The sequence below is a fragment of the Mobula hypostoma genome, chromosome 11 (assembly GCF_963921235.1).
Source record: "Mobula hypostoma chromosome 11, sMobHyp1.1, whole genome shotgun sequence".
Taxonomy (NCBI): domain Eukaryota; kingdom Metazoa; phylum Chordata; class Chondrichthyes; order Myliobatiformes; family Myliobatidae; genus Mobula; species Mobula hypostoma.
This window is the reverse complement of record NC_086107.1, coordinates 1,662,833-1,731,541: the sequence shown is the minus strand read 5'-3', so window position 1 is coordinate 1,731,541 and position 68,709 is coordinate 1,662,833. Positions and strand designations below refer to the sequence as shown.

The 68,709-nt window shown below is 45.1% G+C and overlaps 1 protein-coding gene across 2 annotated transcripts; it reads left to right on the top strand.

The window, feature by feature from the left end:
* Positions 1 to 25,970: 25,970 nt before the first annotated feature.
* On the top strand, positions 25,971 to 67,997 carry LOC134354212 (lymphatic vessel endothelial hyaluronic acid receptor 1-like). 2 transcript variants are annotated; one of them, XM_063063105.1, is made up of 6 exons: positions 25,971 to 26,151; positions 48,457 to 48,625; positions 53,566 to 53,705; positions 60,857 to 61,126; positions 61,696 to 61,759; positions 64,523 to 67,996. In XM_063063105.1, the coding sequence occupies exons 1-6, from the start codon at positions 26,070 to 26,072 to the stop codon at positions 64,617 to 64,619; spliced, it is 822 nt and encodes a 273-aa protein (XP_062919175.1). In that variant the 5' UTR covers positions 25,971 to 26,069; the 3' UTR covers positions 64,620 to 67,996. The 2 variants fall into 2 exon arrangements, with proteins under 2 accessions (XP_062919175.1, XP_062919177.1); XM_063063107.1 differs by lacking the exon at positions 25,971 to 26,151 and adding an exon at positions 38,579 to 38,722 and having other exon boundaries at positions 64,523 to 67,997.
* Positions 67,998 to 68,709: the final 712 nt, after the last annotated feature.

The following is a 68,709-nucleotide window of genomic DNA, read 5'->3' as shown; positions in this document are numbered from 1 at the left end:
TTCAGAACCAGCGAGGATGGGGGGCCATGCCAGGATAAGAAGGTGGGGGGGGGAAGGATTCTTCTCCCTCCCTTTCCAGTCCCGATGAAGGGTCTCAGCCTGAAACGTCGACTGTTTATTCATTTTGGTAGAAGCTGCCTGACCTGCTGAGTTCCTCCAGCATTTTGTGTGTGGTGATCTGCCGTCTCTCGTGTCTCTGTCTTTAATCCCTGTTGACAAACTAACCAGACGTGATTGTCCCGAGCAGCCTGATTGGGGCCCTGCAGAAACATTCCCCAAGCAAGGAACCGGTGGCTACTGAGCCCCTGACCATCTGGAGTCATGGTCATAAAGCAGACCCTCCCTGCTGGCCACTAAACTAGCTCCATTTCTCTGTATTTGACCCGACTCTCTGAACACGCCCTGCCCATCCACCTGTCCAAGTGTCTTTTAAATGTTGGTTAATGTACCTGCCTCGACCACTTCCTCTGGCAGCTGGTTCCATACACTCACCACCCTCTGGGTGAAGAAGTTGATTACCGTTCTTATCCCCATTAAATCTTCCACCTCTCACCTTAGACCTATGCCCTCTAGTATTTAGTTCCCCTTCCCTGGAGTAAAAACTGTCTGTTCACTCTATTTATGCCCCTCAGGGTTTTATACACTTCTATAAACAGCAGGTAGCCTGTCGGTTAACACATTGCTTTATGACACCAGAGACCGGGGTTCATTTCCTGCCACTTGCTGTCTGTTAGCAAGTTTACACATTGTCCCTGCGACTGCGTGGGTTTCCTCCCACGGTCCAAAGAGGCACCGGTCTGGTTAATTGGTCACGTGGGTGTAATTGGTCCCACGGGTTAGGTTAATTGGTCACGTGGGTGTAATTGGTCACACAGGTTAGGTTAATTGGTCACATAGGTTAGGTTAATTGGTCACGGGTGTAATTGGTCACACGGGTCAGGTTAATTGGTCACGGGGTCAGGTTAATTGGTCACGGGTGTAATTGGTCACAGGGTCAGGTTAATTGGTCACGGGTGTAATTGGTCACACGGGTCAGGTTAATTGGTCACGGGTGTAATTGGTCACACAGGTCAGGTTAATTGGTCACGGGGTCAGGTTAATTGGTCATGGGTGTAATTGGTCACACGGGTCAGATTAATTGGTCACATGGGTGTAATTGGTCACGGGTGTAATTGTGCGGTACGGGCTCGTTGAGCCGGAAGGGCCTGTTACCGTGCTGTACCTCTGAATAAATTAAATTTCTCAGAGAAAGTAGGTCACAGCTCAGTCTCCTAGACTCCAAGGAAATAAAGACCTCACCTCTTTCCTCTAACAAGGCTGCCAAAACCAGACACACTACTCCAAGGGCAGCTTCATCAACATCTTGTACAACTGCAACGTAACATCCCAATTTCTATACTCAGTGCCCTGAATTACTAAGACACACGTCAAAAGCCTTCTTCACCACCCCACCTACCTGTGAGACCACTGTCAGGGAACCATGCGTCTGTAGTCCCAGGCCCCTCCGTTCGACAGCCCTCTCCAGGCCTACTGTTCATTGTTAAAGTCCTACCTGGACTTGAGTCAACAAAGCACCACACCTCACACTTCTCTGAATTATACTGCGTCCGGTGCTCCCGATGTGGCCTTTTATATATTGGTGAGACCCGACGCAGACTGGGAGACCGCTTTGCTGAACATCTACGCTCTGTCCGCCAGAGAAAGCAGGATCTCCCAGTGGCCACACATTTTAATTCCACATCCCATTCCCATTCTGACATGTCTATCCACGGCCTCCTCTACTGTAAAGATGAAGCCACACTCAGGTTGGAAGAACAACACCTTATATTCCATATGGGTAGCCTCCAACCTGATGTCATGAACATTGACTTCTCTAACTTCCGCTAGGCCCCACCTCCCCCTCGTACCCCATCTGTTACTCTTTTTTATGCACACATTCTTTCTCTCACTCTCCTTTTTCTCCCTCTGTCCCTCTGAATATACCTCTTGCCCATCCTCTCGGTCACCCCCCCCCCCGTCTTTCTTCCCGGACCTCCTGTCCCATGATCCTCTCGTATCCCCTTCTGCCTATCACCTGTCCAGCTCTTGGCTCCATCCCTCCCCCTCCTGTCTTCTCCTATCATTTTGCATCTCCCCCTCCCCCTCCAGCTTTCAAATCCCTTACTCACTCTTCCTTCAGTTAGTCCTGACGAAGGGTCTCGGCCTGAAACGTCGACTGCGCCTCTTCCTATAGATGCTGCCTGGCCTGCTGCGTTCACCAGCAACTTTGATGTATGTTCTCTGAATTAAACTCCAGTTGCCATTCCTCAGCCAAGTTATCCAGCTAACCAAGGTCCCCTGTAATTTTTAATGATTACTTTTTGTTTTTTGTTACCTATTAGAGTTTTTCAAGGAACTCTAAAAATCTGTGGAAACTTCTGCATTTTGGGATCCATGCCGCAAAAATTTTTTTAAAAAGAGGGCAGTCATAAATATAGAGGAACAAGAGCATCTGACTAATCCCAAGTGACTAATCACACCTGACTAATTACATTTGACTAATCTACTGGTCTTCTTTGTGTTACGTGCCCCGTAACTGGGTTGCCAAACCAGCAGAAATGGATCACTCAGTTGGAGTCTGGAGTACTAGAACTAAGAAAGTTTTATTAAAGAAACAAGCAACACAGTAATCGAAAGGATAATAAATGCAACAGTTCAGCAATGATAACCACACATGTGCACAGAATTAAGATAACAGCATCAATCAAACTCTATCGTTGTCTAGGGGTAAATGACCAAATTTCAAAATGACTCAAAGTTCAGTCCAGTTCAGTTCGCAGTAGTCGTTGCCATGGCGATGGACAACGTGGGGGAAGAGAGAGAGAGAACAGGAACAACTGATCATTCAGAACGGCTTCACTCACAGACCGGCGAGATAGCTCACAAGCAGCTTTTGGGCGGGTCCTTGGTGATGTCACCTGAGGTCACCGACTGTGACCCCTCCTCCAGATGCGGTCGATCCTCTGCAGTGAACCCGGCACCCAGGCGAGGGCGGACACACACCGGGTTCCAGCTGATCGTACCTTTCCACCCTGGCCGTCGTCTGATACTTCTCACCGACTCGTGAGAAGCGTACCGCTTCCAGGGTCTCGTTACCTCGGGTGGCGTGTGTGTCGCCTTAGCGAACCTGTCCCCCCCCATCCCCCTGCTGGGGTATCGCCTGTCCATCACCCCAAACAGTTCAGGGCTCAAAGGGGGAGCCGCTCCAGACAGCTCTCTCTCTCCCACGTCCCTTCATTACACATCTCCAGACACTGCTCCACCGCTCCCCATCTCCCCCTCCCCCGAGGGCAGGCGGCAGACCACTTGCCGATGCCACCGATGCCAACCCAGGCCAGCAAACATCCTAATTTTATGTGTATTCTCGTCACATTTGAGGTAGGATTGAACCACACATCTTGCAAAAGAATTGTAGGATTTCTGACACGTCATGGAAATTCATGTTGAGATCTCTGAGGACCTCAGAGTAGATACGACCCACCCATGAAGGTTGTGTGGCTAACTTCCAGGGTACTTTTGTTCAAAGTTCAAATGTTCCGTATACATTTACTATCTAAGTATTTGTACCATATACAACCTAGAGATTCATCTTGCAGGCAGCCACAAAACAGAGAAACATAGTAGAATCCATGAAAAAAACACACACATCAAAGACCATCAAACACCCAATGTGTGAAAAAAGAACAAATCATGCAAAATAAAAGTTTAAAAAAAATACACAGGACATGAACCAGAGTCCCTAAAACTGAGTCTGCAGGGACAGAGTCAGTTCAATACTGAGGAAGTGTCAATGGTCGCAGGCCACACTGCAGAGTCAGTTCAGTGCTGAGGCGAGTAACACCTCATGGAGCAGTGAGCTGAAAATCGGTTCATTCTTTGCCTTCAGCATCAGTGCCTTAATCTTTTTAATCTGGCTCAGTGCTAAAATCAGCTAAACATCGGCTCATTTACTGCACTTGGGCCCAGACCCACTGCTTCAATCCAGTCCAGAATTTCAACCTGGCCCCAGGTTTGCTCCAGCAATGTTCCCATGCAGAAAGCTGGTGACAAAGGTCAGCCATCAGAGTTGGGAGATTCACCAGGGTGCTGCTGGATTAGAGGGCGGGTGCTGTAATGAGAGACTGGATAAACTTGGGTTGTTTTCTCTGGAGCAGCGGAGGCTGAGAGGAGATCTGATAGAGGTTTATAAGATTATGAGAGGCATAGATAGAGTGGGCAGAATTTCCTCCACCATAGCTGCTGCCTTCACCTGCACCTTCTCCATTTCTGAGACATTTGCACACTCCATCTTCCCACCGCCTTAACACTGGTAGAGTTCCTCTTGTCCTCACCTACCACCCCATGAACCTCTGCATCCAACACATCATTCTCCCGTAATTTCCAACAGGATCCTACACCAAACGTTTCATGCACCCACCACTCTCTGTGTAAAACACTTACCATAACACCATAAGCTATAGGAGCAGAATTAGGCCATTTGGCCCATCGAGTCTGCTCCAGCATTCCATCATGGCTGATTCTTTGTCCCCTCCTCAGACCCACTCTCCAGCCTTCTCACTTTTGATGCCGTGGCCAATCAAGAATCTATCAATCTCTGCCTTAAATAGACCCAACCACCTGGCCCCCACAGCTGCCTGTGGTAACAAATTTCACAAATTCACTCCTCCGCCATGGGAAACATCCTTGTGAGTGTGTGTGTGTGTGTGTGGCCTACAGAAGGTTGGAATGAGAATATAAACAGGCAGATTTACGTAAATTTGGTCTTTTTTTCAGCAACTGGGGTGTGTTGAGTTTGATTGTTGTTGTCAGAACCCGACAGAAGTTTGAATGGGGGGAAGAGTGGGTGGGAGAGAGAGAGGGGGAGAGAGTGAAGGAATGAGAATTATCCAAATATCCTCCTAGCCCCAATCTCCTGCCTTCTCCCCATATCCCTTCATGCCCTGGCCAATCATGAATCTATCAACCTCTGCCTTAAATATATATAAAGGCTTATACACAGCTGCCTGTGGCAAAGAATTCCAAAGATTCACCACTCTCTGGTGAAAGAAATTCCTCTTCATCTCCATCCTAAAAGGATGCCCCTCTATTCTGAGGCTGTGTCCTCTGGTCTTAGACTCTCCCACCATAGGAAACATCCTCTCTACATCCACTCCATCTTCACTCTATCAAGGCCTTTCACCATTCGATAGGTTTCAATGAGGTCACCCTCATTCTTCTGCATTCCAGTGAATTCAGGCCCAGAGCCATCGACACTCTTCATATGACAAGCATTCAATCCTGGAATTATTTTTGTGAGCCTCCTTTGAACCCTCTCCAGTGTCAGCACATCCTTTCTAACATAAGAATCCCAAAACTGCTCACACCAGTGCTTTATAAATTTCAACATCCTTTCTAAGATAAGGGATAAACTGTCACAATACTCCAAGTGAGGCCCCACCAGTGCTTTATAAAGTCTCAACATTACGTCCTTGCTTTTATATTCTCGTCCTCTTGAAATGAATGCTAACATTGCATTTGCCGTCCTCACCACAGACTCAAGTTTCAAATTAACCTTTAGGGAATCCTGCACAAGGACTCCCAAGTCCCCTTACACCTCAATTTTTTGTATTTTCTTTCCATTTAGTAAATAGTCAACCCATTCATTTCTTCTACCAAAGTGCATGACCATACACTTCCCGACGCTATATTCCATCTGACACTTATTTGCCCATTCTCCTAACCTGTCTAAGTCCTTCTGTAGCCTCTCTACTTCCTCAAAACTACCTGCCCCTTGACCTAGAGGAGGTGGTAGGAAGGGTGCAATCATACCGATGGGATTGTACTACAGACCTTGCAATAGCCACCAGGACACTGAGGAACAGATGTGTAATCAGATTAAGGAAATGTGTAAAAATAATAGGGTTGTTGTCATGGGGGATTTTGACTTGAATATAAACTGGGACTTGCTTAGTGCAAGGCATTTAGATGGGGCAGAATTTGTTAAGTGTATCCAGGAAGGTTTCTTAAATCAATATGTGGAAGATCTAATAAGAGGAGAGCGTATACTGGACCTGGTGGTGCATAATGAGCCTGTCTGGGTGACTGACCTTTCTGTGGGTTAGTGACCACAACTCCTTAACTTTCAGGATAGCGGTAAATGAGGATAGGTATGGTCCTTGCCGGAGAGTTTTAAATTGGAGTACGGCAAATTACAAGGGAATTAGGTAGGTACTAAGAAGACTTAATTGGAAACACCTTTTATCTGGCAAGTCCACATCAGACATGTGGAGGGGGTTTAGAGTACAGGAAAGGTATGTTCCTGTTAGAAGGAAGGACGGGGATGGAAAGATATGAGAACCTTGGATGTCCAAAGAGGTGATGAATTTGGTCAAGATGAAAAAGGAAAAGTATATAAAGCTTTAAAAGATAGAATAAAACAAAGCACATGATGGGTATAAAGAAGATGAAAAGAACTAAAGAAGAGAATTAGGAAAGCCAGAAGGGACCATGAAAAGTCCTTGGCAAGTATGATTAAAGTGAATCTCAAGGCATTCTATACATACATCAGAGCAAGAAGATAACTAGAGAGAGTGTGGGACCATTCAAGGATAAGGGGGGAACATTTGCTTGACACGGAGAATGTGAGTGAGGTACTTAATGAGGACTCTGCTTCAGTATTTATCAAGGAAAAGGACATGGAGGCTATGGAGATCAGTGAGTGTATAAATATGGAGGACAATCAGGAGGAAGTGTTGGGCCTCCTAATGAGTATTAAGGTGGGTAAATCCCCAGACCTGGTAGGATTTACCCCAGGTTATTGACGGAGGCAGGAGATGAGACTGCTGGAGCTTTGACCAGTATCTTTTTGTCCTCTCTAGCCACAAGCAAGGTTCCAGAGGATTGGCGAATGGCTAATGTTGTACCTCTATTTAAGAAGGGAACAAGGGAAAACCATGAGAACATAGACCAGCAGGTCTCTTGTCAATTGCTGGAGAAAATTCTTAGGGGTAGGATATATGAACATTTGGAAATCCTTGGTCGAATTAGGGAAAGCCAGTATGGTTCTGTATGGGGCAGGTCGTTCTTAAGAACTTGATTGTTTTTCTTTGACAAGGTGATGAGAGAGATTGGTGAGGGTAAGGCAGTGGATGTTGTCTACATGGACCAGTAAGGCTTTTGACTAAGTCCTCATGAGAGACTAACCCAGAAGATTAAGATGCATGAGATCAACAGTGAATTGGCTGTCTGAATTCAGAACTGGCTTGCACATAGAAGGCAGAAGGTAGTGGTTGAAGGGACTTATTTGAGCTGAATGTCTGTAATTAGTCGTGTTCCGCAGGGATCTGTGTTGGGAGCTCTGCTGTTTGCGATGTATATAAATGACCTGGATGAAAATGTAGATAGGTGTGTTAGTAAATTTAGATTTAGATTTAGATTACGAGGACACGCAGTCCTCTTTTGTTGTCATTTAGTAATGCATGCATTAAGAAATGATACAGTGTTCCTCCAGAATGATATCACAGAAACACAAGACAGACCAAGACTGAAAAACTGACAAAAACCACATAATTATAACATATAGTTACAACAGTGCAAAGCAATACTGTAACTTGATAAGAACAGACCATGGGCACGGTAAAAAAAAGTCTCAAAGTCTCTCGAAAGTCCCATCATCTCGCGCAGACGGAGAAGGAAGAAAAACTCTCCCTGCCATGAGCTTCCAGCACCGCAAACTTGCCGATGCAGCATCCTGGAAGCACCCGACCACAGCCGACTCTTGAGTCCATCCGAAAACTTCAAGCCTCCGACTAGCCCTCCAACACCGAGCATCGAGCACCATCTCTGCCGAACGCTTCGACCCCGGCCCCGGCAACAGGCAATAGGCAAAGCCGAGGATTTGGGGCCTTCCCCTCCGGAGATTCCTGATCGCACAGTAGCAGCAGCAGCGAAGCAGGCATTTCAGAAGTTTCTCCAGATATTCCTCTGTGCAGATGATACCAAGATTGGTGGAGCTGTGGATAGTGTAGAAGACTGACAAAGAATACAGTGCAGTCTAGATCATTTGCAGATATGGGCTGAGAATTGGCAGATGGAGTTTAACGCAGATGACTGTGATGTGGTTGCACCTCAGTAGGGCAAATGCAAAGAGACAGTACACTGTTAAGGGCAAGGTCCTCAACAGTGATGCTGAGCAGAAAGATCTTGGGATCCAAGTTCATAGCTCTTTGAAAGTGGCTACACAGGTCGATAGGGTGGTTAAGAAGCTTATGGAATGTTTGTTTTTGTTAGCCAAGGCACTGAGTTCAAAAGTCAGAAGGTTACATTGCAACTTTATAAAACTCTAGTTAGGCCACGTCTGGAGTACACTTCTGTTCACCCCACCTTCAGAAGGATGTTGAGGCTTTGGAGAGGGTACAGAAGTGGTCACCAAGATGCTGTCTGGTTTAGAGGGTCTGTGCTATCATGAGTGACTGGATAAACGGGTTGTTTTCTCTGGAGCAGCGGAGGCTGAGGGGAGATCTGATAGATGTTAATAAGATTATGAGAGGCATAGATAGAGTAAACAGACAGTATCTTTTCCCCAGGGTTGAAATGTCTAATACCAGAGGGCATGCATTGAAGGTGAGGGGGAGGGTGGGTTCAAGGGGGATGTGAGGGGTACGTTTTTACCTCAGAGAGTGGTGTTTGCCTGGAATGTGCTGCCTGGGGTGGTGGTGGAGGTAAGTACATTGGAGGTTTGAAGTGCTGTTTAGATAGGCGTGTGGATGTAATGAAGATGGAGGTGTACCTGCATTGTGTAGGTAGGAGAAATTAGTGTTTGGGTATTTTTGATTTGCTTTTCAGCTTGTTTGACAAAGCATTATGGGGCAAGTGACCTGCTCCTGTGCAGTACTGTCTTTGTTCTATATTCTCTGTGTTCTAGAGTCAAGCATTAAAGGGGTTCACTCAATCCCTTCGGAAAACATCATACTCAACTTGAGAGATTGTGCTACACCATGCCTCTGCAACATGCCAGAGGAACATATGCAAGGCCAGCCTCTTTACCTCAGACCACAACTGAAACTCAGAACAAAACCCAATGGGGTGAGGTTGCCCACAGCAAAAGCCAGATTTCCTGCACCTCCTCCAACCCAGTGAAACAGACAACAGCCATTCACACCATTGAACCAAACCTGACCGCATACCACTGCGATTGTCCCCCTTTGCAAAGGAGCTTCGGGATCAAGCTTACCAGCACTGACATACGCCACGAAATTTTAAACACAGAGATACTGCAGATGCTGGAAATCCACAGTTACACACACCAAATGCTGGAGGAGCTCAGCAGGTCAGGCAGTACCAATGGAGAGGAATAAACAGTCGGCATTTCACTTCTGATGGAGGATCTCAGCCCAAAAAATTGACTCTTCGTTCTTCACCACAGATGCTGCCTGACCAGCTGAGTTCCTCCAGCATTTGGTGTATGCTGTGAAGTTTGTTGCTTTATGGAAGCTGGACAGTTCAGAAGCTTATTCAATAAACGATGTTCAGAGGAATGTTGTTTCGTTGGGTTGTATATATGTATTGTGGGTGACCGTGGTCCAGAGGAAACAACAGGAATTCTGCAGATGCTGGAAATTCAAGCAACACACATCAAAGTTGTTGGTGAACGCAGCAGGCCAGGCAGCATCGCTAGGAAGAGGTACAGTCAACGTTTCAGACCGAGACCCTTCATCAGGACTAACTGATGAAGGGTCTTGGCCTGAAACGTCAACTGTACCTCTTCCTAGCGATGCTGTCTGGCCTGCTGCGTTCACCAGCAACTTTGAGGTGGTCCAGAGGAACGTTGTTTCATTGGGTTGTATATATATATTGTGGGTGACCGTGGTCCAGAGGAACGTTGTTTCGTTGGGTTGTATATATGTATTGTGGGTCACCGTGGTCCAGAGGAATGTTGTTTCGTTGGGTTGTATATATGTATTGTGGGTGACCGTGGTTCAGAGGAACGTTGTTTCGTTGGGTTGTATATATGTATTGTGGGTGACCGTGGTCCAGAGGAACGTTGTTTCGTTGGGTTGTATATATGTATTGTGGGTGACCGTGGTTCAGAGGAACGTTGTTTCGTTGGGTGGTATGTACATACAATTAGCTAACCATAAACTTGAACTTGAAGTTTATTAATAGTCAACATGTCTACCACTAGGTGAATCAGTGTTCCTCCAGATGCAATGCATTGAACTCAAACACAACACATAAAGTAATATTACCACAAGTAAATGCTCTGGTGCTTCATACATGACGAGACCTGGGCGGTGGCTGGGAGTTCAGTTCTCTCTCGGCCTGGGGGGAGAAGCTGCTTCCTATCCTACCTTTCCTTTTCCTAATGCTGCGGTTCCTCCTGACTGAAGGTAGGGGCTGGAGAGTCTGTAGGACAGCTGGGAGGGACTAGTGATAATGCTAAGGGCCCTTCTGTCATGGTGCTCTCTGGCAATGAGTCAAGCCATTCAGCAGACTCTCCACCGTGCAGAGATGAAAACAAGAGATTCCACGTAGCAATACAAAGAGAGCCTTGGTGGCGTGACCAAGCATCGTTGTGGGACAAATCATTCTCAGGGCACAGGGACTCCGTGATCAGCCGTAACAAGAGTCCAAATTAAATAATCATAGAGTGCAGAAAATCTGTGCCCGTCACAATGAACTTGACCAGATTGACAGCGAACATGAGGGTTTAATGATTCTCTTTGAAAGAACACAGGTACTTGAGAAGCCTTGAAGCCCAACGCTCTACACCAAGCTGTAGAGGCCTGCGGGGCTCATGACACCTGAGTACGCAGAACTTCTGATAAATTCTGATAAACTTCTGAGGAGACTGAGGACCTTTAACAGCTGCCGGACGATGCTGAGGATGTTCTACGAGTCTGTGGTAGCCAGTGCGATCATGTTTGCTGTTGTGTGCTGGGGCAGCAGGCTGAGGGTAGCAGACACCAACAGAATCAACAAACTCATTCGTAAGGCCAGTGATGTTGTGGGGATGGAACTGGACTCTCTGACAGTGGTGTCTGAAAAGAGGATGCTGTCCAAGTTGCATGCCATCTTGGTCAATGTCTCCCATCCACTACATAATGTACTGGGTGGGCACAGGAGTACATTCAGCCAGAGACTCATTCCACCGAGATGCAACACAGAGCGTCATAGGAAGTCATTCCTGCCTGTGGCCATCAAACTTTACAACTCCTCCCTTGGAGGGTCAGACACCCTGAGCCAATAAGCTGGTCCTGGACTTATTTCCTGGCATAATTTACATATTACTATTTAACTATTTATGGTTTTATATTGCTATATTTATACTCTATTCTTGGTTGGGGTAACTGTAACGAAAACCAATTTCCCTTGGGATCAATAAAGTATGACTATGACTGTATCTCCGATGGGTGGAAGAGGGACCCTCCCTGATGATCCTCTCAGCATCCTCACAATCGTCAGTAGGGACACAGTCCGATGCCTTGTAATTCCCATACCAGACAGTGGTGTAGTTGGTCAGGATACTCTCGATGGTTCTCCTGCAAATATTGGTTAGAATGGCAGGAGGTCGGGGGAGCCTCACTCACATCAAAATCCTCAGCAAGTGGAGATGCTGCTGTGTTTTCTTGACTAAAGGGGTGGTGTTGAGGGACCAGGTGGAAGAGCAGAGAGGGGACGATTGCACAGAGGGTGAGGAAGTGAGGGGGATAGTGAAGGGGGCAGATGGAGAGGTGGGTGAAGGATGGAGCAGAGGGTCTTGAGAAACCTCACCAATTCTCTCCTTACTGCTTTGGGGTGCTGTCTCCCTTCTCAGGACATAGATTTCCTCAACATGACTCTGTGTGTGTGTGTGTGTGTGTGTGTGTGTGTACGTGTGTGTATGTGTGTGTATGTGTGTTTGCCTGTGTGTGTGTGTGTGTGTGTGTGTGTAGGTATGTTTGTGTGTACATGTGTGTATGTGTGTACATGTGTGTATGTGTGTGTATGTGTGTTTGCGTGTGTGTGTACATGTGTCTATGTGTGTATGTACGTGTATGTGTATTTGCAGGTGTGTGTCTATATGTGTGTACATGTGTGTATGTTTGTGTGTGTACGTGTGTGTGTGTGTGTGTGTGTGTGCGTGTGTGTTTCTGTTCGTTCAGGTGGGGGAATGAATCCTGTCATAGATTTGAGGTTGTAATGCATAAATGTATGAAACATCGAGGAAGCTTTCAGCAGGCGATGAGTCAAAAAGCAGCATCCATCGTTCAGGGCCCCCGTGACCCAGGATATGCGTTCGTCTCACTGTTACCATCAGGGAGGAGTTACAGGAGTGTGAAGACCCACACTCAGCGATTCAGAAACAACTTCTTCCCCTCCGCCATCACATTCCTAATGGACATTGAATCCATGTACTGTATACTACCTCACTCATTTCTTCTTCTTTTTTCTCCTTTTTTGCACTACTTTGTTAATTTTATTATATATATATTTCTTATTTTAATTATAGTATTTTTAATGTATTGCAATGTACTGCTGCCACAAAACAACAAATTTCATGACATATGCCAGTGATATTAAACCTGATTGTAATGTGAATAGCTAACTGCATAGTGTTCCGTTCCATTCCAGACAATGAAGCAACAGCTCCTGTACACAACACAACCCAGATAACATTGAGACATGAGCTGGTATACTTCAAAGTTCAATGTAAATTTATTATCAGAGTACATGGATGTCACCATGTACAACCCTGAGTTTCATTTTCCTGTGGGCTTGCTCAGTAAACCTTCAGAATAATAACTATAACAGCATCAATGAAAGATCAACCAGAGTGCAGAAGACAACAAACTGTAAATACAAATATAAATAAATAACTAGAACATGAGACAATGAGATAAAGAGTCCTTAAAGTAAGTCTATTGGTTGTGGAAACATATCAATGATGGGGCAAGTGAAGTTGAGTGAAGTTATCCCCTCTGGTTCAAGAACATGATGGTTGAGGGGTAAGAACTGTTCCTGAACCTGGTGGTGTGAGTCCTGAGGCTCCTGCACCTCCTCCCTGCTGGCAGTGGTGAGGAGAGAGCACGGCCTGGGTGGCGAGGGTCCTCGATGATGGATGCTGCTTTCCTGCAACAGTGTCGCATGTAGATGGGCTGAATGATGGCGAGAGTTTTACCTGTGATGGACTGAGCCAGACCTTTTTGTAGGATTTTCTGTTCAAGAGCATTGGTGTGTCCATACCAGGCTGTGATGCAGTCAGTTAATAGACTTTCCACCACATATCTACAGAAGTTTGTCAAAGAATTAGATGTCAAACTTACCTACCTACTTAAGCCCATCCCGCTTACTAGGCCATGGGTTGCCAAGTGTAGCCCAGCAGAGTCCTCTCTCCTGGGCCAGTATTTCAGGTTGTCCCCAGTTGCGACCTATCCTCGTGGTGTATCCTCCCTCTGCCAGGGATGAGGTCTTTGGAGCTTCTGTTGGCGTGTCATGTAATTTGTCGTTTTGAGCCAGAAATACATTCAAGTATATAATAATAAAAAATTATAAATTACAATAAGAAATACATATAAACGTTAAGTAGGTAGTTCAAAAAGAGCAAAAAAATTAGTGAGGAAGTGTTCATGGGTTCATTGTCCATTCAGAAATCTGATGGTGGTGGGGAAGACACTGTCCTTGAAACATTGAGTGTGGGTCTTCAGGCTCCTGTACCTCCTCCGTGACGGTAGCAATGATAAGAGGGCAGGTCCTGGGTGATGGGGTCCTTAATGATGGATGCCTCCTTCTATAAGAGTGAAATATTCTACAGTAAGAGTCATAGACCACAGAACAGAACTTTTGGCCCAACATACATTCGGACTGTGTTGCTCAGTGAGCTGATCCCACCTGTCCATGTTTCGTCAACAGCTCTCAGAGTCTCTACAGGGCCAGATACAGTCAGAGAGTCGGGAAAGGTATCAATTGACAAGGATGTTACCAGGACTTGAGTTACTAGGAAAGGTTGAATAGATGAGGACTTGATTTCCTGGATAGAGGAGAATGAGAGGAGATTTGATAGAAGTACACAGAAGTACGAGGGGTATAGACATGGTAAATACAAGCAGGCTTTTTCCACTGAGGTTGGGTGAGACTACAACTGGAGGTCAAGGGTTAAGGGTGGAAGGTGGAATATTTAAGGAGAACCTGAGGGGAAATTTCTTCACTCAGAGGGTGGAACAAGCAGCCAGCTTAAGTGGCAGATGCAGGTTCATTTCAACGTTTAGAGAAGTTTGGATGGACTAGGCAGAAGGCCATGCTGGCACAGACTAGATGGGCCAAAAGGCCTGTTTGCGTGCTGTAGTGTTCCATGACTCTCTGTATCTGGCCCTGTCCTTTGCTCTAATACATGTCAGGGGGAGCAGCTGTATGGGGAAGAAGGAGAGAGAGAGAGTATTTTGCTGATGTATTTTACATTCTCAGGAAGTGTATGAATCATTTCTTGTGAAGAAGTCGCAGCTGTCATGTATAAAATGTGGGTGGACAGCCGTGCACAGCAAGCTCTCGCACTCTGTAAGGTGATAGCAAAGATAAAATGTGCAGATGCTGCTAGTATGGAATAAAAGATAATTAAAATGTTGCAGATTCAGCAGCTGTGGAGTGGAAACCAGAAAAGGTTTTGATTTGAAGCATTGATAATGTGTATCTTCACATAGAATCTGTCTGGTAAATGGTGTAATGACGTCTAATTCATCTGCCTCATTTTTACCAGTCAATAAATATTGGCCCAGGAAGAACAGGATAAACATCCTCGCTCCAAAAGCCAAGCCCACCACGGAGATAGATCTAGCTCAAGGTCCCATTGAGAAGGAAGCACCCTGTGTACTGGGGGTCAAAGTTCAAAGAAAATTTATTATCAAAGTACATCTACGTCACCATATATAACACAGGGATTCATTTTCTTGCAGGCATATTCAGTAGACGCAATAAATACAATAAAATCAATGAAAGACTGCACCCAGGACGACAGACAACCAATGTGTTCCTGAACCTGGTGGTGGGGGTCCTGAGGCTCCTGTACCTCCTCCCTGATGGCAGCAGCGAGCAGAGAGCCTGAGCTGGGTGGCGGGGGTCCCTGATGATGTATGCTGCCTTCCTACGGCAGTGCTTTGTGTAGGTGTGCTCAGTGGTGGGGATGGCTTTAGACTAGTGTTGTGTGTTCAGTCTGTCGGCTCTCAAACCCAAAACTGGTCAGTGCACTGTACTTTAAACTTCATTGTCGCCAAATAATTGGTACTAGAACATACAATCATCACAGCTATATTTGATTCTGCACTTCCCACTCCCTGGAGTACAAATACTAAATATTAAAAATATAAAAAATAGTAAAAATTAATAAATAATAAACATTTAAATTATAAGTCATAAATAGAAAATGGAAAGTAAGGTAGTGCAAAAAAACCGAGAGGCGGGTCCGGATATATCACAGTGTATGGATAAAGGCCATTCAGCTTAACCAGTCCATGCTGACCACACCCACCCAGCAGTCTGGCCCATATCCCTCCAGGCCCCCCTCCTCCCCGAACCTGTCCAAGAGCTTCTTCACAAATACCATTGTACCTGTTCAACCACTTCCTCTGGCAGCTCGTTGCATATGCTCACCGCTCTCTGTGTGAAACGTTGTCCTTAAAGCCCCTTTAAAATCTTTCCCCTCTCACCTTAAACATATGCTCCATAGTGTTGGACTCCCCTTCCCCAGGAAAAACACTGTTGCCATCCACACTTCCTATGCCTTTTATAACTTAATTATTTCTGATACAGTACATCAACCCTAAATTCTTGGACATTCCAAGGAATAAAGACCGACCTCGCCCTGTAACTCAGGCCCCCGAGTCCTGGCCAAATCCTCGCCAACCTTCTCTGCACCTCTTTCCAGTCTAACCACTTCTTTCCTGCAACAGGGTGACCAAAGGCAAGTGTGTCCTCACCAACCACTTACATAATTTTATTTTATTTAGGATACAGCATGGAACAGGCCTTCCGGCCCTTCGAGGCGTGTCATCCAGCAACGCACTGATGTAACACCGCCCTAATCACAGCACAACTTACAATGGCCAATTAACCTACTAACAGTGGGCCTTTACACCGTGGGAGGAAACCCACCCGCCCACAGCAAGGAATGCACAAATTTTATTAGAGGGCGCCAGATCTGAACTTTGACACCTCAAGCTGCAAAAGTGCCATGCTAACTGTTATGCCACCTTGCCAGAACATATTGTACCAACTCTACACCCGATGCCCTGATTTATGAAGGCCAATGTGCTAAGCATCTTTCTTCACCAACCTGTCTACCTGTGACACTACTTTCAATGAACTCTGTCCTTGTACTCATTGGTTCCACTGCCCCATTACACACCGTGGTGCCCTACCATTTATAGTATATAGTTATGTGTCAGTGGTGAGGCCACACATGCCTTTGGCTACCCTGTTATATGGCCCTATTAAATCCCTCGCCTCTGATCTTAAGCCTATGTCACCTTGTTTTTAGCACCCATCCCTGGTAAAAAAGGATGATATGCTTTCACCCCATGATCTTACACACTTCTCTCGCGTCATCCCTCGATCTCCTACTTTCCATAGAATGATGTCCTAATCCTCGTCTACCCCACTGCTCTTTTTAACTCAGGATCCCAGGCCCAGGAAACTTCCTGGTAAATCTTTTCTGCACTCTTTCTAGCTTATTAACATCTTTCCTACAACAGGGTGACCAAATCTGTCCACAGAGCTGCAAGTGGGGCCTCACTGATGACTTCTACAACTGCAGCATTACTTCCCTAACCGGATACACTGGACCTGACTGATGAAGGTCACTGTGCCGAACACCTCCTTCACTCCTCACTAATCTTCATCCTTCCCCACAAATCTTCCTCCCGGCACTTATCTCTGCAAGCGGCCAAAGTGCTACACCTGCCCGTTCACCTCCGTACAGGTGAAGCAACACGTTGCCTGTGAATCTGTTGGGGTTATCTATTGTATCCGGTGCTCCCAATGCGGCTGCCCCTACGTTGGTGATACCTGACATACATTGGGGGTCTGTTTTATTGAGCACCTCCGCTCCATCTGCAAGAAGTAGGAATTCCAAGTGGCTAACCATTTTAATTCCAATCACCATTCCCGATCCGACACTTTGCTCCTCAGGTTGGAAGATCAACACTTCATTTTCCGTCTGGGTAGCCTCCAACCTGATGACATGAACATCAATTTCTCCTTCCAGTAAATTTTTTCCTTCTTCCTTCACTCCTCTTCTATTCCCCACTCTGACCTCTTACCTCTTCTCTTCACATGCCTATCACCTCCCCCTGGTCCCCCACTTCCCTTTCTCCGATGATCCACTCTCCTCTCCTATCAGATTCCTTCTTCTCCAGCCCTTTACCTTTCCCACCTACCTGGCCTCATCTATCACCTTCCAGCTACCCTCCTTCCCTCCCCCCATCTTCTTATTCTGGAATCATTGGAGGATGAGGGGGGAGAGGGTTAGTGACTTTAAATACTGAGGTGTCATTATTCTGGAGGATGGGGGGGGAGAGGGTTAGTGACTTTAAATACCGAGGTGTCATTATTCTGGAGGATGGGGGAGGGAGAGGGTTAGTGACTTTAAATACCGAGGTGTTATTATTCTGGAGGATGGGGGGGGAGAGGGTTAGCGACTTTAAATACCGAGGTGTCATTATTCTGGAGGATGAGGGGGGGGGAGAGGGTTAGTGACTTTAAATACCGAGGTGTTATTATTCTGGAGGATGAGAGGGGAGAGAAGGGAGAGGGTTAGTGACTTTAAATACCAAGGTGTCATTACTCCGGAGGATGAGGGGAGAGAGGGAAGAGGGTTAGCGACTTTAAATACCGAGGTGTCATTAGTCCCAAGGGTCTCACTTGGGCCCAGCACGTAAGTGTAAGGATGAAGAAAGCATGCAGTGCCTCTACTTGCTGAGGAGTTTGCGAAGGTTTAGCATGGCAACATTCAGGGGATTCTATAGTCGGGGGGACAGACTGGCGATTCTGTGGACACAGAAAAGAAACACGGATGGTAGTTTGCCTCCCAGGTGCCAAGATCTCAGATGTTTCTGAACGCATCCACAATATCCTGAAAAGGGAGGGTGAGCAGCCAGAAGTCATGGTACACATTGGTACCGACAACATAGGAAGGAAAAGGACGAAGTCTTGAAAAAAGAATACAGGGAGTTAGGAAGGAAGCTGAGTAGCAGGAACTCACGGGTAGTAATCTCAGGATTGCTGCCTGTGCCACGCGACAGTCAGGATAGGAATAGAATGAGCTGGCAGATAAATGGGTGGCTGAAGAATTGGATCAGAGGGCAGGGATTCACATTTCTGAACAATTGGGACCTCTTCTGAGGCAGGTGTGACCTGTACAAAAGGGATGGATTGTGTTTGAATCTGAGGTAAGTCAATGTCCTTCTGGGCAGATTTACAAGAGCTGTTGGGGGTGGTTTAAACTAATGTAGTGCCCCGCTTCATATTTTTACTATTACGCTGTATGTATTTCACTTAGTGCTGTTCTGTGAGAGCCACTTGTTTTCAGCTTGTGTTTGGGTTATTGTTGCAGATAAGAGATGAGGAGATATGTCTGCCATCCAATTAGGATGGTCGAATTGAAGGGGAGGGTTCTCTGGTGAGGAACGCTAAGGTTGGGCTTGGGGTTTTTTTTGTGTGTTTCAAAAGAGACGAAGAGAGAAGAGGTCGTAGGATTCAACCGGAGCAGGTCCATGATTCAACAAAGCCCGGTTTGAGATCGAAGGAGGATCGGTGACGGGGAAACCATGAGCACCAACTTGTGCACATTAGACTGTGTCATTAAAATGGGCCTTTTCTTTTTTCTGTTCTTTTCTTTACTAACCCTTTAGTCAAATTAAGAATAATAAAGCTAAATCTTTTAATTGTATGCTTTGCCCTGTCTGTTATTTTGTGGCATTAGGGTAACGAATTACACAGCATCCACACAAACGGGGTTTTGCGGGGGGGGGGGCTCACACCTCCATCTCACACGTTTGGCGGGGCCGGAGACTCTCTTCCCTAGACTTACGCAGACCAGGAAACCAGGGTGTTTCACTAATATGGCAGGGGGACGGGAACCAGGATGATAGAGCTGAGAATGAGCCAGCAGGCTTACAAGTAGATGATGGGTGTATCATGAATATAAAGAAGGACAAGTCAATCATTGGGAACAAAAGGCAGGCAGAGCAAAGAGTTAAATTGTACCACAGAGGCAAAATTCAAAAGGGTGAAGAGTGCAGAAATGAAGATGCTGTATTTAAGTGTGCGGGGCATTCGGAATCAGGTGGACAATTAGGAATTGGTTGGTATGATGCCATGGACATTACCGAGTCCTGGCTGAAAGAAGGCCATAGTTTGGAGCTTAATATCAAAGGGTATACTTTGTATCAAAGGCATAGGCAGTGGTGTGGCTCTGTTGGAAAGAGATGGAATTACGTCTTTAGAAAGAGGTGGCATAGAGCTGCTGGGAGTGGTTTAAACTAATGTAGTGGCCTGGTTCATATTTTTACTGTTATGCTGTATGCATTTCATTTGTGCTGAGAGAATGCCAGATTTTCATGGGCAGAAGAAACTGCAAGGGTTAAGAAATAACATTTTGGGAATCATATATAGGCCTCCAAATAGTAGCCAAGGTGTGGGGTTGAGATTGCAAAGGGAGCTGGAAAAGGCATGTAATAAGGGTAATGACACAATTGTAATGGGGGACTTCAGCATGCAAGGGGATTGGGAAAATTAGGTTGGTGTCGGATCACAAGAGAGGGAATTTGATGAATGACTATGAGATGGATTTTTAGTGCAACTTGTGCTTGAGCCTACTCGGGAAAAGGCTATCTTAGACTGGGTGTTGTGTAATAACCTCGGTCTTATTAGGGAACTTAATGTAAAGGAACCTTTAGGAGAGAGTGATCATAATATGATTGAATTGATACTGCAATTTGAGAGGGAGAAGCGTAAGTCAGATGTATCAGTATCACAATGGAATAAAGGGAATTACAGAGGTATGAGAGAAGAGCTTTTCCAGGTGGGTTGGAGGAGGATACTGGTGGGGATGACAGCAGAGCAGAGATGGATGAAGTTTCTGGGAATAGTTCACAAGGCGCAGGATAGATGTGTCCCACAGAAGTTGTTCTCAACTGGCAGGGGTGGGCGACCATGTCTGACAAGGGAAGTTATGAACAGCATTAAAGCCAAGGAAAGGGCATATAAGGTAGCAAAAGTGAGTGAGAAGTTGGATGATTGGTAAGCTTTTTAAATCAGAAGGCAACCAAAAAAAACAATAGCGTAGTGACCTATGGGGAAGAAGTAATCTCTCTGACACAGTGGTTCTGCATGACTCTGCAGAGAGTGGTGTGGACAGCCCAGCGCATCTGTAGTTGTGAACTTCCCATGATTCAGGACATTTACAAAGACAGGTGTGAAAAAAGGGCCCATAGGATCATTAGGGACCCTAGTCACCCCAACCACAATCTATTCCAGCTGCTACCATCCAGGAAATGGTACAGCAGCATAAAAGCCAGGACCAACAGGCTCCGGGACAGCTTCTTCTACCAGGCCATCAGACTCATTAAATCACGCTGACTTGAGTGCACCCTATATTACACTGACTGTTCTATTTATTATAAATTGCTATGATTACACATTGCACATTTAGATGGAGACATAACGTAAAGATTTTCACTCCTCATGTACATGAAGGATGTAAGAAATAAAGTCAATTCAATTCAATCCAAAAGTCATAAGAAGGGAAAAGATGAAATATGAGAGCAAATTAGCCAATAATATAAAGCAGGATACTAAAAGTTTTTTCAGTTATATAAAGAGTAAAAGGGAGGTGAGTTGATACTGGACCACTGGAAAATGATGCTGGAGAGGTAGTGATGGGGACAAAGAAATGGCAGATGAACTGAAGTACTTTGCATCAGTCTTCACTGTGGAAGACACTAGCAGCGTGCCAGAGGTTCGTGAGTGTCAGGGAGCAGGAGTGAGTGTGTGACAGGGTCCTGAATTACCCCTATAAACTGTGCTCGATTACCCCTATGAACTGTGCTTTTCGAAAGAGAGAGAGTTATTTAACACCGACATCTTGTTTTGAAAAGAGAGAGAGAAAGAAAGAGAAAGAGAGAGATGAAGTCTAACTTTTGGACTGTCACTTTAAGGCACAAGGAGGAACTGGGAGTAACTTTTGGATTTCTGCTGAGTTGGAGAGAAAGAGAGCACCGGGCAGCTCGTAAGTCGCTATGGTGACCGAGGGCAGCGTTATTTGATGGACAATCGAGGTTATGGTTTCTCTGGAGGTTGTTTATACTTTCAACAAGGACATTGCCTGCTAGTGCATTCTTACACAGACAGAGATGGGACGAGTTATTTGAATGACAGTTGGTACTCAGTATGGTGAGGTAAATAGGAGGTCAGATGATAGACCTCAGGCACATGTTTTTGGGAACTGAATGAGCTTTGTTGTGCCCACAGAAAAAGTGGGTTTTTAGAGGATTGATCGGGCGGATCGATCAGTGGCTCTTGCAATGTGAAAAGGGAGTGACCGGTGGGGAGTTGTCCATGTGTCCACCCTTGCCTGGGTTGATGATTCCACCACAGAAAAACGGTCCCCTTTGTTGAAGTCGCAGTCGGTGACTTTTAAAGGATTTCGGAGGGCAACGAGAAGATCGACGGTGTCAGCTCACCTGAAGACTCAAATCTCTCCCTTTCTCTCTCTCCATCACTACTCAACTCAATACCACAAACTGAACTGAACTTTACTCATCACCGTAAGACTTTATCTATTTACCCCTAGACTTGAAGAAGCTTGATTCTCATATATTTCCACACTTACCGATATACTTACTTATATATAATCATTGCTAATCTGTTTGATTTATCTGCATTTATATTACTGTATTGCATAGTTACTAATAAATAATATCAGTTAATAGCAATACTGGACTCCAAAGTGTTTTCCATCTCTGCTGGTTCTTTAACCCGTCACGGAGTACGTGGCAAGTGCCATTACTATTACAAAGGAAAAAGTACTAGGCAAATTGAAAGATCTTAAGGTGATAAATCACCCGGTCCAAACAGATCACATCCCAGAGTCCTGAGAGAGGTTGCTGAAGAGATAATAGATGCATTGGTTATGATTGTTGAAGAATTACTTGGTTCTGGTATGGTTTCGGAGGACTGGAAAATTGCAAATACCACTCCATTAGTAGGCAGCCATCGATCCCAGGGGATCGTGGGTTTGCGCCTCTGGTGGGCAGTGTCCTCTCCAGAACGCAAGCCTGGGTGGGAAGATTTGAAGAACCAGCTGTTGCCCGTGCAGTGGGTCCTCCCTCTCCACGTCACTGATGTAGTCCAAGGGAAGGCAAGCGCTGATACATCGCTGATACAGGATAGCGTTACAGGGAAGATAGCAGAATAGCTGACAGGCGGGAGGCAGCGAGTGGGAATAAAAGGGGCCTTTTCTGGTTGTCTGCCAGTGACTCATGGTGCTCCTCAGGGGTCAGTATTGTGACCGCTACCTTTCGTACTGTTTGTCAGTGATTTAGATCATGGAATTGATGGCTTTGTGGTAAAATTTGCAAATGATACAAAGATAGTTGGAGGGGTAGGTAGTGCTGAGGAAACAAATTGGAAGAATGGGCAAAAAAGTGGCAGATGGAATACAGTGTTGGGAAATGTATGATAATGTACTTTGGTAAAAGGAACAATAGTGCGGACTATTACCTAAACAAAGAGAAAATTCAAACATCAGAGGTGCAGAGGGACTTAGGAGTCATTGCATAAGACTCCCAGAAGGTTAATTTACAGATTGAGTCTATGGTAAAGAAGGCAAATGCAATGTTGGTATTTATTTCAAGGGGAATAGAATATAAAAACAAGGAGGTAATGCTGAGGCTTTATAAGACACTAGTCAGGCCGCACTTGGAGTACTGTCAACAGTTTTGGGCCCCATATCTCAGAAAGGATATGTTGTTATTGGAGAGAGTCCAGAGGAGGCTCATAAGGATAATTCCAGGAATGACAGGGTTAGCATATGAGGAGTGTTTGGCAGCTTTGGGCCTGTACTCACTGGAATTTAGAAGAATGCGGGGGGATCTCATTGAAACCTACCAAATGTTGATAGGACCAGATAGGGTGGATTTGGAGAGGATGTTTCCTAAGGTGCGGGTATCCAGAACTAGAGGTCAAAGCCTCAAAATTGAGGGGCAACCCTTTAGAACAGAGGTAAGGAGGAATTTTTTTAGCCAGAGAGTAGTAAATCTGTGGAATGCTCCACTACAGACAGCTGTGGAAGCCAAGGCTGTGGATCTATTTAAAACGAAAATTAATTGTTTCCTGTTCAGTCCGGGCATCAAAGAATATGGTGAGAAGGCAGGTGCATGGGGTTGAGTGGGATCTGGGATCAGCCATGATGGAATGGTGGAGCAGACGATGGGCTGAATGGCCTAATTCTGCTCCTATATCTTATGGTCTTATAGCATTTAAAACTTTGACAAACTTCTATTGATGTGTTGTCTATAGTCTGTTAACTGGTGCATCACAGCCTGGTACGGAAACACCAACGCCCTTGAACAGAAAATCCAACAAAAAGTAATGGATACAGCCCGGTCCATCACGGGTAAAGCCCTCCCCACCATTGAGCACCATCTACACGGCGTGGTGTTGCAGGAAAGCTGTATCCATCATCAGGGACCCCCACCACCCAGCTCATGCTCTCTTCTCGCTGCTGCCATCAGGAAGAAGATTCAAGGTGCACCTATTATCAAAGAATGTATAAATTATACAACCTTGAGATTTGTTTGCTTACAGGCAGCCGCGAAGCAAGGAACTCGAAAGAGCACAATTTTTAAAAAAATTAAAAACCAACCCCCAGTGCCCACAGAGAAAGTGAAAAACACATGGACACAATAGGAGTGAGCAACGCCAGCAGAATCCCGAACCAAAATGAGTCCTTAGGTCTAAAGTCCCGGAACAGCTCGGAATAGGCCAAAGCCTCGGTGTTCAGTTCATCATATTAGTGGGTCAGGCTCACAGACATGGAGCACAGCAGCCGGGGACAGTCACACGGTCTCAGTGTCACAGAGAGAGGGAGCCCCAGGCTATGTGGGGCAGCGTATAAATCGTCAAAACCTCGCACTAGTAGCCAGGCCCCACCGCCGCAAATCACTTTGGACCCGGATTTCGTTCCCAAAGCTGTCTCGACCTCTCCAATTCGGCTTGGTGCCCAGAGCATTCCAACCTCACCTGACTCTCAACCCCTGCCTTTCCAGTCTGTGTGGGCCGAGTTTAGAGTGTATTGTACAGACGTCAGGAATAGGGCCCTGCTGTAGTGAATCATTCTGGGCCTAGAATACACTGTCCAGCAGCTCATTTCGGACGGATTTCGCTGCTGAAGAAGCTGTTTTCGACCCCCCCAAATCGGCTTGGCACTTAGAGTGATCCACCCTCGCACTTGGGTAAGTTGGAAGAGCATCGGAACTCCTCGGTCCTGTCTTCTCTCTCTGAATCTTTCACTCCGACCAACAGGGCTCCATCTCCAAGGACGTTGATTTTGCACTGCACCAGCACGGCACCTCTCTCAACTCGCTTTGCCCTCACTCGCCTCTTCATTGTTTGCAGTGATAGTTTACCACAATTTACTTCAAATATAATGTTTTCAGTCGAATTCCGTCATGTTCGAACCACCAGTAAGCTGTCGGTCTGCTTTGGTAGTGCCATCTTAAACTGGACAAATGTACAGGAGTCTCAGGTCCAACACCAGCAGCTTCAGAAACAGTTCCTATCCTTCAACCATCACGCTTCTGAAGCAGTGGGAATAACATCACTCAACCCAACACTGAAATAATCTCTTAACTCTTCATCTCATGTTCTGGATATTTGTTGCTTATTTATTCATTCATTCATTTATCTATCTATCTGTTTGTTTATTTATTTACTTTCAGTTTTCTTATTGTATTTGAGTTTGTTGTCTTTTGCACGTTGGTTGTTTGTTCAAACAACACACACAATGTGCTGGAGGAACTCAGCAGGTCAGGCAGCATCTGTGGAAAAGAGTAAACAGTCGACATTTCAGGCCGAGACCCTTCATCGGAACTGGAAAAAAGTGAGAAGTTAGAGCAATAAGGTGGGAGGAGGGAAGGGGAGGAAGACGTACACGGTGGTAGGTGATGGGTGAAACTGGGAGGGGGGAGAGGTGAAGTAAAGAGCTAGAAAGTTGATTTCTGAAAGAGATACAGGTCAGGAGAAGGGGGAATCTGATAGGAGAGAACAGAAGACCATGGAAGGAAGGGAAGGGGGAGGAACACTAGAGGGAGGTGATGGGCAGGTGAGGAGATAATGTAAGAGAGGAAATGGGAGTGGGAATGGTGAAGGGTGGACAATTACCAGAAGTTCGAGAAATCACCTACCATCTTCTACTTCTTCCTCCCACCTTCTTGCTCTAACTCTTCATCTTTTTTTCCAGTCCTGATGAAGGGTCTCGGCCTGAAACGTCCACTGTTTACTCTTTTCCATAGATGCTGCCTGGCCTGCTGAGTTCCTCCAGCATTTAGTGTGCGTTACTCTGGATTTCTGGCATCTGCAGATTCGCTGGTTGTGGTTGTCAATCTGTCTTGTTGGGTGTGGTTGTTCATTGATTCTATTGTGTACTGTGAATGCCCTCAAGAAAATCAATCTCAGGGTTGCATATGGTGACATACATGTACCTTGATAATAATTTCACTTTGTAATATACTTTGAAATTCGGCTCCTATCTGTTATGGTCTTTTCTCCAAATAAATGCTAATCTTCCTGAGTGTGTGAGATTCTGCAGTGGAACAATTTATCACTAAATTTGCGCTATTGAAACTTCCTTGGGTAGTTGAGCTAGTGTGACTTCCTGTTTCCTCCCGCCCCCGCCCATCACTCCATAGGGCGTGACGCCGAGGTTTAAGGAGTTGGGTTGCTTTTCATACGGTTACCCTCAGCCCTGAGCGCTGGTTCCGCACTGTGACCTCTCGCAGCAAGCTTTGCGTGGCGACTGCACGATGGCAGGGTGGGCAATGATCTCAGCCATTGCCCTCAGCCAGGCTTTGATAGTGCATCCTCAAACTCATCTTAATGTTCAAGGTAAGTCAAGTGCTTCCAACGAAGCAGTTAAAGGTTTGCAGAGTTTATCACTCAAGAAGGAAACGCGGTGTTGTTGTTTGACCAGAGAAGATTTATTTTAATTCTTTTGAAAACAGATATTCATTAAAGTTATTCGGTCTGCTTCCAGCTGGAATATTTTGGTGTACATCTGTCAAATAAAGCTAATCTTTAGAATCAGAATTGGGTTTATTATCACCGACAAATGTTGTTCATTTACTGTTTTGTGGCAGCAGAACAGAGCAAGAGGCAAAATATATTGTAAGTTACAAAAAGAAATATTTCAAACATTTGCGCAAAAAGTAAACAAAATAGTTTGGAAATGTTCAGAAATCTGATGGCGGAGGGGAAGAAGCTGTTCCTGAAACGTTGAGTGTGTGTCTTCAGTCTCCTGTACCACCTCTCTGAAGGTAGCAATAAGAAGAGGGCATGTTCTGGGTGATGGGTCCTTAATGACCTTAAAGCCATCTCCTTGTGAAGGTGTCCTGGATTCTGGGGAGGCTGGTGCCCGTGATGGAGCTGGCTGAGTTTACAACTTTCTGCAGCGTTTTCCGATCTGTGCAGTGGCCTCTCCGTACCAGACGGTGATGCAACCAGTTAGAATGCTCTATAGAAATTTGCCAGTCTTTGGTGACACCTTTAACCTTTACTTTAAAAATTAAGCTATCAAAGTCAAAGTCAAGAATAATTAAAATTGCGGAAGGCGAAAGTCAGGGAACATGACCTCGAAAGGGGACTCCGAGGGAGTTGAGCCGGTGTGATACACCCGGACTCGGCGCTGTTTCCACAGCTTAGCGGTTCTCTGCAGACGGCGGTTCTCTGCGAGGGAGAGAGAAAACGCACTGAAACCGCGCATCGCTGTCGGCAGCGAGCATGGCTGAGGGGAAGGAGGAGGCTGCTTGAACAGATGTGCAGAATGCCACAGCAGAGAGCGGCAGCGGGAAAGAACCTGCGCCCGTCAGCTCCCCACCCCTGTTCAATGCCGACCGCGGCTGCTGTGGGTGCCAGGTCCGGCCGTGAGCCCTCCCGCTTTGACGGTTAATTCGCAGCTTGCGGGAGGGGAGGGGAAGGATAGGATAGCAGAGTGGAACAGAGAGGAGAGGGGGCGTTAACGAGACGATATGTTGCGGGAGTGGCGAACAGCCGGGATCCCGCTGGGCCGAATAGACTACAGTAATTCCGTGCAGTTCTCAGTTTGAAAGGATCAGGAACGCTCATCCCTTTGCCTTGACGTCCCACAGCAACGCTGGTCCTGCAGCGTTTTTCGTGAAACGTTTTTCCAACTGCAGTATTTCTATTCTTTCTCGGCGTGTGAACAACGCCCGCAAGGCCGGCATTTACCACACTCACCAACTGCCCCTTGAGGAGGTGGGGGCGAGTCACGCCCGGCCCCGAGCCGCTGCATTTGGTTGGGGACAGGGCTGTCACGGAGCTGCTGGGGGTGGGGGAATTCCAGATTGGACCCAGTGACGGTGAAGGAACGGGGGCATATTTCCATATTAGGGTGGGGCGCGGTTACAACAATTTGTAACTACCTGGCAGCATGTCCATCAGCTCACAGCGGGAGTGACCCCCGGGCTGCGTGTGCAGACGGTCGGAGAGATCGTAGCGGTGAGCGTCACACTGTTAGCGCTGGAAAGGCGACATTCCCTCTTCCCATCGCTTCCATCGGGGAGGAGGCTCAGGAGCCTGAAGACCCACACTCAGCGATTCAGGAACAGATTCCTCCCCTCTGCCATCCGATTTCTGAATGGACACTGAACCCCAACAGAGTCCTGACCAAGGGTCTCGGCCTGAAACGTCGACTGTACCTCTTCCTCGAGATGCTGCTGACCTGCTGCGTTCACCAGCATTTTGTGTGTGTTGCCCAACACTACCTCACTTTCTTTATGTTTGCTATCTTTTTGCACTATTTATTTAATGTATGTACTATATATTTTTCTCACTGTAATTTATAGTTTTTATTGTTATGTATCGCAATGTACTGCTGCCACAAAACAACAAATTTCACGACATAGGCCAGTAATTCAATTCCCGCTGCCTCCTGTAAGGGGGTTCCATGTTTCCTGCCGGTGCCCCGGTGTCCTCACACCCTCCGGTGGGTAGGAGGGTGTAATTAAGCGCCGCCGGCTCGTTGGGCCCAAAGCCGGTACCGTGCTGTAAAGAAAAGACAGGAGCCCAGGAGGCTGAGGGAGGAACTGCAGAGCCTGGCGACCGGGCAGGTGGACGGTGTGCCGGAGACTTCAGGAAGGAGGTTACCCGGGGTGCCGGACAGGGAGGAACGGGAGGGGGGGGAGGGGCCGCAGGGGTGACAGAGGGGGGAGGGGGTGACAGAGAGGGGGAGGGGCCGGAGGGGGGGAGGTGAGGTGTTGGAGTCAATGGACGGTGTGGGTGGGTGAGCTCTTGGTGGTGTGTGAAGGGACTGAACAGGGATATTCTTCACACAGTGGTCGACCCTGTTTGCAATTCACTAAACATTTCACTTGTGAGTCTGTTGGGGTCATCTATTGCTCCCGGTGTGGCCTCCTCCACATTGGTGAGACCCGACGCAGATTGGGGGACCGCTTCGTCGAGCACCTCCACTCCGTCCGCCATAACGGACAGGATCTCCTAGTAGCCACTCACTTCAACTCTGCTTCACATTCCCATTCGGATATGTCCATACATGACCTCCTCTACTGCCATGATGAGGCTAAATGCAGGTTGGAGGAGCAAAACCTCATATACTGTCTAGGTAGTCTCCAGCCCCTTGGTATGAACGTAGAATTCTCCAACTTCTGGTAATTCCCTCCCCCTCCCTTCCCCGATCCCTATGTCACTCTGCCCCCTCCCCAGCTGCCTATCACCTCCCTCATGGTTCCGCCTCCTTCTACTACCCATTGTGTTTTCCCCTATTCCTTCTTCACCTTTCCGGCCTATCACCTCCCTGCTTCCCTTCCCCCACCCCTTTATCTTTCCCCTTACTGGTTTTTCACCTGGAACCTACCAGCCTTCTCCTTCCCACCCTCCCCCCACCTTCTTTATAGGGCTTCTGCCCCTTCCCCCTACAGTCCTGACGAAGGGTTCCAGCCTGAAACATCGACCCATCTTTTTCACGGGTGCTGCCCGACCTGCTGAGTTCCTCCAGCCTGTTGTGAGTGTTGCAATTCACTACCCAGCTGCCTTGGCAAATAGTTTGTTTATTTGTTTTGTTTGTCACCTCTCTGGAAACAAATTGTGAAATGCGTCCTTTTGTACCTTACCGAACATCACTGAACTGTTCCCACAACCTGTGAGCTCACTTTCAAGGACTCCTCATCTCATGTTCTTGTTATTTATTGCTTATTTATTATTATTATTTTCTGTTTGCACAGTTCGTTGTCTTTTACACGCCAATTAAATGCTGGGTTGGTGCAGATCTTCATTGGTTCTGTTGTGGTTACTATTCTGTGAAGTTGCTGAGTACGCCTGCAAGAAAATGAATCTCAGGGTTGTATAAGGTGACATAAATGTACTTTGATAATACATTTACTTTGAACTTTTACTGACTGGTGACCTGCAGGCCTGAGTCAAAGCCTCCACGGTAACCAAGAAAGCAGAATTCAGTTTGGAATTTGAAAACCAACTCCCCGTTACAAACTGCAGACTGCAGGATTGTCGGGGAAGCCTTGAGGTCACTAATCTCCCTGAGGAGAGATTTGTTGCTCTTGCCTCGTCTGATCAAAGTGTAGGTGCTTAGCTGCCCTCTAACCAGGCCCAGCGAGCAGCCCCATTTCTGGGTAAATAGGGATGAGCAATAACTCTCACTTCCTGAGAGTGATGGAGTGAACTACATTCAGTTTGTACAGCCTCTCTCACCTCCTCAGAACATTGACACTTACTTCATCTTCTGTGGCTCTGTCATCTAGCAGTTCATTGTTCTGAGGAAAATATTGCTGTGGTTAGAGATGTCACCTGCTGATAAACCGGAGGTCATAACCTCTACCAAAACCTCTGGTTTATTTATAAATTTGTGTCAGGCAGAAAGTTGGAGTCTGCTGCAAATTCGCTAATCCTGCCCTGACCTCACCCATGCTCTCCTATCACCCAGCCACACTGTTCTCCCAAATATATACAGGTAATCTTTTTGCTTACAAAACTACAAAAGTTTATTCACACAAAATACAAACATCAAGTATTTATACAGTGAACAAATGCAAATATGATTACTGTCAATAGAACACAAACACGAGGAATTCTGCAGATGCTGGAAATTCAAGCAACACACATCAAAGTTGCTGGTGAACACAGCAGGCCAGGCAGCATCTCTAGGAAGAGGTGCAGTCGACGTTTCGGGCTGAGACCCTTCGGCAGGAACGTCTCGGCCCGAAACGTCGACTGTACCTGTTCCTACAGATGCTGCCTGGCCTGCTGCGTTCACCAGCAACTTTGATGTGTGTTACTGTCAATAAAACAGTCAGTTCCCTGGGTGGGGAACCAACCACTCCCAGAAATCCCCCACTGCTCCCTCTCCAAGGCCACTCGGGCACAAACGTATCCCCAGAAGAGGGGCGGGCAGTCAACCCTTGTCAGCCTGCCTCCTGGACTTGTGAATGACCATCTCGGCCAGGCCCAGGAGCGAGCCCTCCAATAGATCCCCTAAATGACCCCCCCCCCACCGTACTGGGTGCCCATATGTGAGGGGTGCGGGGCTGAAGTGTAACCAGAACCTGAGCAGAAGCCCCTTCAGACACTCAGACAGGGGCTGCAACCTCTCACACTCCGTATAAGCGTGGTACACTGACTCCTCCTGGGCACAGGATGGACAGCTGGACGGGGTGTCAGTAAACCAAATTAAAAGCCTTTACTCTCTCTGTGGCCACACACCTGTCTCAGCAACAGCCTCCAGCCCCAACCACTAGCATCTTTAGTCATTTTCCAAGAGGGAGGTGAACACTGGCGCCAGAGTAGCGAAGTGGTGGGTACCATCACCATTGCAGCTTGGAGCACTGGGGTTCAGAGTTCAATTCCAGCATCCTCTGTTAGCGAGTTTGTTCCCTTGTGCATGTGGGTTTCCTCCGGGTGCTCCGGTTTCCTCCGAAAGTCCAAAGACGTACCGGTTGGTGGGTTAATTGGTCATTGTAAATTGTCCTGTGATTAGGCTAGGGTTAAACAGGTGAGTCTGTAAGGACTAGAAGGCCCCGTCCCACACTGCATCTCTAACTAAATCCCGAGGCAGGGTCTGGACCTGGTATGTTGATGCTGCCTGACCTGACCTGCGGAGTATTTCGATCATAACTGTTCCTGAACCTACCATCAGTCACCATGCATAGATGCATTTTATCCCTTCAGATCGGTGATATGGTGTGGGGGGAGGTCAGGCCCTGCACCATCAGTCATCTTACTAGAAAATCCCCGGGTCCCTGTCAAAGCCCCAGTCACACTCACTGCCTTTTTGACATGCAACCAAACCTCTCAGTGGGTGCTATCTTCTACCCAATTGCTGGTCCTGGTTGAGACAGGTACATTGACAACGTTGGACAGTTGGGCAGGCACATGGATTAGAAAGGTTTGGAAGGTTATGGGCAAATGGGAGTGATTCAGATGGGGCATCTTGATCAGCATGGACCAGCTAGGCCAGGCCTGATTCCCTGTCATCACTGTCTGTGATGAATGGAAGCAGAGTTAAGGAGAGTGGGAACCGGAGGAAGGTAGAAGGGGGATAGTTTTCAGTGCAGAGAGAGAGAGAAAAGAGAAGAATGTGACTGACTAGCTAAACAGCAGCATCAGGTTTGGCAAAAGGGAGAGGGAGGGGGCGAGGGTGAAGGTGAGGCTGCGGTGAGGAAGGTTGAGAAGTGAGGAAGAGGGAGAATGCTAGGGAGAGGGGAAGGTGAAGGAAAGGGGTGAGAGAGAGGAAGAGAGGGAGGTGTCATGCATTGAAATGGTAATATAGTTCGTCACTTATCAGGTATGGTGGTGATGTCATCAGTCTGCGACAGAGCAACACATGATGTGAGGGATCATGGAAGCGAGAACGAGAAATAAAGTCATCAGAGCACGGAGTGTCGAGTCGTGATATATGCACCATCTAATTAAGTACTAAGATGGGTTATAAATACACAACAGTGACAACGAGGATATGGAGTTTGAAAGTAAGTTTAACGTTAGTTGATGAGAAAGGAGAAATCTGGGATCCACCACTTCCAATGTTTTACGGAGCCAGCAACGCTCGGTCCGAGACGGACATGGCGGCTCAGCTCATTTGAACTTCACATCGACTGATAGTGGGTGATGACACAGCAGATAATACAAAACAGAGACCGAGAGTACTACTCGTACACTTTACAGGACCTGATGTGCAGGACATATTGTCAACGTTACCAAACACAGAAAAGTCACAGATTACACAGCAGCGGTGGATGTGCTGAATGCTTACTCCATTGCCCAGGTTAACACTACGTTTGGCCGGCAGCATTTTCATCAGCTTGCCCCAAAACAAGGTGAGACGGTTCAGCAGTTCTCTCGCACTCTGTGCTACAGATGTGGAAACTCAGATCACCTGGGCAGTGCCCAGCTCGTGGACAGATGCACAGAAAATGCACAAGAAAGGACTGCTTTGCAAAACTGTGCCGGACAAGAGGATTAGGGACACAAAAAGTGAACAATGTTGAGGACGAACAGAAGGAATTTGCATGTGTTGTTAGTGAGACTGAGTCATCTGAAAAAATTACTTTTTGTGTAGGTGGTGTGAATCTGTACAACTTAAAGGAGGCTGTTGAGAAAAACATTGAACAGCTAATGAAAAGGATATTATTGAGAAAGTTGAAGGCCCAACTCCTTGGGTTAACCCAGTATTAATTTTACAAAAACCTGACAAGGACATCAGAATGTGCCTAGACCTGAGAGGGGCAAATGAAGCAATTCCAACTGTAGATGAGATACTACAGGGTATGAATAGAGCCATGGTGTTTGGCAAACTAGACGTGAAATGGGGCTATCACCAGCTAGAACTCACTTGGGGGGTGGGGAGGGATAGGCACTACACTCTGTTCCCCCAGTGTGTCATAGGCCAGCCTATCTGGTGGTTTCCTGACTCTTTGGACCTCTTTATTTCATCTTCTGCTCCTCCAGCTTCAACTACCCCTTGTGACCCTTCCTGTCTCCCCCTGTCCATCACCGTGTCTGCCAGTGGCTCAGGTTCCCCTACTCCGTGACTGAACTTAACTTCTTTCAGTTTAAGTAGGTGCTGCCAAACATCTTCAACCTCTGCTGGTGCTAACCGGCAAGACCTCTCTCGGAAAGGGGTGTCCTCAGTCACTCTAATAGTATGGCAAGTACTCCTGGAGTAACCAACATCGGATTCATCAGTAGAAAACACATCTTCATGTCCCAACATCTTCTCAGTTAATGTTCTTTTCCATTCTGTCAAATTCTGGGGTTCCTGGCACTTTAGCTACTCCTCCAGGATGAAACATAACAAGTTTAGACAGGGTGTAGTTTAGCCAGTTCCCCGTTTCTGCTCATCATCCTTCTTAGGAGGAACTCGTAGCTTCTCAGAAGCAGCTCTGAACACAGGGTGGATGGACAAGGTTTTCAGAAAGTTCTGTCCATTTCTCTCCTTGCATGCTCCCATGAGCCTTCTCACAATGGCAGTGTTTGTTCCCACAAGAATGGAAGCTCCACCCTTTGTAACCGGATCCGGGTAGACCAACCCTGGTGTGTCAATAGTCTCAGTCACTCCAGCATCTGCTTCTGAAAACTCCAGCTTCAGCAACAAGTAACCATTGTATGGGTACTCTTCAGTGCTGAGCCCCTGAATCTGAAAAGCACTGAGTGGCATCAATGGTAAATGCGTCAAATACCGATTGTAAAAGGATCTATAAAGCAAAGTAACTTGAGAACCTGTGTCACATACGGCTGTAGCATAAACACCTTCAATCCGTTTGGATACGACAGAGCTTGGTCCCACTAAACCTTAAGGAATAGTGTTTTGTACTTCAGTTCTTCCCTTGATACACTGATAGGAATGTATACTCTGAAATGCCAGCCCATTCCTTTACTGGGTCCCTCTGTAGTTTTTACCCCTTTTCTTCTCTGTTTGATTAACCGCTGTTTTACTTTCCAAAAATTTTCCTGTCCTTCATACTCCCGCCTGAAATGTCCATCTTCTCCACAGTTGTAACAGAAAATACCGGTCACTTCTCTGGTCAAGGGACCCCGCTCGGTAGCAGCCCTTGCCTTGGTATGGCCTACCAGTGGGGCCAGCTTCCTGTCAGCCTTGTCATGCTTGGTGGCAGCACCAGCCAATATCTCTGAGATACCTTGGCCCTCAGATCTTTCGCGGCATCCTGCAAAACCCCTTTTGTGTGGCGTCAGGGGTTGCTTTAGTAACAGAGGCTGCTACCGAGGAGTTTGCCCTGCTGACAGAGCCCTCCTGCTCCCCCACCACCTTTTCCACCCCTCTAACTTCTCTGAGTAACTCGGTAAAAGATGGAGGAGGGGGCATCCTGTGGGTCATTGGAATATGTAGAGCAATCACGTCATGTGACAGCCTGCCCTTCACAGCTTGCTCCATCCTCAAACAATTTCTCTCAGACTATTGAATGCCCCTTTTGTGGTACAAACAGAGCAGCAGCTTCTCCAGACTGAAAATGTAGGCAGATAACTTCTCTCCTTCCTCCTGAAATGTGTGCCTAAACCTCATCCTACGATCGACTGCACTTCCAGCAGTGTTAAAGGCATCTTCCAGAGCTTTCAGATAATTAGCTGACGTGGCTAATGGATTTTCTGCCTTGAGGAACCTCACTATATCAGCCACCGGGCCGCTTAAGCTCTCTACCAGTCTCAGATTTTTCACATTATAATTCATCCAATAACTGAGACCTCCACTCAGCCCAAGCCTCATATTTTTCATCCCATCGGGTCTGGGCTTGACCCCAGAGAACACTCCCAGCCTACAATAACTTTGGCTCCCCGCAGATATAACTCTGCATTTGTCAACCAGTGATGTTATCGCCAAAATGAACTCAGAATTTAAATCACCAGCTGAAGGACCTTTCATATCAGACAACTCCTTCCCCTCACTTTGCAGAAAAGAGAGCAACTTGATTTTAAAGTCTCCACCCTCAGCTACGGGAAACTTGTCTCCCAATTCTTCACCCTCACTTCTCTAAAAGTCTGGACAGCCCATGGCCCTGCCTCCCCAGGCGCCCCATGATTCCCAGGAGTATGTCAGGTTCGTAGGTGTGAGGCTTCACCTCAAGCCCTGACAAATAGTCATAGTCATACTTTATTGATCCTGGGGGAAATTGGTTTTCGTTACAGTTGTACCATAAATAATTAAATAGTCATAAAACCATAAATAATTAAATAGTAATATGTAAATTATGCCAGGAAATAAGTCCAGGACCAGCCTATTGGCTCAGGGTGTCTGACCCTCCAAGAGAGGAGTTGTAAAGTTTGATGGCCACAGGCAGGAATGACTTCCTATGACGCTCTGTGTTGCATCTCGGTGGAATGAGTCTCTGGCTGAGTGTACTCCTATGCCCAACCAGTACATTATGTAGTGGATGGGAGACATTGTCCAGGATGGCATGCAACTTAGACAGCATCCTCTTTTCAGACACCACTGTGAGAGAGTCCAGTTCCATCCCCACAACATCACTGGCCTTATGAATGAGTTTGTTGATTCTGTTGGTGTCTGCTACCCTCAGCCTGCTGCCCCAGCACACAACAGCAAACATGATAGCACTGGCCACCACAGACTTGTAGAACATCCTCAGCATCGTCCAGTAGATGTTAAAGGAGCTCAGACGGCTCTGACCCTTCTTGTAGACAGCCTCAGTGTTCTTTGACCAGTCCAGTTTATTGTCAATTCGTATCCCCAGGTATTTGTAATCCTCCACCATGTCCACACTGACCCCCTGGATGGAAACAGGGGTCACCGGTACCTTAGCTCTCCTCAGGTCTACCACCAGCTCCTTAGTCTTTGTCACGTTAAGCTGCAGATAATTCCGCTCACACCATGTGACAAAGTTTCCTACCGTAGCCCTGTACTCAGCCTCATCTCCCTTGCTGATGCATCCAACTATGTCAGAGTCATCCAAAAACTTGTGAAGATGACAAGACTCTGGGCAGTAGTTGAAGTCCGAGGTGTAAATGGTGAAGAGAAAGAGAGACAAGACAGTCCCCTGTGGAGCCCCAGTGCTGCTGATCACTCTGTCGAACGGGAGGTGAGGGAGCCTGAGCCACGGATCCAAGCTGCAGGAAGTGCGTAAAGCCATCATGAATAGGCACTTTGAGAACTGTAGGCATAAGCGCCCATTGCAAATGAGCTGTGTGTAGTGGGGTCACCTTATCCTCAGAGGGCATGGACTGTGTTACCTAAAGCCTTGCACACACGAGCACTCACTCCAGCTCATGAAGGACACTTGGGAACAGTTGGTACAGAACAGCATCTCAGTCCAAGGTTTGGTGGCCTGGTATGGATAAAGCAGCTGAAAGATACTGGAAATCTTGTCACGGCTGTCCAACTGGATCTAGACCCTACCCTCCAGAACCACTAAAACTCTCACCATTACCGGACGGTCCTTGGCAGGAGGTAGCTGTGATTTGCTTGGACCCTTACCAACGACCATTCCATTCTAGTAGTAGTTGATTACTACAGCCAATTTTACAAATATGACATTCTGACTTCTACAACTGCAGAGAAGAGTTGTTGACAGTGTACAGAACATTTCCAGCAGACATGGACTGCCTTATCTATCAAATCAGATAATGGACCCCAATTTAGATCTGAACAGATCAAGGACTGTTGTGAGGGTAATGAAATCAAACACCTGAAAACAATGCCAAAGTGGGCTCAGGCAAATAGTGAAGTACATCACTGTTGAAAAGGATTAGTATTGCTCAGGCAGAAGGATTTGACTGGAAATGTGAACTGAGAAAGTCTGTGACTGTACAGATGTGTGGAACATGCCGCTGCAGGGAAAAGTCCTGCTAAAACTCCCTACCATCGCAAAATGAGGGGGAAGTTACCAGACTTCAAGGAAATACACACAGCAGAACTGGGAATACGAGATCGGGATGCAGAACTAAACGGGCAGTACAAGCTGTGTGCAGACAATCCCAGAGGAGCACAGGAGTCTACTGTAAAAGTTGGGGACACTGTGCTTATTCAGCAGGAAAACGTGGACAAATTCACCACACTTTTCAACACAGGGTGGTGAGGAAAACGGGAAATCAAATGGTCCTTGAATCTCCAAATGGAGTGCCAATCTCCAAGGAACACCACACATGTAAAACAAAAAGTTCAACGCAAGAAACTTCTGACAAACAGAAGGATACTCAAGGGTTTGACAATGAGGTACTGGAACAGAAGGACAATATGATGGACAGTTATGGACAAGTTCAGGTTCACAGTGAGCAAAAGCCATTGGCAGACATTGAAAGCAAAGAGAAACCGGTAGGGAGAGCTCAAAGGGTTGGAAAACAACCTCTGAATTTAACAATTTTTTATTGAAGAAGCTTTAAATTGTGCGTTTTGAAATAATGAAAACTGTTGTAAGTTGAAAATGAAGTTTTCAGTTCCAGAGTTATCATTATGTTAAAACAGAAAATGTGTTGGTTACAGACGTGCATATCAGAGAACATGTGTTGAATTGAAATGGTTAAATCTGAGTTGAATGTGTTCTAAAACATCGAAGCTCATTTCTTAGGAAAGGAGGGATGTCACGTATTGAAACGGTAAGGTCAGTTCATGGAGTTTGACACTTGTGATGATGTCATCAGTCTGGGACAAAACAACACGCGATGTGAGGGAGCATGGAAGCAAGATCCGCTCGGAGCTTGAAGTGTCCTGTCGTGATAGATGCACAACAGGAGAGGGGGAGAGTGGGAATGAGGGAGAAGGTGAGAGTCTGGGGATGGAGTGAGGGAGGGTTGAAGGTGAGGGAGAGTATCCACTAATTGCACAACCTCAGAGCCAGCATAAATTCAACAGGCTGACGGCTTGCACATACAATTCAGTAACTGTCAGTCTCTTCCAAAGAATCAGCAGAGCTCAGATGGGCTGAATGGCCACCTCCTGAAGTAGGATTTTGTACATGTTGGTGACTAGTTGGGCAGTTGAAAGAGAAAGGAATGTGGTAAATTCAAAGAGGAAGAACAGTGAGACTGAGTCACCGTCACCCTAAGTGGTTCAAACAGACCTCGAGGAGGGTATTACCCAAGGATGAGGCATATCGATTCTGTAGCAACCAAAGAAAAGAAAAGGGGAATTAACCCAGAGGCTGAGTGATATTTTTAGACAGCTTAATGATATCAGAATGGTAACCAAGGGAAATGATTGGTAAACTAGTGCTCATACAATGGACTGCACATGAACCCACAAGAAAAAAAACACACAAGTTCACTTCCTCTCTCCTCATTGTTTGTTTAATCTCCAAGGATGTGTGAGATAACGGGTAAACACGAGATTTTGCAGACGCTGGAAATCCAGAGCAACACGCACAAAATGCTGGAGGAACTCAGCAGGTCAGGCAGCGTCTATGGAAATAGATGATGTTTCAGCCCGAAAGGAAGATCAACAGTCAAAGTAAATTTATTTTCAAAGTACATATATACCACCTTATATAACTTTCAGGTTCACTTTCTCGCAGACATTTACAGAAAAATAAAGAAATCCAATACGATATAATTTATGAGAAACTCTCCATGAATAAAGACTGACAAACAACCCAGGAGATCAGCAGTTTCTCAGATACTCAAAGTGTCTTCTCTGGCACCAACAAACAATCCATGGTCAAAGTCACTTGGATCACATTTGTTCCCCATTCTGATGCTTGGCCTGAACAGCAACTGACCCTCGACCACATCTGCATGCTTTTATGCATTGAGTTGTTGGTACATGATTGGTTGATTAAATATTTGCAGGTGTACCTAGTAAAGTGGTCGCTCGGTGTAAATTTATCATCAAAGTTCGCATATGTTTCCAGATACAATCTTGAGATTTATTTTCTTGCAGACATTTACAGGAAAAATAAAGAAATACTGTAGAATTTATGAAAAATTATGCAGTTACAGAGAAAGCAAAGAGTGGTGGGGGAGGTAAAGATATGTTTGGTGGTAGGATCACGTTAAGGATGGAAGAAGTTGCGGAGAAGGATGTACTGGATACAAATGCCCGTGGGGTGGTAGCTGAGGACGAGAGAGACTCTATACCTGTTATTGCAGTGGGAACGTGGGGTGAGCGCAGATGTTTGGGAAATGAAGGAGATACAGCTGAGGGCAGCATCAATTTTGGAGGAAGGGAAGCCCTGTTCTTTGAAGAAGGAATACATCTCAGATGTTCTGGATAGGAAGCCTCAGCCTGAGAGCAGATGTGGTGGAGATGGTGGAACTGAAAAAAGGGAATGGCATTTGTCCCCTTTGGTTCAAATGCTCTTGAACTCTTCAACAACTTTCAGTTCCTTGGCCCTGATTACTTCATTTTCACTATGGATGTCAGTCCCAATATACTTCCATCCTCTACCAAGAAGACCTTAAAGCTCTCTACTTCTTTTTGACAACAGATCTATTCAGTTCCCCTCCAGCACCACCCTCCTCCATCTGGTACTCACAATAAACGATTTCTGTTTCAGCTCCTTCCACCTTATCCAAAGCCATGGGCACCCACCTGGACTATGCCTGATTTTTTGTCAGCAGTGTTGAACAGTCCATGCTCCAAGCCTTCACTGGTAGTGCTCCCCATTTCTTTCTGCATTATATTGATGACTGCAGTGGTGCTGGTTCATGCACCCATGCAGAGCCCATCAATTTCATCAACTTTGCCTCCAACATCTACCCTGCCCTTAACTTCACCTGGTCCATTTCTGACACCTCCCTCCCCTTTCTCGATCTCTTGGTCTCCATCTCTGGAGACAAACTGTCTGATGACATCTTTTTATAAGTCTACCAATTCCCACAGATGTCTTCATCTTTTCCCACCCTGTCCCTTATAAAATTGCCATTCCCTTTTCTCAGTTCCTCTATCTCCTCTACATCTGCCCTCGGGATGAGCCCTTCCTTTCCAGGACAGTAGAGATTACTTCCTCCTTCAAATAATGTGGTTTCCCTTCCTCCACCATTGATGCTGCCCCCACCCGCATCACCTACGTTTTCTGGACGTTCACCCTGTCACCATTTTCCCTTGCCCTTACCTACTGACCCATGAGCATCCGTATTCAGAGCATCATTCCCTGTAACTTGCATCTTCAATGGGACCCCACCACCAAATACGCCTGCCTTCTCCCCCACTCCCACCCTCAGCTCTCCACTTTCTGCAGGGATCACTCCCTCCATGAATCCCTTGTCCATTCTTCCTCCTGGCAAGTGTAAGAAGTGCTACAGCCCCTCCCTCTCCTCCACTCCGGGTCCCAAACGGTCCATCCAGATGAGGCAACACTTCACCTTATGTTCATTCGTGGTCACTAACCCTATCCAGTGCTCCTGGTGCAGCCTCATCTACATCGGGCTTTTGTCGAGCACCTTCGCTGCATTTACCACAACAGGTGGGATTTTCCAGTGGCAGCCCTCTTTAATTGCAATCCCCATTCCCATTCTGACATGCTGGCCCAGGGTCTCTTCCACAGCCACAATGAGACAGCACTTGGTTAGAGAAGCAATGCTTCATATCCTGTCTGGAAAGCCTCCTGAGGACATTAAAAATTATTTCTCTAACTTCCACTAATTTCTTCCCCTCCCATTCTCTCTTTTTCCATTTCCTATTCTGGCTGCCCTCTCACTTCTTCTCTTCTCCTTACCTGCCCACCACCTCCCTCCGGTGTCCTTCCTCCTTACCTTTCTTCCATGGTCTACTCTTCTCTCCTATCAGATTCCTTCTTCTCCAGCTCTTTACCAGTCGCCTCCCAGCTTCTTACATCATGCCCCCCCACCCAACCTGGTCTCATTATCACCCCCCTGCTTGTATTCCTCACCCTCCCCCCGTCTTCCCTTCCTTTCCAGTCTTGATGAAGGGTCCCGACCCGAAATATGCCAACTGTTTATTCAATTGGATAGATGCTGCCTGAATGGTTGAGTTGATCTGGATTTCCAGCATCTGCAGAATATCTTGTGTGTATGATTTTTTATTTTTACTTTTTAAAAAATGTATTATTATTTTTCCCTCTCCCTCCTTCCCCCGTTTGCGTAGGTATATGGATGCGGGGGTGTGGAGGTGTATGGGCTGGAGCAGATCGAGGGGGGTAGGCAGTTTAGCTGGTTTCAGCACGCATGAGAAGGGCAGAAAGACCGTGCTTCTTTATGACTCTGTAACTCTAAAATTAATCTCAGGGTTGTATGTGGTGACATGTATGTACTTTGATCATTTACATTGAACTTTTTTTTTCTTTTCAAATCTTTTTATTGTATATATAGGAAAAATAACATGAGTACATCGAAGTAACGACACTTACAATGCCTCAAAAAAAACCATCATCTTAAAGATTGAAAACAAAATTTTGTGATAACAGAAAAAAACCTACTGAGCAGAAAAGTGAGAAAAAAAAGAGAACCCATTAGGTGTACAACCCCGGAGCCATGCGTCATACAAAAAGCTTCTAAAAATAAACATCAAACCGCCAGCAAGAAAAGAAAATATACTAAAAAAATTTACAATTAGATTGTGGAAAAATTATATCAATTAACTTAAATGATAATAATGCGCAAATGAGTCCCATCTTTTCTCAAAATCAAATAAAGGTTCAAAGGTTCGACTTCTAATTTTCTCCAGACATAGCATCACTTGAGAGAACCATTGTGACAAAGTGGGAGCTGATGTATCCTTCCACTTCAACAAAATGGCCCTCCTAGCTATCAATGTAACAAATGCAATAACATGTTGGTCAGACACAGAAATACCATGAATATTTTGAGGAACTATTCCAAAAAGCACAGTTAATTTATTAGGTTGTAAATTAATTTTAAGTGCTTTAGAAATTGTTGAAAAAACCGACTTCCAGAACTGTTCCAATATAGAACAAGACCGAAACATATGTGTCAGTGCAGCTATCTCAGTTTTACATCTATCACAATGACTATCAACATTAGGAAAGATTTTAGAAAGTCTCTCCTTTGTCAAATGATAACGATGTACAATTTTAAATTGAATCAATGAATGGCTAGCACAAATTGAAGAAGAGTTAACCGACTTCAATATCCGCATCCAATCCTCCATCATAGAAGTCAAATTAAGTTTCTTTTCCCAATCCTGTTTAATCTTAGACAAAGGACACTTATCCCATTGTAATAGTAAATTATAAATTCTTCCAACAAAACCCTTAATCAAAGGATTCATACTCATAATAGTATCTAACAGGTCAACCTCCAATATGTAAGGGAAATTACTTAAATATTTTTGTAAAAAATGTCTAGCTTGAAGGTATTGCAGAATGTGTGAGTATGAAAGAGAATATTTATCAATTAATTGTTCAAAGAACATCAATCTATCTTCTTTAAATAAATCCAAAAAAGAATTAATAACTTTATTTTTCCAAAGTAGAAAAATTGGATCACTCAAAGAAGGCTTAAAAAAGTAATTTCGGTAAATTAAACTACAAAGTTTAAATTTTTTAAGATTAAAAAAATTGCGGAACTGGAGCCAAATTTGTAAAGAATACTTAATCACAGGATATAAGTTTAAATTAACAACTTTACCTAATTGCACAGGTAAAGGAGCCCCCCATAACAAGGTTAAATAAAACTGTTTTACAAATTTTAGTTCCAGGTCTACCCAAATTGGCTGATCACTCTTATCAACCCCGTATAACCAAAAAGGCATATATCGCAGATTAACAGCCCAATAATACATTCTAAAATTAGGCAAAGCAAGACCTCCATCCTTTTTCAATTTTTGTAAATGACATTTACTAATTCTTGGTCTTTTATTATTCCAAATAAAAGATAAAATAATAGTATCAATCCAATTAAAAAACTTCCTAGTCAAAGAAACAGGAATATTCTGAAATAAATATAAAAATTTCGGTAGAATCGTCATTTTAACTATATGAATACGACCAACAAGTGAAAATGTAAGTGGACTCCATCTACTAAATAAATACTTCATAGAGTCTACTAAGGGAACAAAATTAGCTTTATAAAGATCCTTAAATTTTTTAGTAATTACAATACCTAAATATCTAAAAGAGTCTGAAACTTTAAAGGGAGTATTATATATAGAAACAGAATCATTTAAAGGAAACAATTCACTTTCACTAAAATTAATTTTATATCCTGAGAAACCTCCAAATTCATTAAATAATTTTAACAGGGCAGGAATGGATTCGTCAGGGTTAGATATATAAACCAATGAATTATCAGCATAAAGAGAGACCTTATGCGTGGTCTCATTCACAAGTATCCCGTGGATATTTTTAGCCTCACGAAGAGCAATAGCAAGGGGTTCTAATATTAAATTAAACAACAAAGGACTTAATGGACAGCCTTGCCTTGTCCCCCGTGAAAGCTGAAAAAAAGGAGACCTACAATTGTTAGTAACAACAGTAGCAATAGGAGTTTTATATATCATTTTAATCCAATTATTAAAATAAACACCAAAGCCAAATTTCTCTAAAACATTGAAAAAATATTTCCATTCGACTCGGTCGAACGCTTTTTCAGCATCCAAAGATACAACACATTGTGGAGTTTTAAAAGAGGACAAATATATAATGTTAAGTAGTCTCCCAACATTTGAAAAAGAATAGTGACCCTTTATAAAGCCTGTTTGATCTTTACAAATAATTTTACCCAAAATATTCTCCAACCGATTGGCCATTATCTTTGACAAAATCTTAGCGTCAACATTCAGTAATGAAATAGGTCTATATGAAGCACAGTCAGTGGGATCTTTATCTTTTTTAAGAGTTGAAGAAATAGAGGCCTCATAAAAAGTAGAGGGGGTAAGTCACCTTTTACAAAAGAGTCCTTAAACATTTCCAATATGTACGGAGAAAGCAACTTTCCAAATTTTTTATAAAATTCTATGGGATAGCCATCAAGTCCTGTGGACTTACCAGATTGCATTGAAAAAATAGCTTTATGAATTTCGGCTTCAGTGATTTGAGCATCAAGAGTTTTTTGATCCTCAGCCAAGATTTTAGGAAAAACAATCTTTCGTAAAAAAGCATTCATTTTAGAGGAACCTAACGGACATTGAGATTTATACAGCTCAGCATAAAAGTCTTGAAAAATCTTATTAATTTCCTCATATTCCTGAGCCAAGGTACCACCTTTCCTAAGAATTTTCATGATTTGCCTTTTGGCTGCAGCCATTTTTAATTGAGATGCGAACAGTTTATTATTTTTATCTCCAAACATATAAAATTGGCTCTTTAACTTATAACCTTCAATGGGATGAGTTAATAATAGGTTATATTGTGAGTGAAGTTCCACCCTTTGTTTAAATAAATCAGTATTGGGGGAAATTGCATAAATATTATCTAAATCTTTAATTTGTTTTGAAATTCTATTTAATTCTGCTTTAGTTTGTTTTTTAAGTTTAGCTGAATAAGAAATAATCTGACCGCGTAAAAATGCTTTAAATGTATCCCATATAACTAATTTAGACATACCCCCTATATCATTAAAAAGAAAAAATTCTTTTATCTGGGTTTCAATGAAAGTGACAAAGTCAGAGTTTTGCAAAAATGTTTGAGACATGCGCCAAGGTGGGTGGGCAAGAGTGACATCATCAAATTCAAAAGACAAACTCAGAGGTGCATGATCAGATATAGCAATAGCGTCATATTCACAGGTTTTAACACTAGGCAAGAAGCGGGGATCGATTATAATATAATTTAAAATTTTAAAATTATTAACTGATTCCAAACTGATATAATTTTTGCTCAAGAGACACATATCAGGGTGGGAGATCAAAATAGATTTTTTAGATGGTGGAATGGTTTGCAATTCCACTCTACTTCTCAGAGTAAAACAAAAGGCGTGTCTATTTTCATTAAACCTAATATATTTATTCAAGAGAATATTGAATCAGATTCTAATGGTAGATTTTTAATTGTTAAAGGAACAATCTGTAATAGAAAAGTTGTTTTGGTCAATTTGTATGGTCCTAACTTAGACGATCCTTCTTTTTTTAAAAAGGTATTCGCTTTACTGCCTGACTTCAATGAATATATGCTCATAATGGGTGGGGATTTTAATTGTTGTTTAAATCCTATGATTGATAAGGGCTCAACCAATCAGCGACTTCCAAATCAATCCGCATCATTTATTAATTCCTTTTTGATTGATTTGTGGCGGTATCTTCATCCCGACAATAGAGAATATTCTTTCTTCTTACATTGAACTTCAAGAAAGTGCAGGTAAAGAAATAAAGTGCAAGGTACACGATGAGGTAGACTGGACGATCAAGAGTTCATCTTTAGATTCGAGATTGTTTAATGTCATTTCCAGTACACAAGTGTAAAGGAGAACAAAATAATTGTAACTCTGGATACAATGCAGCACAAAGGCATTGTCTGTCCATAAAGTGACACTGGGCACAGGAGTGTCTGTACATAAGGTGACTCTGACAGGAAATGATAAAGTAGCAGTGTTTGGGGGTGTGGAGGGTGGGTTAGTGGGTGGAGGTGTCGATCAGCCTTACTGCTTGGGGAGGTAACTGTTTTTGAGTCTGGTGGTCCTGGTGTGGATGCCAAGTGACCTCCTCCCTGATGGGAGTGGGACAAAGAGTCCATGAGCAGGGTGGGTGGGATCCTTCACGATGTCACTAGCCCTTTTCTGGCACCTTTCTGTATACAGTGCATATAAGAAGTATTCTCCCCCTTTGGAAGTTTTCATGTTTTATTGTTTTACAACGTTGAATCACAATGGATTTAATTTAACTTTTTTGACACTGATCAACAGAAAAGTGAAAACAAATTTCTACTAATTGATCTAAATTTATTACAATTATTAAACACAACAACTGATTGCATAATTACTCGCACCCTTCGAGTCAGTATTTAGTAGATGTACCTTTGGCAGCAATTACAGCCTTGAGTTTGTGTGGATCGGTCTCTATCGGGTTTGCACATCTGGACACAGTAATTTTCCCCCATTCTTCTTTACAAAACTGCTCAAGCTCTGTCAGATTGCATGGGGATCATGAGTGAACAGTCCTTTTCAAGTTCCGTTACAAATTCTCAATTGGATTGTGGTCTGGACTCTGACTTGGCCACTCCAGGACATTAACTTTGTTGTTTTTAAGCCATTCCTCTGCAGCTTTGGCTTTATGCTTGGGGTCATTGTCTTGCTGGAAAACAAATCTTCTCCCAAGTCGCAGTTCTCTTGCAGACTGCATCAGGTTTTCCTCCAGGATTTCCCTGTATGTTGCAGTATTCACTTTACCCTCTACCTGCACAAGCCTTCCAGGGCCTGCTGTAGTGAAGCATCCCCACAGTAGGGATGGTGTGTTTTTGATCATGTACAGGGTTGGCTTATGCCGAACATAGCATTTAGTCTGATGGCCAGAAAGCTCAATTTTGGTTTCATCAGACCATAGAACCTCTACTAGCTGACTTCAGAGTCTCCCACATGCCTTCTGGCAAACTCGAACCAAGATTTCACGTGAGTTTTTTTTGACAGTGGCTTTCTCTTTGCCACTGTCCCATAAAGCTGTGACTGGTGGAGCACCTGGGCAACAGTAGTTGTATGCCCAGTCTCTCCCATCACAGTCATAGTCATAGTCATAGTCATACCTTATTGATCACAGGGGAAATTGGTTTTGTTACAGTTGCACCATAAATAATAAATATTAATAAAGCCATAAATAGTTAAATAGTAATATGTAAATTATGCCAGGAAATAAGTCCAGGACCGGCCTATTGGCTCAGGGTGTCTGACCCTCCAAGGGAGGAGTTGTAAAGTTTGATGGCCACAGGCAGGAATGACTTCCTATGACGCTCTGTGCTGCATCTCGGTGGAATGAGTCTCTGGCTGAATGTACTCCTGTACCCACCCAGTACATTATGTAGTAGATGGGAGACATTGACCAAGATGGCATGCAACTTAGACAGCATCCTCTTTTCAGACACCACCGTCAGAGAGTCCAGTTCCATCCCCACAACATCACTGGCCTTCTGAATGAGTTTGTTGATTCTATTGGTGTCTGCTACCCTCAGCCTGCTGCCCCAGCACACAACAGCAAACATGATCGCACTGGCCACCACGGACTCATAGAACATCCTCAGCATCATCCGGCAGATGTTAAAGGACCTCAGTCTCCTCAGGAAATAGAGATGGCTCTGACCCTTCTTGTAGACAGCCTCAGTGTTCTCTGAAGCTTTAACTCCTCCAGAGATATCATAGGTCACTTGGTGGCCTCCCTCACTAGTCCGCTTCTTGCACAGTCACTCAGTTTTTGAGGACGGCCTGCTCTGGGCAGATTTACAGCTGTGCCATATTTTTTCCATTTCGTGTTCTCAAAGGGATATTCAGGTGACTTGGAAGTTTTCCTGTATCCATCTCCTGACGTGCTTTTCAATAACATTTTCGTGGAGTTGCTTGGAGTGTCCTTTTGTCTTCATGGTGTAGTTTTTGCCAGGATACTGACTCACCAGCAGTTGGACCTTCTGGAAACAGATGTATTTTTATGACAATCAATTGAAACACCTTAACTGCACACAGGTGATCTCCATTTTACTAAATGTGTGACTTCTAAAACCAATTGGCTGCACCAGTGATGATTTGGTGTGTCATTTTAAAGGCGAAGGGGGTGAACACTTATGCAATCAATTATTTGTGTTTTATATTTGTAATTAATTTAGATCACTTTGTAGAGATCAGTTTTCACTCTGACCCAAAAGATCAGTGTCAAAAAAGTCATATTAAATCCATTATGATTCAATGTTGTAAAACAATAAAACATGAGAACTTTCAAGAGGGGGTGAATACTTTTCATAGGCACTGTATATGTCCTCAGTGGTGGGTAGGAGGTGTTGGTGGTGCTTTGGGCAGTTTTGACTACCTGCCGTAGAGCCTTCCTGTCTGCCACAGAGTGGTCTGGTACCACGCAGTGACGCAGTTTGTCGGGTTGCTCTGGACTGTACATCTGTAGAATGACCTGAGTATGAATGTGCATAGTCCAGCTCTCTTCAGTCTCCCAGAGAGCAGAGATGATGGTAAGATTTCTTGATCGTGTAGCATGCGCTCTGGGACTATGAGAGGTTGCACAAGACGTATGCTCCTAGGAGTTTGAAACTCCTGGGAGTGCACATCTCCCCAGTTTGGATTGGTACGTGTGTGTCTTGGGACAGATCCAGATTTACCTATGACACTCGTCTCCCGTTGCAGATTTTAGCTACAGTGACTGCCGAACCTCGGGTGTTTTCCACATCAGCCTGGGGGATGGTTACAAACTGAACCTGGAACAAGCAAGGAGAGCTTGCCAACTCTTCGACACAGTGCTGGCGACAAAGGCCCAGGTAGAACAAGCATATTTGCAGGGATTTGAAAAGTGCAGGTAAGTGCAGTCTCCTTGCACCGGAGAGCCTTGGGCAATGGGATGCAGGCCAACAGGCACATTGGATTCTCTGTGCACTGACATAACCTGGGCAATAAGACAATTCACAACATTTAAGTAATCTGTAGACTCCACTGTGGATTGTGCCAAGCCCGGCTGAGGAAAGGGTGTTGGACACAGGACTAGCAATACCATCTTTTTAAAAACCCGGAGCTTTAGAAACGCCAACAGAAGCTCCAAAAACCTTATCCTTGGGAGAGGAAGGGGATCCACCTGGAGTGGCGTGGTAGTGTAGTGGTTAGCACAACCCTTTTCAGTGCCAGCGACAGGGGGTCAATTCCCACTGCTGCCTGTAAGGAGTTTGTACGTTCTCCCCAGTTCCCCCCCACAGTCCAAAGATGTACCAATTGGTAGGTTAGTTGGCCATTGTAAATTGTCCCATGATTAGGCTCGGATTAAATCGGGGGATTGCTGGGTGGCCCAGCTCAAAGGGCCTGTTCCACACTGTATCTCAATCAATCCTGAAAAAGCAGGGAATTTTGATTGCATAATCTGGGATAAACAGAAACATGAGAAACACTGTACTGTTTTCCATAGAAGCTGCCTTGCCTGCTGAGTTTCTCCAGTATTTTATCTGGGATAGCAGACGGTCTCAGTAATGCTGTCAAGGAAAGCAGTGGACTCTCCTCCCCAGTCCTCCAAATTTCCCACCCTGATCTCTCGCCCCTTAACTTCTCCTCAGCTGCCCATCATCTTCCACTGGTGCCCCTCCTCCTTCTCTTTCTCTCATGGTCCACTCTCCTCCCCAACCAGATTCCCTCTTCGCCAGTAATGTCATGAGCCCCGTGGGCCTGTGTACCTGGATTTGCTAATTGACATCTTATGAGTCATTAAGCCCTTAAACTTCCTGTTTAATCTTGTTGAGTTTATTTTGACTGGCACGGGACTCCAAGTGGGGTCTGACCAGGGTCCTATATAGCTGTAACATAAGGCCAATATACCATATGCCTTCTTAACCACACAGCCAACCTGCACAGCAGTTTTGAGTGTCCTAGGGACTTGGACCCCAAGATCCCTCCCATCCTCTACACTGCCAAGAGTCTTACCATTAATACTATATTCTGCCATCATAATTGACCTACCAAAATGAACCACCTCACACTTATCTGGGTTGAACTCCCTCTGCCACTTCTCAGCACAGTTTTGTATCCTATTGATGTCCTGCTGTAACCTCTGACAGCCCTCCACACTATCCACAATACCCCCAACCTTTGTGTCATTAGCAAATTTACTAACCCATCTAGACCATTTATAAAAATCACGAAGAGAAGGGGTCCCAGAACAGATCCCTGAGGCACACCACTGGTGACCAACCTCCATGCAGAATATGACCCCTCTACAACCACTCTTTGCCTTCTGTGGGCAAGCCAATTCTGGATCCACAAAGCAATGTCCCCTTGGATCCCATGTGTCCTTACTTTCTCAATCCAATGCCTTGCTGAAATCCATATACACTACATACATAACACTTGACACCAACATCTTCTCAACCACTGAGGTTAGACAAACTGCCTCTTTCCCTTCTTGAAGAGTGGAGTGACATTTGTAATTTTCCAGTCTTCCAGAACCATTCCAGGATCTAGTGATTCTTGAAAGGTCATTTCTAACGCTTCCACAATCTCTTCAGCCACCTCTTTCAGAACTCTGGGGTGTACACTACCTGATCCAGGTGACTTGGCTACCTTCAGACCTTTCAGTTTCCCAAGTACATTCTCCCTCGTAGTGGCAACCGCTCACTTCATGCCCCTGACACTCTCAAACTTCCAGCATAGTGCTAGTGTCTTCCACAGTGATGACTCATGCAAAATACTTATTCAGTTTGTCTGCCATTTCCTTGTCCCCATTGCTACCTCTCCAGCATTCTGATATCTACTCTGGCCTCTCTTTTACACTTAATATATCTGAAGAAAGTTGTGGTATTGGCTAGCTTACCTTCGTATTCCATCTTTTCCTTCATTATGACATTTTTAGTTGCCTTCTGTTGTTTGTTAAAAGTTTCCCAGTCTTCCAACTTCCCACTAGGCTTTGCTCTATCATATGCCCTCTCTTTTGCTTTTATGTTGCCTTTGGCTCGCCTTGTCAGCCATGGTTGCATTTATCCCGCCTTTAGAATACTGGTTCTTCTTTGGGATGTATGTATCCTGTGCCTTCCAAATTGCTCCCAGCAACTCGAGCCATTGCTGCTAGCCACCATCCCTGCTAGTGTCCTCATACAATCAATTTTGGCCAGCTTCTCTCTCATTTCTCTGTAATTCCCTTTACTCCACTGCAGTACTGATACATCTGACCTTAGCTTCTCCTCAGCTTTCAGGGTGAACTCTATCATATTCTGATCACTGGCTCTTAAGGGTTCCTTTACCTTAAACTGTCTATTCAGAAACAAAGGTTCTGAACTTAAAGAAGGGTAACTTTGAAGGTATGAGACGTGAATTAGCTAAGATAGACTGGCAAATGACACTTAAAGGATTGACGGTGGATATGCAATGGCAAGCATTTAAAGGTTGCATGGATGAACTACAACAATTGTTCATCCCAGTTTGGCAAAAGAATAAATCAAGGAAGGTAGTGCACCCGTGGCTGACAAGGGAAATTAGGGATAGTATCAATTCCAAAGAAGAAGCATACAAATTAGCCAGAAAAAGTGGCTCACCTGAGGACTGGGAGAAATTCAGAGTTCAGCAGAGGAGGACAAAGGGCTTAATTAGGAAGGGGAAAAAAGATTATGAGAGAAAACTGGCAGAGAACATAAAAACGGACTGTAAAAGCTTTTATACATATGTAAAAAGAAAAAGATTGGTTAAGACAAATGTAGGTCCCCTACAGACAGAAACAGGTGAATTGATTATGGGGAGCAAGGACATGGCAGAACAATTGAATAATTACTTTGGTTCTGTCTTCACTAAGGAGGACATAAATAATCTTCCGGAAATAGCAGGGGACAGAGGGTCTAGTGAGATGGAGGAACTGAGGGAAATACATGTTAGTAGGGAAGCGGTGTTAGGTAAATTGAAGGGATTAAAGGCGGATAAATCCCCAGGGCCAGATGGTCTGCATCCCAGAGTGCTTAAGGAAGTAGCCCAAGAAATAGTGGATGCATTAGTGATAATTTTTCAAAACTCTTTAGATTCTAGACTAGTTCCTGAGGATTGGAGGGTGGCTAATGTAACCCCACTTTTTAAAAAAGGAGGGAGAGAGAAACCGGGGAATTATAGACCGGTTAGCCTAACGTCGGTGGTGGGGAAACTGCTAGAGTCAGTTATCAAAGATGTGATAACAGCACATTTGGAAAGCGGTGAAATGATCGGACAAAGTCAGCATGGATTTGTGAAAGGAAAATCATGTCTGACGAATCTCATAGAATTTTTTGAGGATGTAACTAGTAGAGTGGATAGGGGAGAACCAGTGGATGTGGTGTATTTGGATTTTCAAAAGGCTTTTGACAAGGTCCCACACAGGAGATTAGTGTGCAAACTTAAAGCACACGGTATTGGGGGTAAGGTATTGATGTGGATAGAGAATTGGTTAGCAGACAGGAAGCAAAGAATGGGAATAAACGGGACCTTTTCAGAATGGCAGGCAGTGACTAGTGGAGTACCACAAGGCTCAGTGCTGGGACCCCAGTTGTTTACAATATATATTAATGACTTGGATGAGGGAATTAAATGCAGCATCTCCAAGTTTGCGGATGACACAAAGCTGGACGGCAGTGTTAGCTGTGAGGAGGATGCTAAGAGGATGCAGGGTGACTTGGATAGGTTAGGTGAGTGGGCAAATTCATGGCAGATGCAATTTAATGTGGATAAATGCGGGGATCTGATTGAAACGTATAAAATCCTAAAGGGATTGGACAGGCTAGATGCAGGAAGATTGTTCCCGATGTTGGGAAAGTCCAGAATGAGGGGTCACAGTTTGAGGATAGAGGGGAAGCCTTTTAGGACCGAGATTAGGAAAAACTTCTTCACACAGAGAGTGGTAAATCTGGAATTCTCTGCCACAGGAAACAGTTGAGGCCAGTTCATTGGCTATATTTAAGAGGGAGTTAGATATGGCCCTTGTGGCTACGGGGGTCAGGGGGTATGGAGGGAAGGCTGGGGCGGGGTTCTAAGTTGGATGATCAGCCATGATCATAATAAATGGCGGTGCAGGCTCAAAGGGCCGAATGGCCTACTCCTGCACCTATTTTCTATGTTTCTATGTTTCTATTCAATTCCGTTTCATTGCACAACACCCAGTCCAGAATAGCTGATCCCCTAGTGGGCTTAACCACATCAATTTCTTGAGGACTTTCGTGACAATTACAAGTTAACAAAATGGAATCGGTGAAAGACTGCACCAACAAGACTGGTGAAACAGCGGTGTGCAAAAGGCAACTGTGCAAATACAAAAACAACAATAACTATTGAGAACAAGAGACAGAATTGCTGAAAGTGAACTCACTGGTGGTGGGAAGAGTTCAGATGTGAAGCGAGTGAAGTTGGGTAAAGCTAGTCAAGAGCTTGATGGACGACGGCTCATCAATGTTCCTAAACCTGGTGGCGTGGGTCCTGAGGCTCCGACACCTCCTTCCTGATGGCAGCAGTGAGAATAGAGCCTGGCCTAGAGGGGCCACTCACACAATAGCCGCTCTGCATGCCCCTGCCTTGTTTTATTTGACCTTTCTAATGAATCCCATGGTCACCCGGCCCACCCCAGGGAACTGGCCTCCCCGTGGCTGGTTGAGGATGCTGGTCAGTTCCTCTGGAGTCCAGCCTCCGTGCGGACCTTCAGCCCATTGAGTCTGCTCCACCTTTCCACCATGGCCAATTTATTATCCCTCTCAACCCCATTCTCCCGCCTTCTCCCCATGTCAACTGGGCACTAACGATTACATCTCTGTCTAGGTACGGCTGGGTGGAAGATGGATTTGTTGTTATTCCGAGAATCACCCCAAGGGAACTGTGCGGACAGAATAGAACGGGCGTAGTGATATGGCCTCAAGACCAAACCTTCAAGTTCGACGCTTACTGCTTCCGAGAGAACGGTAACTGGAGCCAGCTGCACACTCAGAACGGGTTACGCTGGGGAGGTTCCCTGCTGGCATGGCCCATGGCGAGGCTCGGGCAGGGAGGGTGGCCGAGCCATACTTAACGCCACTTCACAGATGATACCATCCATTGGAGAGATCAGAATCACAATCAGGTTTAATATCATTGGCACATGTCATAAAATGTGTTGTTTTGCACAGCAGTACATTGCAAAACATAATTATAAAAACTGGAAATTACAATAAGAAATGTATCCTGAATAGTGGGAAGTTCACATCTACAGATGCACTGGGCTGTCCGCACCACTCTCTGCAGAATCCTGCAATTAAGGGAGGTACAGTTTCCATACCAGGCAGTGATGCAGCCAGTCAGGATGCTCTCAATTGTGCCCCTGTAGAAAGTTCTTAGGATTTGGGGACCCATACCAAACTTCTTCAACTGTCTGAGGTGAAAGAGGCGCTGTTGTGCCTTTTTCACCACACAGCCCGTGTGTACAGACCACGTGAGATCCTCAGTGATATGGATGCCAAGTAACTTAAAATTGGTGCTGAATCCCAAGAGAGAGAATTTATAGAATGCCTACAAGATGGCTATTTTGAGTAGCTTGTGATTGATCCCACGAGAGGAATGGCAAATCAGGTTTGAGTGTTGTTTAGTGAACGAGATTTGATTAGGAAGTTTATGATAAAGGAATCCCTTCAGAGAAAGTGATCACAATATGATTGAATTCATCCTGTAGCTTGAGAGGGAGAAGATAAAGTCAGATGTATCAGTATTACAGTGGAATAAAGGGAATTACAGAGGCATGAGAGGCCAAAGTTGATTGGAAGGGGATGCTAGCAGGAATGATGGGAGAACAGCAATGGCTTGAGTTTCTGGTGCAGTCCAGAAGGTGCAGGATAGATACATTCCAAAGAAGTATTCTAAAGGGAGGATGGAGCAACTGTGGCTGACAGGGGAATTCAAAGACAGCATAAAAGCAAAAGAGAGCATATAATGTAGCAAAAATTAATTGGAAGTAGAGGATTGGGAAGCTTTTAAAAACTAACAAGGCCATAACTAACAAAACTAAAAAACGCCATAAGACAATAAGGAGAGAAGAGATGAAATATGAATGTAAACTATCCAATAATAGAGGATACCAATAGTTTTTTTCAGAAATATAAAGATTAAAAGAGAGGCAAAAACTGATATCAGACCACTGATAAATGATGTTGGAGAGGTAGTAATGGGGACAAAGAAACAGCACATGAACTGAATAAGTACTGTATTTTGCATCCATCTTCACTGTGGAAGACACTAGCAGTATGCTGGAAGTTCGAGAGTGTCGAGCTGAAGTGAGTAAAGTTGCTATGACTAGGGAGAAGGTACTTGGGAAGCTGAAAGTCCTGATGGTAGATAAGTCATTGGACCAGATGGACTATATCCCAGGGTTCTGAAAGACCTAGTTGAAGAAATTGTGGAGTCATTAGTAATAATCTTTCAAAAAGATATGGTTCCAGAGGCCCGGGAAATTGCAAATGTCACTCCACTCTTTAAGAAGGGAGGGAAGCAGAAGAAAGGAAAATATAGGCCAGTTAGCCAGACATCAGTGGTTGGAGAGATGTTGGAGTCTATTATTAAGGATGAGGTTTCGAGGTATTTGGAGGCACATGATATAATAGGCCAAAGTCAGCACAGTTTCCTTAAGGGGAAATCTTGCCTGACAAATCTGATAGAATTTTTTGAGGAAATAACAGACAGGATAGACAAAGGAGAGTCAATGAATGTTGATACCTTGGATTTTTAGAAGGCCTTTGACAAAGTGCTGCACAAGGCTGGTAAACAAGATAAGAGCCCATAGTATTACAGGAAAGATGCTAGCATGGATAGAAGATTGGCTGAACGGTAGGGGGCAAAGAGTTGGAATAAATGGGTGTCTTATCTGGTTGCCTGCTGGTTGGTGTGGGGACTGCTCCTTTTCACATTATATGTCAATGATTTGGATGATGGAATTGATGCTTTGTGGCCAAGTTTGCAGATGATACAAAGATAGGTGGAGGGGCAGATAGTGTTGAGGAAGCAGGGAGTCTGCAGAAGGAGTTAGACAGATTTGGAGAAGGGTCAGAGAAGTGGCAGATGGAATACAGTGTAGAGAGGTGTCTGGTCATGCACTTTAGTCACAGGAATAAAGGTGTAGACTATTTTCTAAATCGATTATATGGTTATAAGAGTATGGCTTGCTTGCCTTTATTAATCAAGAAAGTTATGTTGCAGCTTATAAAATTCTAGTTGGACCTCATCTGGAGTGTTGCATATGGTTCTAGTTGTACCAATATAGGAAAGATGTGGAGACTTTAGAGAAGGTGCAGAAGAGATTTACTGGGATGATGCCTGGATTAGAAAGCAAGTGCTTGAACGAGAGGCTGAACAAACTTGGGTTGTTTTCTCAGGAGCGGCGCAGGGTGAGTGGAGATCTGACAGAGGTTTTTAAGATTATGAGAGGCAGAGATAGAGTAGACAGACAGTATCTTTTCCCAGGGTTGAAATGTTTAATACCAGAGGGCATGCATTTAATACAAGGGGGAGAAAGTTCAAAGGAGATGTGAGGGGTAAGTTTTTTCACACAGAGTGGTGGGTGGCTGGCGGGGGTGGTGGTGGAGGCAGATACGATGGAGGTGTTTAAGAGCATCTTAGTTCTACAAAGAATAGAGGGATGTGGATGTGGACAGCGTGTAGACAGAAGGGATTAGTTTAGTTAAATATTGAATTACTAGTTTAATGAGGCTGGCACAGCTTGCTGGGCTGAAACATCTGTACCTGTGCTCTGTTGTTCAGTGAGAGAGTTTGTCAGACAGTGACAGGACAGAAAAGCTGGTGAGTGCTGTTTGTCATTGTTAAAACATAGAACAGGAACAGGCCGTTTGGCCCGTAATGTTGTGCCAAACCAAATACATTGGTAAACTTTGTTATTTATAGTTTTTTAAAATAAATTTTGTTGTATTTCTTTATTTTTCTATAAATGCCTGGAAGGAAATGAATCTTAGGATAGTCAAAGTGAAGGATAATCCAAAGAGCTTTTACAAGTATATTAAGAGTAAAAGGATTGTAAGGGATAAAATTGGTCCTCTTGAAGATCAGAGTGGTCGGCTATGTGCGGAACCAAAGGAAGTGGGGGAGATCTTAAATAGGTTTTTTGCGTCTGTATTTACTAAGGAAACTGGCATGAAGTCTATGGAATTAAGGGAAACAAGTAGTGAGATCATGGAAACTGTACAGATTGAAAAGGAGGAGGTGCTTGCTATCTTGAGGCAAATTAAAGTGGATAAATCCCCAGGACTTGACAGGGTGTTCCCTCGGACCTTGAAGGAGACTAGTGTTGAAATTGCAGGGGCCCTGGCAGAAATATTTAAAATGTCGGTGTCTATGGGTGAGGTGCTGGAGGATTGAAGAGTGGCTCATATTGTTCCGTTATTTAAAAGAGGATCGAAAAGTAATCCGGGAAATTATAGGCCGGTAAATTTGACATCGGTAGTGGGTAAGTTATTGGAGGGAGTACTAAGAGACAGAATCTACAAGCATTTGGATAGACAGGGACTTATTAGGAAGAGTCAACATGGCTTTGTGCGTGGTAGGTCATGTTTGACCAATCTGTTGGAGTTTTTCGAGGAGGTTACCAGGAAAGTGGATGAAGGGAAGGCAGTGGATATTGTCTACATGGACTTCAGTAAGGCCTTTGACAAGGTCCCGTATGGGAGGTTAGTTAGGAAAATTTAGTCGCTAGGTATACATGGAGAGGTGGTAAATTGGATTGGACATTGGCTCAATGGAAGAAGCCAAAGAGTGGTAGTAGAGAATTGCTTCTCTGAGTGGAGGCCTGTGACTAGTGGTGTACCACAGGAATCAGTGCTGGGTCCATTGTTATTTGTCATCTATATCAATGATCTGGATGATAATGTGGTAAATTGGATCAGCAAATTTGCTGATGACACAAAGATTGGAGGTGTTGTGGACAGTGAGGAAGGTTTTCAGAGCCTGCAGAGGGACTTGGACCAGCTGGAAAAATGGGCTGAAAAATGGCAGTTGGAGTTTAATACAGACAAGTGTGGAGTATTGCACATTGGAAGGACAAACCAAGGTAGAACATACAGGGTTAATGGTAAGGCACTGAGGAGTGCAGTAGAACAGAGGGATCTGGGAATACAGATACAAAATTCCCTAAAAGTGGCGTCACAGGTAGATAGGGTCGTAAAGAGAGCTTTTGGTACATTGGCCTTTATTAATCAAAGTATTGAGTATAAGAGCTGGAATGTTATGATGAGGTTGTATAAGGCATTGGTGAGGCCGAATCTGGAGTATTGTGTTCAGTTTTGGTCACCAAATTACAGGAAGGATATAAATAAGGTTGAAAGAGTGCAGAGAAGGTTTACAAGGATGTTGCCGGGACTTGAGAAACTCAGTTACAGAGAAAGGTTGAATAGGTTAGGACTTTATTCCCTGGAGCGTAGAAGAATGAGGGGAGATTTGATAGAGGTATATAAAATTATGATGGGTATAGATAGAGTGAATGCAAGCAGGCTTTTTCCACTAAGGCAAGGGGAGAGAAAAACCAGAGGACATGGGTTAAGGGTGAGGGGGGAAAAGTTTAAAGGGAACATTAGGGGGGGCTTCTTCACACAGAGAGTGGTGGGAGTATGGAATGAGTTGCCAGACGAGGTGGTAACTGCGGGTTCTTTTTTAACATTTAAGAATAAATTAGACAGATACATGGATGGGAGGTGTATGGAGGGATATGGTCCGTGTACAGGTCAGTGGGACTAGGCAGAAAATGGTTCGGCACAGCCAAGAAGGGCCAAAAGGCCTGTTTCTGTGCTGTAGTTTTTCTATGGTTTCTATATGGTGACATTTATGTTGTCATCTTTCTTTAAACCCATCACTTTTGCTGGAGCATAGGCTGCCGAATGCAGCTCATCAGACTCCTCTGTCCTGTGCCAGCCTTTCAAGTTGTCCCCAGGTGTAGCCCCTCTTCTCGGTGTCAGATCCAGGGACGATGTCTCTGGAGCTTCTGTTAGTGTTTCCGTAGCCCTGTTATTCGCGGGATGTTGTCGCTAGCCACGTGCCCAGCAGTCAGCCAGGCATGGGACCGTTCATGGCAGAGACTGTCAGAACACGGTGGGGCGGAAAAGCTGGTGAGTGGTGGCAGGAAACTGAACACAGTTTTATCTGAATCAGCAACAAACAGGAAGCAAGCGAAGTGAGGCACGTTGAACAACAATAAGAGTGAAATGCAGAGTGATCAGGATGTTGTAAGAAGCAGGAAGGATCTGCTGTCAACAAACTCACTCAAAAGTCCATCAGAAATTCTTTGTGACACCCATCCCAGTTCAGGAAAGATAAATCAGCTGAATTCATGGTTTATCTCAAACACTACGCTTCAAGAAATTGACACGTCCCATTTCTACAGTGGTGCTAGAATGTTTGTGAACCCCCGTAGAATTTTCTCTAGTTCTGCATAAATATGACTTAAAATGTGATCAGATATTCACATAAGTCCTAAAACTAGATAAAGAGAATCCACCTATTTAACCCTAACCTAATCACAGGACAATTTACAATGACCATTTAACCTGCTGATCAGTTTGTCTTTGGACTGTGGGAGGAAACCCACATGCACATGGAAAGGAACGTGCAAACCTGCTTAGAGGATGCCAGATTTGAACTCCGAACTCCGATGCCCCGAGCTGTAACAACATCTCAGAAACCCCTACGCTACCATGGTGCCCTTTAGAGGGTGTTCTACAAGGAGATGCTGGACAAACTAGTGGTCCTGAACGATGGTCTCAGCCGGAACCGTCAGCTGTTTAGTCCCTCCGTAGACGGCTGTCTGACCTGCTGAGTTCCTCCAGCATTGTGTGTTTGGTTGTTCAAGCTTTCCAGCGCCTACAGAGTCTCTTGTATTTGTGAGTGTTTTGTCTGAGTGTCAGACCAGGGTGAAGTTTATTAAATTAGGAGAGTCACAGGGTGAGTAGACAGACAGTATATTTCCCAGGGTTGAAATATCTAATAACAGAGGGCAGGCATTTAATATGAGAGGGGTAATTTCAAAGGAAATGTGAGGGGCAAGTTGTTTTACAAAAAGAGTGGTGGGAGCCTGGATTGTGCTGCCTGAGGTGGTACCAGAGGGACATATGATAGAGGGGTTTAAGAGACTCATAGTTCTACAAAGAATGGAGGGATATGCACATTGTGTAGGCGGAAGAGATTAGTTTAGTTGGCCATTTGAGTACTAATTTAATGGACTCAACTCAACATTATGGGCTGAAAGGTCTGTTCCTGTGCTGTACTGTTCTTATAGAGCAATACAGTCATGGAGCAATGTAATACAGTCATGGAGCAGTGTAATACAGTCGTGCAGCAGTGTAATACAGTCGTGGAGCAGTGTAATACAGTCATGCAGCAGTGTAATACAGTCGTGGAGCAGTGTAATACAGTCATGGAGTAATACAGTCATGGAGCATTACAGTCATGGAACAGTGTAATACAGTCGTGGAGCAGTGTAATACAGTCATGCAGCAGTGCAATACAGTCATGGAGCGGTGTAATACAGTCATGGAGTGGTGTAATACAGTCGTGGAGCAGTGTAATCAGTCATGGAGCAGTGTAATACAGTCATGGAGCAGTGTAATACAGTCATGGAGCAGTGCAATACAGTCATGGAGCGGTGTAATACAGTCATGGAGTGGTGTAATACAGTCGTGGAGCAGTGTAATCAGTCATGGAGCAGTGTAATACAGTCATGCAGCAGTGTAATACAGTCGTGGAGCAGTGTAATACAGTCAAGGAGTAATACAGGCATGGAGCATTACAGTCATGGAACAGTGTAATACAGTCATGGAGCAGTGTAATACAGTCATGGAGCAGTGTAATACAGTCATGCAGCAGTGTAATATAGTCGTGGAGCAGTGTAATACAGCTGTGGAGCATTACAGCACAGAAGCAGGCTCTGCAGCCCATCTAAATAATGCCAAACTACTGTTCTTCCCAGTTCCATCGATCTGCACCCAGACCTTAGTCCTTCATACCTCTCCCATCCATGTACCTATCCAAACCTCTGAAACGTTGAAAATGTTCTATGTTGTATCTAAAGTCAATTTCGTCCCTCTCCCAGATTCCAAGAGGGTGAATGCCTGTGAGCCGTTAGAAATTCTGCCCACGGCCTCTGTGACAGTGTTGACATCGGTGGATACGGATACGAGGACAGTCCCTGCGTTCAGCTCTGAAACAATGACCCACTCGGACCCCAGGGTGGCCACCCTGCCTCAGGACTCGAGGACCTCTATGCTCACCCTGAGTCAAGTGCCGATGTCAACACAAGTTAATGAGACAACAGACCCAAAGAGGGACAGAACATTACTGGGCAATAGGATTATCTACTGCGGTAAGTGGTTAACGGTGAAAGTGGGGCTTCACGTGGTCCCCTTGTTAAATCAGGCCTGTTTGCATAAGCTTTACGGTCAGTCCTCATGGAACAGAGACCAATACATTCTCCCTTCCTCCAGTTCCTATTCTCCCTTCCTCCAGTTCCTATTTTCAACTCCCCCCTCCCCCCGGGTGCCATGCCATGGCTAACCTCTACCTGCCATTGTCCCGCAGTGTGCCTCCATGAACTCCCAGCTGCCTCCAGGTTTTGATTGAGACACAAGGCAGTAGTTGGGTGACTGTATTCCGGTGTGAAGATGAAGTGCAGCTCTCTCCTCACCCTTTCCTCCCTCATCTCCCTCACAGAGAAGTCCGGCCTCTGCAGATCCTGAGCAATGACCGACAGCAGAGATTCAGCAGATGCTGGAAATCCAGAGCAACGTGCACAAGGTGCTCGGCTGCTCAGGCAGCACCTATGGAAATGAACAAACAATTTGACTTTTCAGACCGAGATCCTTCTTCAGGTCTTGTGTAATCACCGGCTTTACTTTGCAACGCAATTGACCCCTTTTCCTTTCTTATCCGCAGTGCTGGTCGTGGTGCTCGTTCTCCTTCTGGCCCTCGTGATTATCCTGATTTGCTTCCTGAAAAAGTAAGAGCCTCCTTGGGTTATGGCTGAATGGGGGGAGGTTACCAAAATGCATATCAGATCGGGAATGGAGCTTCCTATTGTGGAGATGTGTGAGAATGGGGGGATCTCACTGAAACATACTGAATATTGAAAGGCCCAGATAGATGGGATGTAGAGAGGATGTTTCCTGCAATGGGGGTGTCTAGGACCAGAGGACACAGCCTCAGAATAGAGGGACATCCATTTAAAACAGAAATGAGGAGAACTCTCTTTAACCTGAGGGTGGTGAGACTGGGGAATTCATTGCCGCAGACGGCTGAGGAGGCCAAATCATTTGGTATATTTAAAATGGAGATCAATAGATTCTTGATTAGTCAGGGCGTCAAAGGTTACGGGGAGAAGACAGGAGAATGAGATTGAGAGGGATAATAAATCGGCCATGATAGATTGGGGAAGCAGGCTTGATGGGCCAGACGGCGCAATTCTACTCCTACATCTTATGATTCCGAAGACCATAATACATAGATTTGTGGGATAGCAGGTCAAGTGGACTCCAGTGTAGATAGGCAAGAGGAAAATTTGAACAGAGGATGAATATCAGAGTGAAAGACATGGTACAGTGGGATTGCTGGAAAGGCCAACTGTGACGAAGGCCCATCACTGACTACGGAGGGCACATGGTGCACTCGGTAAAACACTCATCCCCAGCAGTAATAGTGACTGGGTCTGAACCAGAGCTGCTACAAGGAGCTGTCTCATATCGAGGCAGCAGCAACCTGCACAGGGGTGCTGATGGTGGAGGCTACCATCTTTAATTGGATAATTGAGTTAATTAGCTTTTGGTTGGTCTAGGGAGAGGGGCTTAGCAGTTATAAGCTTCAGGTTACCAAGGCTTTGGGGTTAGTTTTCTTTTGTGTTTAGAATCATAGAGCACTTCAGCACAGAAACAGGCCCTTCAGCCCATCTAGTCTGTGGTGAAGTATTATTCTGCCTAGTCCCATCAGCCACCATAGCTCTCCACGCCCCTCTCATCCACGTACCTATCCAAGTTTCTCTCAAGTGTTGACATTGATCCTGAATTCACCACTTGCGCCGGCAGCTCGTTCCACACACTCACCACCCTCTCAGTGAAGAGGTTCACCCTCACGTTTCCCTTAAACTTTTCATCTTTCACCCTTAACCCATGCCCTCTAGTTGTAGTCCCACCCGACCTCAATGGGAAAAGCCCTGCTTGCATTTACCCTATTAATACCCCTCATAATTCTGTATACCTCTATCAAATCTCCTCTCAATCTTCTACTTTCCAAGGAATAAAGTCCTAACCTGTTCAACCTCTCCCGATAACTCAGGCCCTCAAATCCCGGCAACATCCTTGTAAATTTTTTTCTGAACTCTTTCAATGTTATTTACACCTTTGCTGTTGATAGGTGACCAAAATTGCACACAATACTCCAAATTAGGCCTCACCAGCATCTTGTACAACTTCATCAATAACATCCCATTTATAGCCATCGATACCAAAGGTCAAAGCCCAAAGGGTGATTGGAGGACTGGAAGCTGAAGCCCAATGCTGGAAGCCATTACTGAGTCTGAAGTCCAATGGAAACCCATTGTCCATGAGTCCTCTGGAGGCCGGCAGTCCTGCCCTAGGGTTGGAGGATTGTTTGTGTGGGTGGTTTGGAAGTAGAAAAGGGAGTTGTTTTGCTGTGTTGTTCTGACAAGCATTATGGGTGTACTATGTTGGTGCGTTGACACCCGCAGGCCACCCCGGCTCATCCTTGGGCTGTGTTGGTTGTCACCGTATGTTTCTATGTCCATAAAAATAGATCTGTTAGAGGTTTATAACATTATGAGAGGCGTAGGTAGAGTAGACAGACAGTATCTGCTCACATGGTTGAAATGTAATACCGGAGGGCATGTATTTAAGGTGATGGTGGTAATTTCAAAGGAGGTGTGTGGGACAAGTTTTTAGACGGAGAGTGGTGGGTGCCTGGATTGCCCTGCCTGGGGTGGTGGTGGAGGCACAAACGTTAGAGACCTTTAGGAAATGTTCAGGGAGGCACATGACTGTGAGGAAAGTGGAGGGATTTGGGCTTTGTGTAGGTAGCAGGGATTAGTTTAGTTGGCCATTTGATTATCAATTTATAAGACCATAAGATATAGGAGCAAAAGTAGGCGATCCAACCCATTGAGTCTGCTCCACCTTTCAATCATGGGCTGATCCAATTCTTCCAGTCATCCCCACTCCCCTGCCTTCTCCCTATACCCTTTGATGCCCTGGCTAATCAAGAACCTATCTATCTCTGCCTTAGATACACCCAATGACTTGGTCTCCACAGCCGCTCATGGCAACAAATTCCACAGATTTACCACCCTCTGACTAAAGTAATTTCTCCGCATCTCAGTTCTGAATGGATGTCCTTCAATCCAGAAGTTGTGCCCTCTTGTCCTAGACTCCCCTACCATGGGAAATAACTTTGCCATATCCAGTCTCTTCAGGCCAATTTAATTGGTTTGGTATAACATTGTGGGTTGATGAACTGTTCCTGTGCTCTACTGTTCTGAGTCTGAATTATTATTATCACTGAATCTGAATGATAATAATAATGACAGATTTTTCACTCTTGTCAGCCATGTAAGTCCCGGGTAGAGATTCTGGAATGCCGTCGCTCTCAGATATAGACGGATTCTTCATTGCTGTTTCTGTAACAAAATCTGAATTATTAGCGACCCAGTATATCAGGTGATCGTATCTGTTGTAACAGTTATGTTTGTAACCCTTAGACGCAGGAGTTACTCCTACTCGAGCACTAGGCAGCCAAAGGAGAACATTGAAACAGAAGTGTGGAACCTGAATGTGAATGGCACCAGCTCGTCATGAGGTCCCACGGAGAAGGAAGCAAAGCCTGAGGTCACAGCTTCCAACTCAACCAAGGAGCCACCGCAGCCAGCCAACCAATGTCCAGGATCCAATGTGGGGTTAGAGTCAGCAGACATGGTCGTACCAAGAACTACACTGAATGCCGACTACTCGGACAGGGCGTTCTGGAGTCACACAAGCCTCCTCATATCCTCCCTTACCACCTTGCAGATTACTACTTCTTCTTCTGATAGCCATCGCCCCCACCCCACCGCAGTCTTCTCTCCTGGCCCAGTCCTTCATGTTGTCTGCAGGTGTAGCCCATCTTCCAACATCTAGACAGAGATCCTCCCTCTCCCAGGAATGATGTCTCTGGGGCTTCTGTTGGCATTTCTGCAGCTCTGGGTTTTTACGGGATGTGGCCGCTAGCCCCGTGGCCGAACCCTCCTCCTCACACAGCCGGGATCGGGACTGTCCTCGGTGCAGTTTACAGATCGCCTGAACCTTGTGAATTGTCTTATTGTCCAGGTTCTGTTAGTGCACACAGAATCCAATGTGTTCATTACTTAAGACCCCAATGAACTGTCAGTTAACAAACGGCACTGTCTCTTTCAAAGGTTTTGTGGACGGGGATGGTGTTGGGGGATAAAGATGCTTCATCAAACAGCACAATGTCTATTGCTTTAACCCATCAGCAGAACATCAGAGGGTGGTGCTGGGTCACCATGCACCGTGTGGGGTGATGTGTGTGTGTGTGTGTGTGAGTGTAACTGTGTGTTAGTCCGTGTGTGTGTGTGTGATGTGTGTGACTGTGTGTATGTGTGTGTGGTGTGTGAGTGTAACTGTGTGTTAGTCCGTGTGTGTGTGTGTGATGTGTGTGACTGTGTGTGGTGTGTGTGTGTGTGTGTGTGTTGTGTGTGTGTGTGTGTGTCTACGTGTGAGTGTGACTGTGTGTTAGTCCGTGTGTGTGTATGTGTGGACGGGAATAGAAGGAGAGGGTTTGAGGGAAGTGAAGGGAAGAATGAGGGAGGCAGGAATCTGAATGAGAGTGAATCAGAAGAGGGGAGAGAGTGCGGAGTGCGTCAGAAAGTAAAAAAGACTGAGGAGGAAATAGGAGAGGGGAGAAATGTGGTAAGGAGGGAGGGAAGAGTGAACGACTGGGGAGGGAAAAGGAAGTGTGTGAAGGGAGTGAGGGTGTGAGCGGGATTGGAGGGTAAAAGTGGGAGAAGATGGTGGCTGCAGACAGCGAGAGTGAGGGGGCAGTAAGAAGGGGAGAGGAAGTAGGGCAAAGTGAGCAGGGTAGGAAGGTGAGGGCTGGCTGAGGGAGGACGACCTCCTTCTCCATTGTACGTCCAATTCCTGTGTTCAAAAAGATCGCCTCTGCCTGGAACTTTATGCACAGTATTACAAGGGATGATACAGACCCATTCAGAGCACTTGGGCCATTAGAACAAAATGGGTCATAGAACAGGACAGGACAGCACAGGTAGGCAATGTGGCCTATAATATTGTGCCAAATATGATGCCAATTTATACGAGAGTAATACACACACAAAATGCTGGAGGAATGTTTTGACTGTTTTCATTTCAACCTGGCTTCACCTATCACCTTCTAGCATGTCCCCTTTCCCCTCCCCCTCCTCCTCCTCCTCCTACCTTTCTATTTGGGCTTCTTCCCCCGTCCTTTCCAGACCTGAAGAAGGGTCTTGACCCAAAACATCGACTGTTTATTCATTTCCATAGATGCTGCCTGACCTGCTGAGTTCCTCTAGCATTTTGTGAGTTGCTCTGGATTTCCAGCATCTGCAGAATTTCTTGTGCCAATTCATACCAAATATCCTTCTTCTGTGTACCATCCCTATCTCTCCATTCCCTTCAGACGTGTGTCTGTCTAAAGGCCTCTTAAACTCCACCACATTCCTGCATCCACAACTACCCCCGGTAACCCTTTCCAGGCATCGGCCCTGTCTGTATAAAAAAAACTTGCCCCTCACGACACCTTTAAGCATCCCTCCTCTGTCCTGAGAAGCATATTCTCTGCTGTTTGACGTTTCCACCCTGGGGAGCAGATCCTAACTGTCTAGCCTGTCTATATTTTGATCCCATTTGAGCCCTCTAAGCCTCACCAGTACGACCCTCTGTTTCATACCCCCTGTTGTGTGTGTGACTGGACTCCCATCTTCCCCCATTCACCCCAGCCCCTCCCTGTGGGAGGAAATCCCACTGTCTCACTATTCTTTGGGTAAATCCTCTCAATTCCTCCATGGATTTCTTGGTGATGGCCTCTCATTCTGCTTTTCTGCAGAACTTGAAATGGTCTCGCCACATCCACGCTCTCGAAACCTCTCAAAATTTCAGGCACCTCGAGCAGGTTATAGTTTGGACTAATGCGCCCTAAGTCACTTACATCCATTTCCTGTCAAAACAGGGAATTCGCTCCTTCACAATGAACCAGATGGGCCTTTTTCTCCATGCTGTATGACCCTTTGACTGTTTATTCCAGCTTAAGCTTCTCAAGAAAGTTTGTGGCTAGTTTGTATTAGAGTTTTTGTTATGAACCAGATGGGCCTTTTTCTCCATGCTGTATGACTCTTTGACTGTTTATTCCGGTTTAAGCTTCTCAAGAAAGTTTGTGGCTAGTTTGTATTAGAGTTCTTGTTATGGATTTGGAATCTGAAATTGATTTTACGTGGGATCCAGATGTGTCATGGTCATATTGCAGTTAGTTTAATGCTGTTACAATTGGGGTAGCCATGTTCACAGTTCAATTCTGACATCCTCGATAAGAAAGTTTGTGGGTCCTTCCTGTGTGCATGTGGGTTTCCTCCCACAGTCCAAAGACATGCTAATTAGTAGGTGAATTGGTCATTGTAAATTGTCCAGTGATTAGCCTAGGGTTAAATTGGGGGTTACTGATTGACTCAAAGGACTGGAGGGGCCTGTTCGGCTCTGTATCTCAACAAATAAGCAAATCAAATGACACATTTTTAATCTGCTGTAGAAGACCAAGATGATTTTAATAAATAAGATGCTCTTTAAGTCCACATATGACGAGAAAGATTGCAAAACTGTGTTCTCCTGAAACTAACCCTCAGTTTTTGTAAAATATGTACACGTCTTTGTTTCCTTTCCAAAGGTAATTGGTTTAATGTTCTGAATGCACTGTGTAACTTAGCAAGAGTTTAAAATGTAATGAAATGTAATATTCAGTGTTGTTTGAGCAAGAGCCCTTATAAGGACAAAATTATCTTAAATGTCTCTTTACCAAACACTTATTTTCAGATCTAAGACTATATTAATAAAAACTAACTATAATCTATGCATTGACTTACAGTTATTTGGTAAATACTCGGTGTAGAACAACACACACAATGCTGGAGGAACTCAGTAGGTCAGGCAGCATCTATGGAAATCAATAGAAAGTTGATGTTTCAGGCCAAGACCCTTCATCAGGACTGGAGAAGAAGTGGGAAGAAGCCAGAATAAGCCCCTTCTCCTTTCCTCACCTGCTTATTCTGCCTTCTTACTCTTTCTTTTCCAGTTCTGATGAAAAGTCTTGGCCCAAAACATTGACAGTTTATTCCCCTCCGCAGATGCTGCCTGACTTGCTGAGTTCCTCCAGCAATTTGTGTGTGTTGCTCTGGATTTCCAGCATCTGCAGAATCTCTTGTGTTGGATTAGAACAAGTGCTCGTGTTTCATGTGATGAACTGCTTCCTCCACTCAATACATGGTTGTAAATGCTTCAATCAAAGTTAACATCAGAGTGTTCACTGTGGCTTTTACAAATAAGATAGCTGGGTTTCTTTTCTGTCTCTTGACCAATTATTGTCAGATCTGCTCCTTCGTTGAATACATTGGGTTTTATGTGAAACTCTGCTCCACGAGGCGAGGGAAGAGATTGCTGAGCCTCTGGCTAGGATCTTTATGTCCTCGTTGTCCACGGGAATGGTACCGGAGGATTAGAGGGAGGCAAATGTTGTCCCCTTGTCCAAAAAAGCTAGTAGGGATAGTCTGGGTAATTATAGACCAGTGAGCCTTACGTCTGTGGTGGGAAAGCTGTTGGAAAAGATTCTTAGAGATAGGATCTATAGGCATTTAGAGAATCATGG

Bases quoted from the DNA above. Each gene is read 5' to 3' on its own strand.
- LOC134354212 (XM_063063105.1), top strand. From the start codon at position 26,070: ATGGCAGGGTGGGCAATGATCTCAGCCATTGCCCTCAGCCAGGCTTTG. The intron at 26,152-48,456 runs GTAAGTCAAGTG...CTCCCGTTGCAG, and splicing joins AACTCATCTTAATGTTCAAG to ATTTTAGCTACAGTGACTGC. The intron at 53,706-60,856 runs GTAACTGGAGCC...TCCCTCTCCCAG, and splicing joins TTACTGCTTCCGAGAGAACG to ATTCCAAGAGGGTGAATGCC.